Source organism: Mus musculus (genome assembly GCF_000001635.26).
Source record: "Mus musculus strain C57BL/6J chromosome 1 unlocalized genomic contig, GRCm38.p6 C57BL/6J MMCHR1_RANDOM_CTG1".
NCBI classification, from domain to species: domain Eukaryota; kingdom Metazoa; phylum Chordata; class Mammalia; order Rodentia; family Muridae; genus Mus; species Mus musculus.
Window position 1 is genome coordinate 23,322 of NT_166280.1, and position 72,089 is coordinate 95,410.

General features: G+C 43.8%; 2 protein-coding genes across 3 annotated transcripts; both read left to right on the top strand.

Annotated features, from left to right (window-relative positions):
* Positions 1-9,533: 9,533 nt before the first annotated feature.
* On the top strand, positions 9,534-21,736 carry LOC108167387 (nuclear body protein SP140-like protein; the record flags this gene model as incomplete). Its single annotated transcript, XM_017318885.2, has 7 exons — positions 9,534-9,572; positions 13,278-13,371; positions 17,495-17,637; positions 20,186-20,301; positions 20,995-21,100; positions 21,388-21,465; positions 21,656-21,736. Coding segments are annotated over exons 1-7 (657 nt in total), but the record flags the coding sequence as incomplete, so codon positions are not given.
* Positions 21,737-44,926: 23,190 nt separating this feature from the next.
* LOC101055663 (component of Sp100-rs-like) lies at positions 44,927-54,235 on the top strand. 2 transcript variants are annotated; one of them, XM_006535857.4, is made up of 3 exons: positions 44,928-45,123; positions 47,695-47,863; positions 53,512-54,235. In XM_006535857.4, the coding sequence occupies exons 1-3, from the start codon at positions 44,965-44,967 to the stop codon at positions 53,523-53,525; spliced, it is 342 nt and encodes a 113-aa protein (XP_006535920.1). In that variant the 5' UTR covers positions 44,928-44,964; the 3' UTR covers positions 53,526-54,235. The 2 variants fall into 2 exon arrangements, with proteins under 2 accessions (XP_011248113.1, XP_006535920.1); XM_011249811.3 differs by lacking the exon at positions 53,512-54,235 and having other exon boundaries at positions 44,927-45,123; positions 47,695-48,266.
* The last annotated feature ends 17,854 nt before the right edge of the window (positions 54,236-72,089 follow it).

Below are 72,089 nucleotides of genomic sequence, written 5' to 3' on the forward strand. Positions count from 1 at the left end.
TAGCGGACCCGATGTTCAAATTTATCTAAAAAAGAGCTATCATCATGATACAAGAGTCTGGGAATAAGCTGAACCAAAATGCAGAAATCTTTGGAACTATTAAAAACAGACATAGACACACAAGGAGTGAGACCGGTATTACAAGCCCACACTGTGTCTAGGGGAGGCACTAGATACTGACCGCTTTTGCTAGACTGAATGTCCTGGGTCTGATTACAGAGGTGCCCTTTATCCTGAGGTACCCGGCCCAGACAAAGCCCTCTTCCTGAAACTGCTGCTAGGGTCAACTTTCTGTTTTCTCCCCAAAGGCATTGAGAATGATCTGAAGTAGTATTATAAGTCCTGATCTGAGCTATTCCTTCATAATAAGGGGGGCTAGAGTCATAGCATAACCAGCATGATTGAGTCATATTAGGGTTAGTTCTATTTAGAACTAAAACAGCTCCTTGGACTAGACTGACCAGATGGTCCTCTGTTCCTAGGGGCGGTGGGGAAGCCAAGGTAGGCTTTATGAGGAGAGTATTAGTTCCTAGGGAGGGTACCACTGTGTTGAGCTGTGGAGTTGGTGGAGCTGGTACAGTCGGGACCTTTGGGGGAGCCAGTACGACTGGGGGGCCCTGTTCTATAAGGACCTTGTTGGGCCCTACGATTGTCACTGCCGGGTCTCTCACTGTCAGTCTGATCGTGAAAATGAACCCAGGATCTCTTAGTGGAATGTATACTCGCCAACCCCACCTATTTCCTTTAAGCCAACTTAGACGGTGTTGTTTTCCTTTCTCGGTGAACCTTATACGTAGGGGGTTGCAGTATTTATCTTTGCATGGTCCTGAGGGTGCTCTGTTTTTAAAAGCGCACCCACTCTCTTGATATTTATAGGGGTTTCTTTCTCCTTCGTTTGACTTATCATAGCCACTACCTCGTTTTACCGTGATTAGGTCCCATTTAGAGGAGGGCTTCCAGTAAGCATCCCCTGTCGTTTCACATGTCCATTTACCACAAAAGTAATCTGATGCCCCCCCGCATTCTTGTTGAAGCCTTTTGCTCTGACCCTGACCAGGGCAAACATAAAAATGTGCAGCTCTAAGATTAGCTCGGTAGAACTGCCCAGAACACCCATATGTGCTCCCTATCCCATTTGGGACACACCGCTCCTCAGGGGGTGGGTTGCTAAGATCAGTATGATCTGAGAGGTCCCAATTGGGGGATCCTGCTGCTAACTTACAGATGTCAGGCGTGAGATCAGGCCATCAAGTCCAGAGGGGATGGACTGCAGTGGTTGCCCATACAATGTTTCCCTTTTCATTAAGCACCTCCCAGGACTGTTGAATTGAAGCATGAGGGTTAAGGTTCCCTAGGTCTAGAGTGGCGCCTGCAGCGCAAACGAAGCTTGAGAGGATTGTCAGTGGCTGCCACTGTCCAATTGTCGTCGTGGTTTTCTTTATCTTGACTGGCGGCCCTCTTGACGTGGGAGGCATGGATCCAGGAGGCGATTCCGTCAACTTTTACCGCAGTAGGGGTTGTCAGTAACACCAAATAGGGTCCCTTCCACCGTGGCTCGAGGCTGCTGGTTCGATGCCGTCTGACCAAGACTTTGTCTCCAACTCGGAACCCGTGGGGTACTGCGGTGGTCCCTGGGGTATAGGCTGCCTTTAGTTGGTCCCAAATCTGGGTCCTAATCACTTCTAGGGCCTTTAAATGAATAAGCAAAGAGGAGGGTAAGACAGGGTCAGAGTCGGAAACTAATGTTCCACCAGCTTCCATTAAGGGGGGAGGTCCTCCATACAGAACTTCAAAAGGAGTGAGCCCAAAACAACCAGGGGTGTTTCGGGCTTGGAAGAGCGCAAGAGGAAGGAGAGCCACCCAGTCTTTTCCGCCGGTCTCAATGGCTAATTTAGTCAAGGTCTCTTTTAAGGTCCTATTCATCCTCTCTACCTGTCCTGAGCTTTGAGGGCGGTAAGCACAGTGTAATTTCCAATCGATGCCCAACTGAGTGGCCAAGCCCTGACTTACCTGGGCAACAAAGGCTGGTCCATTGTCGGACCCGATTACCTTAGGGATTCCAAATCTTGGCAGGATTTCTTCAAGGATCTTCTTGGCCACAATCTGGGCAGTCTCTGTTTTAGTGGGAAATGCCTCGACCCATCCTGAAAAGGTGTCTACAAATACTAACAGATACTTGTTACCATACATTCCAGGTTTAACTTCAGTAAAGTCTACCTCCCAATACACTCCAGGATGGTCTCCCCGTTGTCTCTTTCCACGTTCTCTGTAGGCTTTAGTCGCATTAGTGAATGCACATGGTTTGCAGGAGTCTATAATCTTTTGAGCCACTGACTTCAGGTTGGGGACTTGGTATCGGGAATTTTTAATTAGTCTCATCATTTTTTCAACTCCCAGGTGGGTGAATTGGTGTAGTCCTTTCACAAATTTTATTCCTTCTTCGGGAGTCAATTCTATTTTCCCTTCAAAAAAATATGGGAGGGGATCACTGGTCCACCATAGTTCTTTTATGTTATACCTCTCATCCTCAGTGCTTTTGGGCGGATCACCTTTTTCAGTTAAGATCATGGCCCCTTGAGCAACTTGTTTTGCCACTAAGTCTGCCATTCGGTTGCCCTTGGCCACCAAGTCTTCTCCTTTTTGGTGGCCGGGGCAGTGGATGATGGCTACCTTTTTAGGTGCCTGTATGGCTTCCAACAGGGCCAGAATTTCTTCTTTGTTTTTAATGTCTTTACCAGCCGAGGTCAATAGCCCTCGCTGCCTGTAGATGGCCCCATGGATGTGTGCGGTAGCAAAAGCATATCGGCTGTCAGTGTAGATATTAACGATCTTACCTTTAGCCTCTCGGAGGGCTTGTATAAGCGCTATAAGTTCAGCCTTTTGTGCCGATGTTCCTTCAGGCAAAGCGCTTGCCCAAATTAACTTTTTCCCATCTACCACCGCAGCTACAGCCTTTCGCTTCCCCTCTATCAGGAAACTGCTGCCGTCCGTGTACCAACTGGGAGCTCCAGGCCAGGGTTGGTCAGTCAGGTCACTTCTAGTCCCAGTTTCTTCAGCGAGGATGTCCATACATTGATGTACTGGGACAGAATCATTTGTTAGAGGGAGAAGGGTAGCTGGGTTGAGGATGGCAGGGGGCGCAAAGGTTACACGCTCATTTAGCAGCAGGCTCTGATAGTGTGTCATTCGGGCATTTGTCATCCATCTGTCAGGTGGCTGCCGCACGATACTTTCTAAGGCATGAGGGGCCACAACAGTCACCTGTTGTCCCATTGTCAATTTGTCAGCATCTTTGATCAGCAGGGCCACTGCTGCAATAGCTTTCAGACATGTGGGCCATCCACTAGCAACAGGATCTAATTTTTTTGACAAATAGGCTACAGGTCTCTTCCAGGGTCCCAGTGCTTGTGTCAATACTCCCCTGGCTACACACGCTCTCTCGTCCACATATAGGACGAAAGGCTTAGTCAAGTCTGGTAATGCTAGCGCGGGGGCAGTCATTAGAGACGACTTGATAGCCTCAAAAGCGCTTTGGTGTTCTTCTTTTCACTCGAAAGGAAACCCTTCCTTAGTCAAAGGATATAGAGGTGCCGCTAGGGTTGCAAAGCATGGAATCCAGAGTCTACAAAAGCCAGCAGTCCCCAGAAACTCACGTACCTGCCGTGGGGTGATTGGTGATGGGATCATCATCACAGTCTTCTTCCGTGCTTCTGTGAGCCATCTTTTACCTCCTCGGAGGGTATACCCCAGGTAGGTTACCTCAGTTTGACAGATTTGTGCCTTTTTAGCCGAAACTCGATACCCCAAGTCACTCAGTTCTGCGAGGAGCCTCTCAGTTCCCTGGTGACACAGCTCTTTCGAGGCCGCCGCGACCAAGAGATCATCCACATACTGAAGCTGAGGGTTTCGAGCGGGGAAAAGGCGCGAGATCCCGATGGAGGGCCTCGTCAAACAGGGTGGGGGAATTTTTGAACCCCTGTGGTAGCCTAGTCTAAGTTAGTTGACCAGTCTGTCCGCCCTCTGGGTCCCTCCATTCAAAAGCAAACAGGAGCTGACTCTTAGGGTGCAAACGCAGGCAAAAGAAGTCATCTTTTAAGTCCAGAACTGTATACCATGTTCTCTCAGGTGGGAGAGAGCTTAATAAATTGTACGGGTTCGGGACTGTTGGGTGAATGTCCAGGACCCTTTTGTTAACCTCCCGGAGGTCTTGCACCGGGCGATAGTCATTGGTCCCTGGTTTTCGAACCGGCAGAAGTGGCGTATTCCAGGGGGACTGACAGGCCACTAAAACTCCTTGGTCTAGCAACCTCTGGATATGAGGCCGGATGCCCTCTCTAGCTTCCTTGCTCATGGGGTATTGTTTTACCGAAATGGGGATGGCATCAGCTTTAAGTTCTACCACAACCGGAGGCACTTGTTTAGCCAACCCCATTCCTGCTTGTTCTGCCCAGACATTGGGGAACACAGTTAGCCAACCTGAAGAGACTGCATTTTTGGGTTGTTCTTCATGCAACCGGTACTCTTCCTCTGTGTTGAGGACAAGGCAGGCAACAGGGTCCTTTCCCCAGCTTACTTGTGGGCCTTCTGAAGTAAATTGGACTTGAGCCTTTAGTTTGGTTAGCAGATCGCGCCCCAAGAGGGGAGCAGGGCACTCAGGTACCACCAGAAAGGAGTGGGTCACTATATTCTTGTCTATCTGAAGAGCTCGTTTGGTCGTCCAGGGGTAAAATTTACTACCAGTGGCTCCAATTACCATGGTCTTTTTGGAGCCTAGCTTGCCTAGGGGGTTAGTGAGTACTGAATGCTCTGCTCCGGTGTCTATCAGGAAGTTGACGGGAGTCCCCTCCACGGACAAAGTTACCCTAGGCTCAGGGAGGGGGTCTGAGCCCCGACTTCCCTAATCATCTTCTAGGGTCAGGACCTTGGATCGCTCCCGTTTTTTAGGGCAATTACTAGCCCAGTGTCCTTTCTCTTTGCAATAGGCGCATTGGTCTTTTTCCAGTGGTATCTTTCTGCCACCTGGCGGTTTCACTGCCCTGTTGCCCAGGAGCCCTATTTTACCTTTTCCTGACTGTCTATCATTCACAACTGCGGCCAAAATTTTACTCAGATTTCTCTCCTGTCGGTGATCCCGTCTATTTTCCCTCTCCTCCATTTCTTTCTTCTCTCTCTCCTGCCTCTCTTCTTCTGTTTCCCTCTTGTGATAGACTTTCTCTGCTTCTTTTACTAAATCTTGAGGCGTATGATCTTGGAGCCCCTCCAGCCTCTGCAGCTTTTTCTTAATGTCGGGAGCGAACTGACCAATGAAGGCCATGGCTACAGCGGCTCTCTGCCCCTCTGACAAGGGGTCAAAAGGGGTGTATCTCCTATATGCCTCCATTAGACGCTCAAGGAAGACTGAGGGTGGTTCAGTCTGCCCCTGCAAGACCTCTCTTACCTTAGCCAAATTGGTGGACCGTCTAGCGGCTCCTCTGAGACCTGCCACTAGAGTCCGGCGATAGACAAGGAGGCATCCCCTACCTTCCGCGGTGTTGTAGTCCCAGTTGGGGCGGTTCAAGGGGAAAGCTTCATCCACGAGGTTAGGGAGGGCAGTGGGTGTGCCGTCCTCTCCCAGAACATTTTTTCTCGCCTCCATGAGGATTCTTTCTCTTTCTTCTGTTGTAAAAAGAACCTGCAAAAGCTGCTGACAATCATCCCAAGTGGGTTGATGGGAGAACATAAGTGACTCAAGGAGCCCAGTAAGTCTAGAGGGGTTCTCTGAGAAGGGAGGGTGGTTAGTTTTCCAATTATATAAATCAGAAGAGGAAAAAGGCCAGTACTGTAAAGGAATGAGATCATTAGGTCCTGGTGCTGGCCCTCCCACATGTGCTCTGAGTGGCAAGGCAACTGTTGAGTCTGGCCCCCCTTCTTCCCCAGGGCTTCGGCCTCGGCGACTCCGAGTCCCCCCTGCCGGTCCCTGAGCCCCTCTCGCTATTGGTCCCTGTGGTGGGGCAGCTGCAGGTGGCTGTTGGGGCAGGGGGTAAGGGGGAGGTTGGGAGTCCATCCAGAGGAGGTCGTCAATCTCTGGATAGATCTTGGGGGGTGCTGATGGGCCGGAATTTCCGGCTGCATCAGACTGGGCAACCGCGACCGTCAGTTTCGAAGAGTTTGGGGTCCAAGGCTTGACCCACGGAGGTGGGAATTGGACGAGATTCTGCCAGGTCACAATGTAGGGGATCTGATCAGGGTGATCCCCTTCCTCCTGAAAAACAATTCGCCTGACGGCGGCGATTAGTGACAAGTCAAAAGCACCCTCAGGTGGCCAGCCCACTCCAAACGTTGGCCACTCGGAGGCGCAAAAGGTCTGCCACGGACCCTTTCTGACCTCCACCGACTGGTTGTGGGCTCTGACCCGCACCTCCTTCCAATGCTCCAGAGTCAGAGAAAGGGGAGTGGACACAGATTGTCCCATTTCTAGAAAAACAGTAGACACAACAAGAGCGGACACGAGACTAAGACAAAAAAGAAACCAGAAACGGCGGCGACTCTGCGTCGACCACAAGCAACTCAAAGAATCAGATGGCCTTTCTAAGGCCGGCCGATTGAGACCCTATGCACGAGGTGGGACTCGAACCCATGATCCCATGACCAAACGCGAGGTGGGACTCGAACCCACGGTCTCGCAACAAGGCGCGAGGTGGGACTCAAAACCACGATCTCGCAACAAAACGCGAGGTGGGACTTGAACCCACGATCTCGCAACTGGGCACGAGGTGGGACTCAAACCCACGATCTCGCAACCCCAAATGGTCTCTTGGCCTTCAAAGGGGTCCACCAGGCATCCCTGGTCCTCCCCTGTTCTTCCTGGGACGTCTCCCAGGGTGAACGGACGGTGGACACCTGGACACGTCTATCCTTATCCACCCCGCGTTCCCTCTCGGAGCGCGGTCTCACTGAGTGTCCGCAAAACCGAAACTGCAATCGCACCAAACTGAGAAACAGAACACAGACATCAGACCAAAACAGAACAAAGAATCTTACCTCTAAGTGGGTCTAGGACCTCTGGGTGGTCGCGCTGATTCCCGGCCAATGCACCAAAATGAAAGACCCCCGAAGGGAGACCCTCACTCAAGCACTCAAGCCCCGGGACAGCCGCGGACCCAAGAAGACACTGAGACCATACATAAAATGTAGAAGGTAAGATTTAATAAAGCAGCAACATGAAAGCACATAGACCAGAGCTCTGGGGTTGAAACTCATACACCTAGTGGTGTAGAGGAGAATCGACGACCAGCCAAATTTTTCACAGGCTTATATAGTAAAACTCAAGGGGGGAGAGCTGGGCAGGGAAAGTACAAGTTTACATCACTAGGGGGTTCTGCCAAGGGAATCTATGTAACTAAGGGGTCATGTCCTATTATTTGGCAATGTACCTGGTTCATTTTGAGGTTGTTCCAGGAGGCCCTTATCTCAAAAATGTTCTTGGAACAGTTTTTAGTTGGGAGGGTTCGAACTCTAGGGTGAGGAGTTCAGGAATGCATTCTGGGGTGAAGAGTTCAGGAGTGTTCCGGGAACAATCTCTAGATGGGAGGGGTCGGGTTCTGGGGTGAAGAAGAGTTCAGTAAAAATTTTTATTCTTCATTAGGAGTGCCCATGGAGACATCTCTCTGTGGCCCTGTGCTTTCAAATTCTTACAGAAACATCTAGGGGTGACATGCTGGTACATAGGGTATATTTTTTCTTGTTCCTCTGCCAAGATCCACAAAGACTATGATGAGGACCAAGCCAGGAAGATGCTGCAAGCACAGGCCTATGTGGGGACTAAGGAGTAAACAGGAATGTCCCTGTTTTACAAGGCAATGCTGGCAAATGGACCTTTTCCTGCTCCGTTTACTAGCTGTGGGTCCTGCATTCTATCCATTCTCTGACCATGGTTTTAACAGAGTGGCATCAGCTTAGCCCTCTCAGTGGGGCAGAGCCCACCAGAGGGAGGGTCTGGCAATAAAGGTGGGTGTCATCAAGGCCTCTCTGGGGCAACCCATACCTCCTAAGTGAGAGGTATACACTCAGGTGCCTGAGGTTCTGCTCTGATATCATGCCATGTCATTCCAGAGGCTGCACCCTCACCTGTGGGCTTATATTTTTCAAAACCTACGTTCATAAGGGTTCTTAAACACTCCAACATTTCTTACAGCCCACTGAACAAAGGTAGGGGAGGAAGAGAAGTTAATAGGAGGAGGGGGACCTGGACTTGTTTAGAAGTAGTTCTTTGGGGAGACTCCAGTCTTTGTTGTCAGCAGTCCAGTCCACTAGCAGAACACCAAACATGGATCGGCAGCAGAGGCTCGATCCAGAAGAAACCATGAGTCTCTGCTGGTCAATCTGCAGGAGGCTGGAGAAGGGGTCAGAAGCCACCAGAACATCATGAGAAGTTCTTTGGTGCATTTTTCTCTATGAAATCACTTTGTGACAAGTGAAGATCGACAAGGAAAGCAAGGCTAACCAATGCAAGAGCGTTATCCACTGTCTGTTGGGTTATACTTAAATTCTTTCCAAATATCATGTGACCTCTCAAGGATCTGCTCCAGCAAAACATCACATGCCCCTTCTTCACAAGACAGCGTCCAGAAAGACACCATATGTCTATTCTCTGCAAAGCGTCCTCTCACATGTCTGCTTCAACAAAACATCCTCTCAGAAGAGAGCTTCCAGAAAAACATGACATCACACAACTGAGTCTCCAAAGAAATCACAAATTTCCACTTCACTCATCTTTCATTCAGACCATTTCCTTTTCTCACCCAGTTCCAGGCCATCAGGGCCTGAAAGTAAGGCAAAGAATTTCCATAGAAGGAACCAGAATTAGACTGGAAGCCCTGGGTACCAGAACAGAAGCCTGAGTTTCAGAGTAGGTCTATGTGTCACCTGTAGCTCCCTCCCTACTTCAATCCTGACCATTATCCAGGAAGGTCTAGAGTTCCTTTCTGGGGACTGTTCTCTGCAGTGAGCAAACTGCCCTATCCAGGTGTGTGTTGAAGGTCAAAGGATTAGCACTGGTATGTGCTTTCCATTTAAAAAAAATAGGGGTGTTATTATCATACTGCAAATAGACCCAACAGCCAAGTGTGTGACAGTGATGTTCCTAGCATTACAATGGTGCTGCCAGTCTTAGCTGATCTGTAACCCAAATGTGGCTCAGCAAACTTAAGGCACCTACTAAACCCTCAAGAGGGTTTCAAAGTTCTAAGCCAGATGCCAGGGAAAACTGCTTTGTAGTAGTTCTCAGTCCCTGAGAGAAGGTAGGCCATTGCCCAGCAGGAGGTATCAGGCTATCATGCGCAGTAGCCTCTGTAGGAGAGACCCAGTGCCAACAACCATTAGTAGAGACAGGCATTACTCAGTCACAGCATATTTCCATAGCCCCTGGGAAGGGTAGTATAACATGCTAGTCTTGACTTCAAACAGGACTGAGCAAGTATTCAACCCAGTTGGTTGAGTTGCCAGCTTTAGCAATGGCCATATCTGCTTTCAGTTTCATGTAACTGGCTTGAGCAATGGGCACCAGCTTAACTGAGCTCACGAGCCATGCCCAGGTGAGTCTTGATGGAATTTTTCAGAAACTGGTTATAGCTTGAAGTACCCTGGACCCCAGGATTATCATGGGGTTGGAATGTCCTTTAGTATGCCGTTCTCTTTGGAAGACCACAACAGTTTTGGTGCTTCCCCTGTTGTCAGTTTCGGGTCTGTTGTTGACTCTACTCAAGATGGATGTCTTATTTGGGAAAATTCACAAAGCCTCCCTCTGTGCATCAGGCCTTCACTTCCACCATTAAAGCTATTGTTCCCAGCCACTAACAATCAGTGAACATCCAGAGGGACCCTGTCCCAAACAAAGTGCTACACAAGGATAGACATGTGTCATTGTCTTCTGACCTTTGTACGTGTGCACTGGAACAGACTTGCCTGCATTCATAGACACACATGAACATGGACATACATACATCCTATATTTCAGCACACACAGATAAACAAATAGTAACAATCCATCACTGCACCACTAGACAGACCTTCTACTTCTCCAGAGCTGTGGGCCCATGAGTTTGGATAATTAAAGAGAAAACCCAACAAAAGATTCTACTAGGCTTCCTTAAAGTCCCTCCACCCCAACCCTGGCCCTTCTGGTGGTATATGAAACATGTGAGAGGGTTCATGCTACAACTTGAAGAGAATAGAGACTAAGAAAACTCTCCACATGGAAGTTGAGAGCATTCCTTGACTTCCAGTGTAGCATTCTCTGGGTTGGATTTGCACGGTAGATACATTCCCCAACATTTATCATTCCATTAGCAGGAATTAGCTTTCACAGGTGTTCAAAGCGAGGTGTTCTCCATGGCCACAGCCCAAGACACATGAAGAACTGAAATTCAACTCTGGCATCAAATTGCATATGACTAAACTGTTAAGAATTGTGCCCATTTCTAAGATCTGAAGTTTGAAAACAGTATCTGAATGCTGCTTTTATTTAAGGCCCAGAGAATTATGTTATATCTCTGAATATTGATTCTGTTCTTTTGTTTTGAAGGAAAAAAGAAAGGCCACAACTGGTCAAAACCAAAATGGAGAAAGCCAATGAGTGTACAGAGAAAACGTAAGCAAACTGAGGGACTGGTACAGCTCTTGTGTTTATTAAGGTGTTGCCCATTGCACACTTGGGGGCTCATGAGTTGCTGAGCCATGATTGTGTGTGTGTATGTGTGTGTGTGTGTTGTATTCACACAGGTACATATGGGTGCACATACTTGCCCCCACATGTGTGGGCCTGAGGAGGATGTCAAATATCCTGCTCTCTCATTCTCTACCATATTCCCTTGATAATTGTCAGTCAGCAAGCCCCCATGAGCCTGTCTCTAGACCCTTAACATTAGTCCTATAGGTACATACCTATGTACTTTTTACGTAGAAGCTGGTATCTAAACTCATAGCCTCATGCTTACCTATTTATTGCTCTGTGCAATCTCCACCCTCCCACAAATATTTTATAGCTACATTAAGATATGGATTAAGATGCTGTAACAAAGTCTTTTACCAACAGTTTGTTTCTGGTTCATGTGGTGGTCCAAAGTTGAAAGGGAAGTGCTGTCATCCTCAGAATAAAATTTTTTATTGATTTAGAAAAATGTCTAGAAGAAGGATGAATGAAGCAACCAGGCTGCATGTTCATATGTAAAAATGTGTGTGTGTGTGTGTGTGTGTGTGTGTGTGTGTGTGAGAGAGAGAGAGAGAGAGAGAGAGAGACAGAGACAGAGACAGAGACAGAGACAGAGAGAAACAGAGAGACAGAGACAGGGAGACACACAGAGAGAAACCTGCCAAAGCATAAATTTTTGCCTAAATTCAGGTCTCTTAATTATTTATCTGTCTAGAGAGAGAAAGATATACTTGACAGAAAAATAACTGACAGTCCATGATTGTAAATGTGCTCATTGAAGGACTGATGGGATGCCTCTGTGGGTGTAATCACGAGGCCCAGAGTTTGGATCCCTAATACCCACATTAGAGTGTGGGCATAATGTACATATCTGTAACCCCTCACTGGGGAGGCACATCCAGGTAGACCCTTCACAGTGCTTGATTGGTAAGTCTAGTCAGATCAGTGAGTCCCAAATTGACTGTCAGACCTGTGGCAACAGCAAGGTGGAGAGCTATTGAGGAAGACACCAAACTTTGATCTCTGGCCTCCGCGCATGTTCAGGCACACACACATGCACATACATAGGAACACATTCATGTACACACATGCACACATATGCAAAGATACATACATTGGTTATTGGAATAGATGTGATGTCTATATTTTTATTTGTTTTTTAAAATATTGAATATGATCAGCCTTTGTCATGAAAGGTATTCTTTAGGGATACATACAAACACACACACACAGAGAGAGAGAGAGAGAGAGAGAGAGAGAGAGAGAGAGAGAGAGAGAGAGAGCGCAATTGACCTTAGAATGTTTTGAACAATTTAATCACAAATATATCTACATGGTGGTGTTTCCTATAATCTTATACCTATATTGTATATATATTTACAAACATCCCTGCTGTCTGATTTTAGTGATGGTCTAAAGGATTCCTTTCTCCTAAACAAAAGCTAAATGCTGTTTTTCAAATGATTATCAATTTTGCATCAGGTCTATGAATTTGGCATTGGAATCCAACTTGATATTAATTTCACCAACTAAGAGTCTTATGCTCTTGACAATGTCCTGGCTGTGCTGTGGACGAATGTGTATATTTTTGTTTGAAAAGGAGAAAAGGGGGCTGCATCCATCTTTTTGAATGTGTATTATGAAAACCACACTATTTGGGCTGAGGTTTTTGAAAACACTTCCATTAATTATCTTCATGTGTAGGCAAATAGATTTCTTTCCAACATATTAATACAACTGAATCCTGCATGTGCTTTAACCCTGACTTCTGCCTGGAAGACCACAGCTCCTTGTTGTGAGCTCTTATCCCCAGTGTGCAGAGAAAGCACCCTGAGGTAGCAGGATGCTTCCCTTTCTCCTTCCATTTCCCCTGTGGTTTGGCTCAACTCCGAGTTTGCCTGTGTCCCTCCTAGGTGGCAGAATAGCTGTTGTCCAGGCAGTTTTCAAGAGAAAGAAAATGAAAAAGAACCCAGAACGCACTGCTAAGATCAGGGGTAAGACAGCTTCTGTGGGTCTTTCCCTTCACCCTTGTCTGGTAAGATTGGGGTTATCTGAAGATTAAACACAAAAGAAAGCAAAACCAAAAACACTACTCAAGCTTACTTATCAATTTGAGAGTAAAGCTGTTAGGAGCAAGAGCATAAATTGTATTTATACCACCAATGTGTCTCTCCTAATATCTTCTTCTTAGTTGAACCATATTTTTATGGAAATACTTCTCTCTTATATATTGGTTATTAAAATGGCCAGATCTGGAAGAGGAAAGCAGATTTACTCTCAGTCCTTTCCTTCCCCTCTTTTGGTGAGTTCTTTCTCATCTTGGATAGGCCCTGTAGCTTTCCGGGTCCATTTCTGCAGCAGCAGTTTTCCACAGGAGAAGCTGAGAGCACTTTCTGACCTGGTACCCAATTTTTGAGACAGGCAGACCACGTCTGAGAGAACAAAGGGCAAAGGAATGAACCTTCATGCTATCTCCAATTTAAAGCACTTCCTCTCTGTTAGCCTGGGAAAAACCCCAGACTAGAACATGCAAGTAGGGCTGGCACCACCCCGTTTTTAGCGCTCTTGGAGCTCTGCCTCTATTCCCTAGCAGCTGGTGTGCAGCCATTGGGTTGGGGAGATTGAAGAGAACAGAGGTGACTGGGTGCTTGAGCAGGTGTCTTGTCTGGTGGAAGATGTTGGAAGTATTGGATGCTCTCTCTCCCATGATATGCTGCCGTCACTTCCACAGTAGGGAAAGATGAGGGGCCAGACATCAGGTTCACTTCATTAAAGAAATTTTGCTTTCCTTTGGGGGTCTGGTGTAAGCCCCGCTGGCATGATATGATCCCACTGATGTGTTCTGTGGTCACACTGTGGTTTGGCCCTTTGCCTTAGGATGTTTAGTATCCCAGGGGACTACCTCAACCAACTCAACTGGAAAAAATGACTTTTCATTTTTCCCCCTACAGAAACTCCTATGTCATTAGTGACATGAGCAGACTAACAGGTTACTTTATTTGCCATTTACTAAATTGATCACAACTATTGAGTCTTCTATAAAGTTTTTGAAAAAAACAGCAGAGAATTGACAAATCTGTTATTCTAAAGTTTAAGACTGACCATAACAACTGTTTTTAAATAACTTTAAACTGTGTTCTGACCACAATTGCATTTATGGGGTTAGTGATGGATTTCAATTTAGTACATGGGCAAAAATGACTCTGGATGCAACAAGAACTCGGTCTTGCCTTGCTCAGGTGTTCTGTTTGGAAATAAAATGTTGAAGGATCTAACATGTATCTAGATCTAAATCCCAATCTCCCTATACCAACTTCTCTGTTGCTAAAATAGACATCAGTGTTTTCTTTATCTCTTCAAAATACAAGCCTTAAACATGTTCAATAAAAGGTAATCCAGCAGACCTTATAGTCCCACAATGAAAAACACCACACAGCAGTAGGGAGGCAAGATATCTCAATTTGCTGTGCTGGCTGATCCTGCTGCCAAAACTTTGACACCAAGCCAGGCTGGAATTTGCCGGGATGACTCAGGTGGAAATCTTCCCAGTAGGCTATGAACATGGGACTTAAGAAGGAGGAGGAATGGGCTAGCATGACTTAACCTTCTAGAGTCTCAGTGGCATCTCGAACCAGGAGGAGGATAGTTCCTTTGAAAGCCAGTTTGAGTGGAAGACCTTGTATTGCCTGGTGGTCCCGCCATCCACAGAGAGGACGCAAGAGTTTTAGTTTCTATAACAGCGTATGCAGCTGAATTACCTACCAAGATGCTTCCTATCTACTCACTGTGTCTGAGAGAGTAACAAGAATTTTGATGCTGCAGCTGAAACAAGGTCCAGAGCCCTGGGCCACTACAAGACTGCCTGCCTTGACCTGCAGACTCTCAAGAGTGGATACAATCTCTGCCACACACAGGGTGTCACCCAGCAGTGATTGTAGAAGAAGGTGACCCAGAGTGTTGGGCAAAGACCTGAGTCCAAGTTTTCTCTTTTTTTGACCAAAATGGACTTGGACAAGTCCTTTGTCTCTCACCTCAGACTCATTTCTAACGTTAAGAGGGTCATCTACGTCAACCCCTTCAGTCCATAGCAGGCTTGATCACAAACTTAGTCTCAGCACCATGGACAGTTCACTGCAGGCTCCCTCCCAGTCCCACTCCATCAAAGTCTCTGCACTGATGGCAGGGAGAGCAAACTTATCTTCTCTTCCTTGAGGTGTTTTCATCTCTACTTCTGTGGAGTTGCATCTCTCCACCTCCTGTATTGTTTTCAGATTGTTCTAGAGCTATCTGGGCTTTTCTATCAGCTACAGACACAAATCACTCTTGTCAGGGAGAAATGAAGCAGGGCAGACATACAGATAAATTCGAATTGATCCACCCAGCTCTGCCTATCATCTCCTCTCCCTGCTCACCAAGTTAGTACTAAAATGGGGAGATAAGAGGACCATATCTGGCTACCATCTTTAGTAAATAGCACATCTGGACAGCTCCTGCCATAACCCAGCAACAGCTGTATGTTTCATGAAGCAATCAGTGGGGCTAACCAGAGTGAGTGGGAGTCAGGACAGTTTTATTGAATCCAGATTTCTCTGCTAAAGCCTTATTATTATTATCATTTTATAAATTAGGGGTATTTTGTCACTATGTATCTAATATGCCACTTGCAAGAAAGATTTAGAAGCTAGACATGTAAGGGTCAAAATGTCCCAAGTGTTAAAGGAATGGCCCCAAGAGGGACAAGGAGGAGTTGAGCAATTGAAAAGTGACACACAAGAAGAAATCCTCTTTTCAGGTCTAAGAAGACGCAGAAAAGAAAATGCCAATTTTAGTGCTGAGTTGCTTCTCGTGGTAACTTGAAGGGAGTGTTACACAAGGATAAATTCAAGCAAGGTGGGCTTCATGGTTTTTGTTTTGCAAATGCTAAATTTTGAAATCACATGTAATAATGCAACTATTACTTAAGGAACTGTGGGGTAAGCATGGCTTGACATCAGGAAGGGATCCTGATGTGCTATTTTCACACTTGAAGAAACAATACATAATAGATGCTCACAACAACGTGAATATAGCCACGAGATGCCCAGAGAACCAGAAAGAAGCCCATGAACTTCCGTCCATAGATGGAAATTATTGTGTAGTTTCATTCTGGTCAGACACAAATGGGAAGAGGCTATAAACATCTGTCTTCACATCCCTGTGTCATTAGAACCAGGGCATGGCAGTCATGGGAAGGCCATCACAGGACTGAGAATCAGAGAACCCAATTTCCAGCCTCAGATTGGCCAAACAAGATGTTCTCATTCTATAGAGAGGGGGGCTTTCTGAGCCTGAATTTTTCCATTAGGAAATAGAGGACAATAATTTAAAGCCTGATCGATGGGGATTAATGTATATCATTGGTATAGCATATTCTTCAATAATATGCCATAAAAGTGTGCAAGAAATAAAGCCTCAGTATGATGGTCTTCATCTCAGAGCTCTCTTAATAGGAGGCTGTGGATGACAGTTAACAGAAAAGATTACATTGTCTCTATTTTTAAGAGTTTTAGTGAGTTATAATTCATACATTATATGATTCAGCAATTAGAGTCTGTAAATAAATGGGATTTTCTTTTTTGGAACATCTGAAACAATTACCATGAGAATATATTTTCTTCCCTTTGTCACTCTACTAATCAATTGCCCACCTAATTTCTGTTCTATAAATCTTCCCACGGTACCCATTTCATACAAACAACATCCTATAATATACACCACTTGTGACTGTCTGCTTTCATTTACCATGATGATTTCAAACCACACCTGTGTAGTTTATGCAAGATATAGTTTTCATTTAGGAATAACATGATATTCCACTGTATGTACATATTACATTTTCATCGTTCCTTCATCAGTTTGGATTATTTCTGTTTTGGGATGTAATAAATAATGTTTGGAGAATTCGAGGAGGACAACATGTGTAGGAATATACATACTCAGTTTGAGGCACACTGAAGGGAAATTTCTGGGTCATATGGTGAAAGATTATATGTTGAACTCAGTAAGGAATCACCAAAATGTTTTTGGTGGTGGCTACACTGTTTGTTTTTCCACCAGCAATGCAGGGGCGCTCCCACTTCCCTACGTCAAAAGCTGCTGTTTCCTTTCGTCTTCTCTAATGATTATCGTGGTGGATGTAAAATGGTGTGGTAGGAATTTTGTTCTCATTTTCATAATAATGAAGATGCCAAACATATCATTAGCTTTTTAAAAAATTATAATCTCTATTTCCACGGGATAAGATTTATGTCTGATGCTGTCTACCTATGACTGCAGGGATGGACAAACATCTGTTCAGTATTCCCTTTAAATTGGATAGAAAGCGATGTCACCTAATCCTGAGTTGCAGAAACCAGTGGCAGTCTTAGTCATAACTGCAGATTCTACCTCCACCTTGCCTGGGGCACCTGAGACTCTGGTTGTTCTCCAGCTTGAGAGCTCAGCATCAGGCTAGACCCCAGTCACACTGTGGACTCCAGTCACACTGTGGAGTTGCTCGATGGCTTGTCTGTTTCTTGGTGACCCTGAAGTAGTTTTAAAAGGTGGTGATTATCATCTTTTTTTCACACATGAACATGAAAGAAATATGCAAAGTTTCATGAAGCTCTTTAGGGAACCCCAGGGTTGAGCTGGGACTCCCGAAGGCAGGCAGGAGGCTATTGACTTTCAGCACAGCTTTGGTGGCTCTAGATCCAGTGTGGTGGGAGATCATGAATCTGAGCCCTAGGTACAAAGCAGGCTCAGAACTAACCTATTGTGGTCTTACAGGGATATCTGTGAAGTCCATACAGTGTCAGAATGGAAACTGTTTCACACTCTCGGAATTTGAAATGATGGGAGGCTATGGAAAGTCAAAGAACTGGAAACTGAGTCTGCGCTGCCATAATTGGCCCCTGAAACTCCTGATCCAGGTATTGCAAATGAGGAGAGGAAGGTCAGAGCTTCAGATCAAATAGCCATTGAGTTATGGGGAAGTTCTGAGACTTCAGGAGAGAGACACCCCTCATTCACAGCCTCATGGAAGGTACACCCTTGGTGGTATTGACAAATGAGAGATACAGAACCTCTGAGGTGGGAATGGTCATTTTGAATAGGGGTGTTTGCAGAGAAATTTCTGCCTGAAGCCCAAGTAAGAGTTGACTCTCAAACAAGTGGGAGACAGTCTAGGGCAAAGAGGACCTTCAAGGGCTGGAGAGATGGCTCAGTGGTTAAGAGCACTGACTGCTCTTCCAGAAGTCATAAGTTCAATTCCCAGCAACCACATGGTGGCTCACAACCATCTGTAATAGAATCTGATGCCCTCTTCTGGTGTGTCTGAAAACAGCTACAGTGTGCTCATATAAATATAACTAATAAATCTTAAAAAAAAAAAAAAAAGAATAAGGACATTCAAACAGAGTTCCAACGAGGGCCCCTGTGAAGATATAGGGAGTGTGCTGTGTGTTTGGCATAACCCATCCTTTAAGGTTTGTAATTGTAGCTTTTATTTGCTTGAATTAATTGTCATCTCCGAGGTTTACTGCCTCTGATGCTAACCTAAGCCTAGGCCTAGAAACTTCTAGCCTCTGTACAATCTTGTCTAGGCCTGGAATGTGTTCAGCCTCTGAGGCTTACTGCTGATTAAGCTCATCCTTTCTACTGCTTTCTGAACTGTGGCTGGTTCAAATCAGCTGTTCTGGCTCAAAGTCCTGTTCAAGCTGGCTGATTCAATCTGCCTTATCTCAGTTTCTCCTGAATTGTTCTGCTTGGCCTCATGCTAACTTTGGCAATCTGTTCTAATCTTGCTCCTTCTCATTCTCTGGCGCATTCTGTCCTCACCTGTGTCTGGCTTCTTCTCTCTTCAACTGGTGTCTGCAAAGCTCTCCTGGTAGAACTGCCTCCTTCTCTTTTGTTTTCCTCTCACTGCACTGCCCCTTAAGTAGCTCCCCTTCCCTCTCTCTTCTCCTGAGAGCTGGGCAGATCCTATTCTGTCACATCTTTTTCTGATTTGTCACTTTATCTGCCACTCAATTAGACATCACTTTTAAACACTGGTGCTTCCTTCTACAATCTAACTTCACCTTCACTGTTTGGGATTAAAGGTGCATACTAAGGGTATATCTGTATTCTAGCCAGAGGGATTAAAGTGTGTCCTAAGAGCTGAGCCACACTAGAACTAGAAACAAGTTTTTTCAGTAAATAACACAATCCCAGGGTTCACAGTGTTAACAAATATCCTGCAACAGAGGTTGTTGGTGCAGGATTTAATTAATGCCACTGTAATTACCCCAAATCCAAAATTCAGACAAGAAATCAGTTATATCCTTGAAGTTAGAAATGGCAGTTGAAGACAAAACATCTTGGCAAAAGCTTTAATCTACTCAAACCCCTACAATTCTAGATTATATCAAGTTCAAGAATAAACTTACCATACCAATCTCCAACCCTGAGTGACTGACATGACTACAGTCCTTGGATTTTAGTGACAGTGACTCATGTCTCACATACCCATCTCTTTGGTCTTGTGGGATTTTCTACAGGGTTCCAAAAGCTCCAGATTATTTTTTGTTTTTTTGTTTTCTTCCTTGAACCCACTTGCCTGGTCATCTGTAGTCATATCCTGCCATTTCAGAGGCCCTACCACAGGCTCTGGGCCCTCTAGACAGAAATCTCTCCAGATTGTTCAGTTCATGGTATGCTCACTGCTTAATTTACAGGATGTGGTATTCTCTTAGTTTATTCAATTCAATTCAATCCCTAGTACATTATCCCTTAGATGAGTCAATGTCATTATTGTTATAGAGGCAAGTAGACTAAATATTTTATTTCAGAAACTTCTTTTATCTACATGCTAGGAATATTAGTCAGATTATGTAAAAATCTTGTTTTATGGCTAGTTGTCTTAGTTAGGGTTTTATTGCTGTGAAGATATAACATGACCAGGGCAACTCTTATAAAAAATTTTGTTTTCATTGGGTCTGGCTTACGGTTCAGAGGTCTAGTCCATTATCATCATGGCAGGAAGCATGGCAGCATGCTGGCTGACATGGTGCTGGAGCAGTAGCTGAGAGTTTTACAACTGGATTAGAAGGCAGCAGAAAGTTGACTGTGAACCTCTAGGTCTGGTATGAACTACCTAGAACTCAAAGTCTGCCCCCTAGTGATGGAATTCCTCCAACAAAGCCATGCTGGTTTCAACAAGGCCACGCCTCCTAATAGCACCACTCCCTATGGGGGCCATTTGTATTCAAACCAGCACCCTAAGATTCTGGGTCAGGATCTTTGGTTTCACAGGGAAGATGGGGTCTGGTTCATGCCTCCCTTCTCCCAGACTTCACTGAAGACCAGGAAGCCTTGTTTTGCAAATTGTGTTCCATGTTTTTCCTAAATCTACCAGGCAGAAGCATCAATTTCCTTATAGATTCGTGCAAAGGCCACCTTGTGGAGGATTGCCAATGGTGAAGATGTTCTATTTTCTAGATTCAGAACTCAGATGAATGTGAGGTGTGCCGGGATGGAGGAACACTCTTCTGCTGTGATACTTGTTTCAGAGCCTTCCATGAGGACTGTCATATCCCAACAGTGGAAGCTGAGATGTGAGTGGGATGGGATCCCTTCTCTGTCTCCTAGTACCCCGGCCTTGTCATATGCATCATCCTTATGGAGTGGTAGTGTGGGTCTTGAGGTGGGAAACACAAGGGCTCTTAACAGATACCAAACAGGAAGACCCAGAGAGCTGTCTCAAGATGCTGTCAGCAAAAGGTTAATGTTCTCTGTGTTAGGGAGCCATCTCTCCTGATATAAAGGCTGGGTCCTTTGCCTACACACCACTACTGCCTTTTCTCAAAGTTGTATACTAAAGCCTCTTGTTCAAAAGATTGGGGGTAGAATACACTACTTTTGCTTTCTATGTACTTATGAAAGAAAAATAAGCATGACTGACTACTTCCCACATTTCACCACATTGCAATGGACTCTTGGAAGTTCAAGATTCCCAGAATTTTTGTGAAGACCATTTTACTGTGCCTAGTCTCCTTGTGCTCCCAGCAACCTCTGTCAGGAAATGGGGACCTACCACTCATTACAAAGCCCACTTTCCAAGGGCTGCCTCCTGCCATGACATTGACAGGGGGCTGGCAACCTAAGATTCTAAGTGGGGTCCTTCAGTGTCTGAGAACCCTTGCCCCAGATAGACTGTCAGCCATTCACGAAAGCATAATAGCAGGCATAGAAACAGTGGCTGTTTTCACTGGTCATGTCCTCTGCTCACTTCCTGTCCAACCTTTCAGAACACCATGGAGTTGTATCTTCTGTAGGATGCAGTCCTTAGGAAGTCAACCGAGTCTTCCAGAATCTGAGATACTGAAGAGGGAGATGGCTCCCCAGGAACAGTTGGTGAGTCACTGTGAACCAATCTTTTCTCCTTTTTCCTGGATAAGGACAGACAGGCTTGGAGCTAGAAGAATAGCATTCACAGAGAGCCTGCTCTCCCAAGCCACACTCCATCATAGAGCTGTCGCAGCATAACTCCTTGGTATAAAAACTCAGTCATACAAGTTTATAACCAAGAGGCACTCGTGTTGGGCAGATTTGCAGATGGGTTTGAGTGGCGCCTTCCCCCTGGGTACATGTATAGACTCTGCCTTTCTAAGTCACTTTGACTGAGTCCCTTTTTCTTGCAGAAGTGTGAGTATGTTCTCTTGAGAGTCTATTGCTGTTCTGAGAGCTCCTTTTTTTCCAAGATGCCATATTATTATTATGTAAGTAACGGTGGTGAACCCCTGATCCCTGGCTTCCCGATGTCTCATGACTGAGAGGGCCATTGTGGGATTTGTGATCTTAATCCCTGAGGGGCACAGGCTCTGTTGTTTCTGTAGACTTTCTGGGACCCGATGGAAGGTAAATGCTGAACCGTGGCATTCACTCTTCTGTGGCTATTTCCCTCACCAGTTTAGAGAGATGACTGTGGGTGTGCAAGAGCCTATGTGGTTGGACATAATCAAGAAAAAGCTGCCTTCCGCTCGACTCGAGCCCCGGGCTAACTTGCCAGCAGAGTCTTGCCCAACACCTGCAAGGGCCCACACGGGACTCCCCACGGGATCCTAAGACCTCTAGTGAGTGGAACACAGCGCCTGCCCCAATCCAATCGCGCGGAACCTGAGACTGCGGTACATAGGGAAGCAGGCTACCCGGGCCTGATCTGGGGCACAAGCCCCTTCAGCTCCACTCGAGCCCCGGGCTACCTTGCCAGCAGAGTCTTGCCCAACACCCGCAAGGGCCCACACGGGACTCCCCACGGGATCCTAAGACCTCTGGTGAGTGGAACATAGCGCCTGCCCCAATCCAATCGCGCGGAACCTGAGACTGCTATACATAGGGAAGCAGGCTACCCAGGCTTGATCTGGGGCACAAACCCCTTCCACTCGACTCGAGCTCTGGGCAACCTTGCCAGCGGAGTCGCCTGACACCCGCAAGGGCCCACACAGGATTCCACACGAGATCCTAAGACCTCTAGTGAGTGGAACACAACTTCTGCCAGGAGTCTGGTTCGAACACCAGATATCTGGGTACCTGCCCTGCAAGAAGAGAGCTTGCCTGCAGAGAATACTCTGCCCACTGAAACTAAGGAGAGTGCTACCCTCCAGGTCTGCTTATAGAGGCTAACAGAGTCACCTGAAGAACAAGCTCTTAACAGTGACAACTAAAACAGCTAGCTTCAGAAATTACCAGATGGCGAAAGGCAAACGTAAGAATCCTACTAACAGAAATCAAGACCACTCACCATCATCAGAACGCAGCATTCCCACCCCACCTAGTCCTGGGCACCCCAACACAACCGAAAATCTAGACACAGATTTAAAAACGTTTCTCATGATGATGATAGAGGACATCAAGAAGGACTTTCATAAGTCACTTAAAGAATTACAGGAGAGCACTGCTAAAGAGTTACAGGCCCTTAAAGAAAAGCAGGAAAACACAGCCAAACAGGTAGAAATCATTAAAGAAAAACAGGAAAACACATCCAAACAGGTGATGGAAATGAACAAAACCATACTAGAACTAAAAGGGGAAGTAGACACAATAAAGAAAACCCAAAGCGAGGCAACGCTGGAGATAGAAACCCTAGGAAACAGATCTGGAACCATAGATACGAGCATCAGCAACAGAATACAAGAAATGGAAGAGAGAATCTCAGGTGCAGAAGATTCCATAGAGAACATCGACACAACAGTCAAAGAAAATACAAAATGCAAAAGGATCCTAACTCAAAACATCCAGGTAATCCAGGACACAATGAGAAGACCAAACCTACGGATATTAGGAATTGATGAGAATGAAGATTTTCAACTTAAAGGGCCAGCTAATATCTTCAACAAAATAATAGAAGAAAACTTCCCAAACATAAAAAAAGAGATGCCCATGATCATACAAGAAGCCTACAGAACTCCAAATAGACTGAACCAGAAAAGAAATTCCTCCCGACACATAATAATCAGAACAACAAATGCACTAAATAAAGATAGAATATTAAAAGCAGTAAGGGAGAAAGGTCAAGTAACATATAAAGGAAAGCCTATCAGAATTACACCAGACTTTTCACCAGAGACTATGAAAGCCAGAAGAGCCTGGACAGATGTTATACAGACACTAAGAGAACACAAATGCCAGCCCAGGCTACTATACCCGGCCAAACTCTCAATTACCATAGATGGAGAAACCAAAGTATTCCACGACAAAAACAAATTCACACAATATCTTTCCACGAATCCAGCCCTTCAAAGGATAATAACAGAAAAGAAGCAATACAAGGACGGAAATCACGCCCTAGAACAACCAAGAAAGTAATCATTCAACAAACCAAAAACAAGACAGCCACAAGAACAGAATGCCAACTCTAACAACAAAAATAAAAGGAAGCAACAATTACTTTTCCTTAACATCTCTTAATATCAATGGACTCAATTCCCCAATAAAAAGACATAGACTAACAGACTGGCTACACAAACAGGACCCAACATTCTGCTGCTTACAGGAAACCCATCTCAGGGAAAAAGACAGACACTACCTCAGAGTGAAAGGCTGGAAAACAATTTTCCAAGCAAATGGACTGAAGAAACAAGCTGGAGTAGCCATTTTAATATCGGATAAAATCGACTTCCAACCCAAAGTTATCAAAAAAGACAAGGAGGGACACTTCATACTCATCAAAGGTAAAATCCTCCAAGAGGAACTCTCAATTCTGAATATCTACGCACCAAATGCAAGGGCAGCCACATTCATCAGAGACACTTTAGTAAAGCTCAAAGCATACATTGCACCTCACACAATAATAGTGGGAGACTTCAACACACCACTTTTTTCAAAGGACAGATCGTGGAAACAGAAACTAAACAGGGACACAGTGAAACTAACAGAAGTTATGAAACAAATGGACCTGACAGATATCTACAGAACATTTTATCCTAAAGCAAAAGGATATACCTTCTTCTCAGCACCTCACGGGACCTTCTCCAAAATTGACCATATAATTGGTCACAAAACAGGCCTCGATAGATACAAAAATATTGAAATTGTCCCATGTATCCTATCAGACCACCATGGCCTAAGACTGATCTTCAATAACAACATAAATAATGGAAAGCCAACATTCACGTGGAAACTGAATAACACTCTTCTCAATGATACCTTGGTCAAGGAAGGAATAAAGAAAGAAATTAAAGACTTTTTGGAGTTTAATGAAAATGAAGCCACAACGTACCCAAACCTATGGGACACAATGAAAGCATTTCTAAGAGGGAAACTCATAGCTCTGAGTGCCTCCAAGAAGAAACGGGAGACAGCACATACTAGCAGCTTGACAACACATCTAAAAGCCCTGGAAAAAAAGGAAGCAAATTCACCCAAGAGGAGTAGACGGCAGGAAATAATCAAACTCAGGGGTGAAATCAACCAAGTGGAAACAAGAAGAACTATTCAAAGAAGTAACCAAACGAGGAGTTGGTTTTTTGAGAAAATCAACAAGATAGATAAACCCTTAGCTAGACTCACTAAAGGGCACAGGGACAAAATCCTAATTAACAAAATCAGAAATGAAAAGGGAGACATAACAACAGATCCTGAAGAAATCCAAAACACCATCAGATCCTTCTACAAAAGGCTATACTCAACAAAACTGGAAAACCTGGACGAAATGGACAAATTTCTGGACAGATACCAGGTACCAAAGTTGAATCAGGATCAAGTTGACCATCTAAACAGTCCCATATCACCTAAAGAAATAGAAGCAGTTATTAATAGTCTCCCAACCAAAAAAAGCCCAGGACCAGATGGGTTTAGTGCAGAGTTCTATCAGACCTTCAAAGAAGATCTCATTCCAGTAATGCACAAACTATTTCACAAAATAGAAGTAGAAGGTACTCTACCCAACTCATTTTATGAAGCCACTATTACTCTGATACCTAAACCACAGAAAGACCCAACAAAGATAGAGAACTTCAGACCAATTTCTCTTATGAATATCGATGCAAAAATCCTCAATAAAATTCTCGCTAATCGAATCCAAGAACACATTAAAGCAATCATCCATCCTGACCAAGTAGGTTTTATTCCAGGGATGCAGGGATGGTTTAATATACGAAAATCCATCAATGTAATCCATTATATAAACAAACTCAAAGACAAAAACCACATGATCATCTCGTTAGATGCAGAAAAAGCATTTGACAAGATCCAACACCCAGTCATGATAAAAGTTTTGGAAAGATCAGGAATTCAAGGCCCATACCTAAACATGATAAAAGCAATCTACAGCAAACCAGTAGCCAACATCAAAGTAAATGGAGAGAAGCTAGAAGCAATCCCACTAAAATCAGGGACTAGACAAGGCTGCCCACTTTCTCCCTACCTTTTCAACATAGTACTTGAAGTATTAGCCAGAGCAATTCGACAACAAAAGGAGATCAAGGGGATACAAATTGGAAAACAGGAAGTCAAAATATCACTTTTTGCAGATGATATGATAGTATATATAAGTGACCCTAAAAATTCTACCAGAGAACTCCTAAACCTGATAAACAGCTTCGGTGAAGTAGCTGGATATAAAATAAACTCAAACAAGTCAATGGCCTTTCTCTATACAAAGAATAAACAGGCTGAGAAAGAAATTAGGGAAACAACACCCTTCTCAATAGTCACAAATAATATAAAATATCTCGGCGTGACTCTAACTAAGGAAGTGAAAGATCTGTATGATTAAAAACTTCAAATCTCTGAAGAAAGAAATTAAGGAAGATCTCAGAAGATGGAAAGATCTCCCATGCTCATGGATTGGCAGGATCAACATTGTAAAAATGGCTATCTTGCCAAAAGCAATCTACAGATTCAATGCAATCCCCATCAAAATTCCAACTCAATTCTTCAACGAATTGGAAGGAGCAATTTGCAAATTCATCTGGAATAACAAAAAACCTAGGATAGCAAAAAGTCTTCTCAAGGATAAAAGAACTTCTGGCGGAATCACCATGACAGACCTAAAGCTTTACTACAGAGCAATTGTGATAAAAACTGCATGGTACTGGTATAGAGACAGACAAGTAGACCAATGGAATAAAATTGAAGACCCAGAAATGAACCCACACACCTATGGTCACTTGATCTTCGACAAGGGAGCTAAAACCATCCAGTGGAAGAAAGACAGCATTTTCAACAATTGGTGCTGGCACAACTGGTTGTTATCGTGTAGAAGAATGCGAATCGATCCATACTTATCTCCTTGTACTAAGGTCAAATCTAAGTGGATCAAGGAACTTCACATAAAACCAGAGACACTGAAACTTATAGAGGAGAAAGTGGGGAAAAGCCTTGAAGATATGGGCACAGGGGAAAAATTCCTGAACAGAAGAGCAATGGCTTGTGCTGTAAGATCGAGAATTGACAAATGGGACCTAATGAAACTCCAAAGTTTCTGCAAGGCAAAAGACACCGTCAATAAGACAAAAAGACCACCAACAGATTGGGAAAGGATCTTTACCTATCCTAAATCAGATAGGGGACTAATATCCAACATATATAAAGAACTCAAGAAGGTGGACTTCAGAAATCAAATAACCCCATTAAAAAATGGGGCTCAGAACTGAACAAAGAATTCTCACCTGAGGAATACTGAATGGCAGAGAAGCACCTGAAAAAATGTTCAACATCCTTGATCATCAGGGAAATGCAAATCAAAACAACACTGATATTCCACCTCACACCAGTCAGAATGGCTAAGATCAAAAATTCAGGTGACAGCAGATGCTGGCGTGGATGTGGAGAAAGAGGAACACTCCTCCATTGTTGGTGGGAGTGCAGGCTTGTACAACCACTCTGGAAATCAGTCTGGCGGTTCCTCAGAAAATTGGACATAGTACTACCGGAGGATCCAGCAATACCTCTCCTGGGCATATATCCAGAAGATGCCCCAACTGGTAAGAAGGACACATGCTCCACTATGTTCATAGCAGCCTTATTTATAATAGCCAGAAGCTGGAAAGAACCTAGATGCCCCTCAACAGAGGAATGGATACAGAAAATGTGGTACATCTACACAATGGAGTACTACTCAGCTATTAAAAAGAATGAATTTATGAAATTCCTAGCCAAATGGATGGACCTGGAGGGCATCATCCTGAGTGAGGTAACACATTCACAAAGAAACTCACACAATATGTACTCACTGATAAGGGGATATTAGCCCCAAACCTAGGATACCCAAGATATAAGATATAATTTGCTAAACACATGAAACTCAAGAAGAATGAAGACTGAAGTATGGACACTATGCCCCTCCTTAGATTTGGGAACAAAACACCCATGGAAGGAGTTACAGAGACAAAGTTTGGAGCTGAGATGAAAGGATGGACCATGTAGAGACTGCCATATCCAGGGATCCACCCCATAATCAGCATCCAAACGCTGACACCATTGCATACACTAGCAAGATTTTATCGAAAGGACCCAGATGTAGCTATCTCTTGTGAGACTATGCCGGGGCCTAGCAAACACAGAAGTGGATGCTCACAGTCAGCTAATGGATGGATCATAGGGCTCCCAATGGAGGAGCTAGAGAAAGTAGCCAAGGAGCTAAAGGGATCTGCAACCCTATAGGTGGAACAACATTATGAACTAACCAGTACCCCGGAGCTCTTGACTCTAGCTGCATATATATCAAAAGACTAGGCCATCACTGGAAAGAGAGGCCCATTGGACTTGCAAACTTTATATGCCCCAGTACAGGGGAACACCAGGGCCAAAAAGGGGGAGTGGGTGGGCAGGGGAGTGGGGGTGGGTGGATATGGGGGACTTTTGGTATAGCATTGGAAATGTAAATGAGCTAAATACCTAATAAAAAATGGGAAAAAAAAAGAAAAAAAAAGAAAAAGCTGAGTGACCAGGCTTACTGCCAAGTAGAAGATTTTGTGCAAGACATGAGGCTCATCTTCCGGAATCACAAAATCACGTTCAAGGTCAGCATCCCTTTGTGCCTGCATCTCATCTTCAGGGTTACTCTGCACCCATTTTCTGCATGCTGGAAAGTTTAGTGTCATACATCTTCCTGTAATAAGGATCAATAAATAAGAGATCTGGAAGCGCCAGACACAGTGATACAAGCCTGGGATGGTAGCATTCAAAAGGCCAATGGAGGAAGAATGTCTTGTGTTCAAAGCCTTCCTGGTATGAGACTTTATCTCAAAAAAGAAAAAGAGATTTGGAAGTGGATTTTCTTTTTGGTTTAAGATCTAGAATGTGTTTCACTAACAGGAAGCACAAGAGACCTAACTTCTTTCCTGGTCTATAAAGCTATTGGGCCACAAAGAGGAAAATTAAGCCAACACCCCCAACACACACACACACACACACACACACACACACACACACACACACACACAGGAGAATAATTTTAAAAATATATGTATGTCAAAGGTGGGCATGGTGGCACAGGATTTCAAACCCAGCATATGGGAGGCAGATGTAGGCAGATCTCTGAGTCTGAGGCTAGCCCAGTCTATATATAGAGCAAGTTCAAGGATATACAGGACTACACAGAGAAATCCTATCTGGAACCGCCCCCCCCCGTGTGTGTGTGTGTGTGTGTGTGTGTGTGTGTGTGTGTGTGTGTGTGTTTGGGGGAAGACACAGTGTGTGTGCATTTGAGTGTAGAAGTCTGTGGAGTCCAGAGGCATCAGTACAGTGAATTGAATTGGGTCTTTAGCAAGAGTACTATATGCTCTTAATCACCACTCCATCTCTCTAGATCCTAGCTTGAATCTTTGTATGAGTATATGAATATATGTGATGTGTATGTACTCATGAGTGTGTGCATGTTTATGTGAGAGTTCAGATGTGTGTGTCATAATATTCACGAAAGTCAAAGTAGAGGGCAACCATGTGTGTTTTTTTTTCCATCTCAGCTTCTTTGAGACAAGGCAACTGTCGACCACAGTGGAGTGCATGTAGCTTTCCACAGGCTTGGGGGGATCTGAACTCAAGTCCTCTCACTTGTGTGGCAAACACTGACCCACTGAGGCAACTCCCCAGCCCGAGATTGCTTCTTACTCCCTGTAGTCAAGATTCTCAGAAATACCAAACTCTAAGGTCCTTTACATGTGAATGAACCGTGCACCTAATGGAGTCCCTCAGAGAATAGAAGTACCAAGAGGGAGGATGTGTTTCTGTCACTGATAATGAGTACTATCATTCTTGTCTACATTATTTTTTTTTTTTAGGACCCTAAGTTTGGCGAAACGGGACTTAGACTGGAGTCCAAGTTTGAGAAGAGTTTCAAGGAAGTGTTTGCTATTCAGGAAACAAATTAAAAGAGTTGACTGAAATCAGAGACATGGCTGGTGTCACCTGGCCATGTCTGGCTCACCTGCAGCAGCAATGAGTGTTCTTTATAGACTCTATCATTCCCGGATGATTACTCTTGGTCATATGGAAACAGGTGCAGCTGGGAGTTACACCTCCTGGCCTGGGGATCCATCCCCCTTTCTCCCCATGAAATCAAGAGTATGGTGCATTGCTGCTCTCTGGTCTTCAAGGGTCTAGGCTGGAGCCTGTCTCCAGCTGGCTTTGCTCCACCACCACTCCAACCCCTCCCCCCACATATATGTTGCTTTTCTTGTCTCTTACTCTCCTGAGAGCAATCCACAATAAACCATAAGCTTCCAAAACTTCAAACCATGTGGTGGCTCATTCCTGTAGCTTCAGTCCTTGAGAGGCTGAGGCAGGAGGATAGCTGCAAATGCAATGCGAGCCTGGGCTACATAGTGACTCTCAGCTACCCTGGCTTATAAAGGTTTCTGGAAAAACAAACCACTCATCAAATAAGACAGAAAAAGGCTCTCAACTCAGGACCTGTGTCTAGGAAGACTCACTATAAGATACTTTCCCAGAGGCAAAGCCTTCGGGTGGGGTTCTCAAGGTAGGTCACTGTCTAACCAAAGGTTCTCAGGTGTTAAACCAGCACTGGGGCCAAATTTTAACCTGTAGAAAGGCATTACAGACTATGTGAGCTACACATAAAGTGGCATATTTGACACAAAGTGGCATATTTGATAGTGGATGGAGAAAAGGTCACTGTAAGAAAGATGGGGTCTGGTGACACTTGCTGCATTGCACTAATAGATGGATATGAGTTCCTTAGATCGAGCAATCCCAAGTAATCATGAGGAAAGAGTCACTCATATCTGCAGCCATAAGTCAGACTGCAGCAAAAGCATGTATGTGCTGGGCCCTTGTGTTCACAAAGACAGAACTCCCAAGAAGACTGCATTCTAGGTTCAGGAAGTGTCTTGTGCCAGTGTCAGGGTCCTGAGACTCAGAATGAGGACTTTGAACCTGTTTCCCTGAACCTATTTGTCTATGAGAGGATCCCTTTACTCTTCCTTGCAATGAAGAGCCATCTATGTCCCCCATCTAGCTTGAATAAAGACTACACAGGGGATTCCCAGCATAGCTCAGTAGACAAACCAAGGTTAGGGCTGGAAGCCATGTGAAAGGGGCCTCACATTAAAGGAGTGACAAGCCCAGCCTACAGGAGAGGCATGAAGATTGTGTTTGGGTTTAGATACTGGATAAAGAAAGCTGGAAAACTAAACTGGCTGACAGAGTTATCAATAGTTTAAATTTTTAAAAAACTGATTCTTGGTGAATTTCCCATCATGCACTACAATTCCCACTCATTTTCCAGTCCTGTCCTATCCCCCTCTACCCTGGCAACCTCCCCCGCCCCCAAAGAAAAGAAAACAATGACAACAAAAACAATCTTGCCATGAAAGCTGCAGTGTGTCACACAGTTTACACAGTATCCAAACAGCTCTTCTTGCAAATGTTCATTGCAATGAACATTTGGTCATTGGTTTGATTCGAAGCCTCTGGCTCTGCTCTACCATCAATACTGGATCCTCCCCAGGATGCATCTCAGATATCCTGTTGTTGCCTTGTGTCATGGAGATCCTGCAGCTTTGGAAGAGCAGCACTGATCCATTCACCTGCTCCAGCAGTTCATAGCTGGGGTAGATGATGGGGTTGGTCAGGTCAAAGCCCTGTATCTGGGCCTGGTGGTAGCTGAGTTGGTTAGCCTGGCACCCATGAGTTATCAACACTTAAGTGTTCTTCTGTGCTGTAGAAGCTAATCAGTCTGGTGATGGCAAGGGTCATCGGTCTAGGCTGTCCCTGGGCAGCTCCTGTATGCTCCTCCTATTTTCAGCACACATTGATGAAGTGCTGCTTCATTATTGGAACCATGACCACAGACTCAGGGTTACAAATCTAACTGAAGTAGTGAGATGACTCTACTCTCTAGTACTGGAGAATAGCCCATGAGATAGATGACCGTGTTCCTTAGGGTCACTCAGAGACATGAACTTAATGAGGTGATCAGGAACACTGCTGGGGTCATGAGCATCCTTGATCAGCTCAGCACTGGCTGCTCTCTGAAGGATGGAACAATGGTGAGACCATCTCTCAATTCCTATTTCTATAGTAACAATAGAAAGATTCGGTTCCAGATAACCAGAATCAGTCAACTGTTGCAGCCAGACTAAGTGATTTCTGTAGAGAGACAGGTAGAGACCTAATGCTACTGAAGGCAGGACAACAGGGCAACCTATAAAGATACTGCTTTATACCTATCAAAAGAGTGGTGGGCAAAGAGGGCACATGGTGGAAGTCAGCTATCCTATTAAAAGCCAGAGGTAGAGGGAGGGCTGTAACCAGAGTCCCTTAGAAAGTAAAGACTACTTAACAAGTGTCTAAAACAAAACCCAGATCTGATGCTATCCCTCCACCTCCTTCATCAAATAAAAGGTATTTTCAGGCTTCTTAGAACATCGCCTACATCATTCCTGTCAATAAGGCTGCTACTAACTCCAGCAGAATGTGTAGAACAGCCGTGTGTTTGCCACAGGTGTGTCTTTGCTGGAACTGGCTCATTCCTGAGAGCAGGAAAGCACAGGAGTGTGTGGTTTTGAGCTGTGTCTCTCTTTTAAAAGGTGTTCTTCATGGCTGTGCTGATCAGTAAGGACCATGCCACCCTCTGAGTGGGTAGAAAGCTCAGGGGGCTTTGTCTGGATCCTCTCGTGCCTCCAGAGTCAAGCTGGCTACGGGAGTGACCAGAACTCCTTTGCTGCTATTTGGTGAGAAATAAAGAAGCTTGTCTTAACTGTTGGTGAAGAAGCTCCTGCCTACAAACTGTTACTCAGGCAGTGACTTTGGAAGCAAAAACCCCAAACAACCTGAGGTTTCTACAAAAGGAAGAACTCAGACAGGATTTGGGAGAGATGTCAAAAGTTGGGAGGCAGCTAGCCCAGAATTAACTTCCTGCTTCCCTTTGTTTGAACTTGGGAGCAAACACCGTCCTGATTAGGGCAGGAAAAAAAACAAAACAAAACCTTTGGCAGGAGGCTTTGTGGTGAGTATAGTTATGAAAAAACAAAAAGAAAAACAAAACACAAAACAACCAGGGTCTTGAGAGTGAAGAGCAGATCTCCAAGAAATGAAAGTCCAGGGCTTGTCTAATGCCCTCTGAACTGAAAGCTGAGCGTTGCCTTTCATAAACAGATTGCTTGCAATCTGAGCCATTACAATCATGTGTCCCCTCTGCTGCAACAAAAGCCTAAATTCTGGCCTAAGCAGGAGTTGGTCGGTAGCTGCCACTCCAATCACTCTTGTACAAGAATGGGCCCTCAGAACCTAAGAACCCTTTTACTTTGCCAAGTGCCTTCCAAACCATGTGTCCCATGATGTTTCTGTAAGTATCTTCAGTCTTTCATCTGACATGCAACCTCTTCCAGGATGGCCTGAAAACTGAAGTTTCCCCTCCTGAAACCTTTATTCTACCTTGTTTTGAAGCCTTGTTGTGTGGTTTTCCAAAGCATGACAGCCAAAGTTATGCTTTGAATTTTAATTACTGTGTCAAAGAGATCTGTGAAACAAGAATGCCTCTGTGAAACAAGACACATGTTTTCACTTCCCTACACAGATTTGTTTGCCCCAACTACATAGGATGTGCTTGGTCACATGTAGGCAGGAGGTACGTATGTGGGAAACATGTCAACATGTATGCTTGCCTGATTGGATGCAGGCAGGAATTATATCAGGAAGCATAATTCCCCCTGATTGGACACAAAGGGAAAAAATATGGTGGCCTTATGGGGCTACTCATTTAAGCTTCTGTGAAATTTGCCATTCTTTTGTGCATCCAGGAATAGACCTGGCCAGAGTTCATCCTGACAGTATCAAAGCTTGCTTCCAATTTGATTCAAAGTTATGATAGCCATCTTATTCTCACCCAGGTAGAGTAACACAAGGCCAGAATGTTCTAGATTTCTGTATGAACAATTCTGCCAATATTATAGCTGGAAACTGGGGTGTGGGGTTTTCAGGGAAGGGGGGACTCTTTAATAGCATTCTTCCAGAGCTGCTTTGGGGTAAGTAGGTGTAGCAACGTTCTGTTCCCTGTGCACCTCACCTCCCAAGAGTTACACTTGACTGTGGAGCTGGGCCTTCAGGTCTCAGGAGTGCCAGTCAGACACTGGACAGTATAGTGATAGTTCAGCTCTCCCTGTGTGCACTCCTCTGGGTCTCCAAGAAGGAACTGAACCAGCAACATATAGACATTGGATTCCCATGCACACATTAGCTTTGAGGTGCTTCTGCAAAGTCTTGTTACTTAGAGTCCTGTAAAATCATCCCAAAGTTTCTTATTCTAGATCGAAGTAGAAATGGAGACATGGCTAAAATGTGGGGCACTAAAAGACCCCAAAGGCTAACCTCAGGCATGGCCTCACACTACTCTTGTGAGTCATACCCACCCCAGCTTCATACCAGCCTATCCCTGTGCATGTGAACTAAAGGATGAGAAAGAGGCAAGCAGACTCTCTGCTGGGAGACCTGTCAGGGTAGAGGCTCACCTCAGGTCCCCAAGTCCCTCAGAGAAAGTGCTCCCAGAAGGAGGAACAGAGAGAACTTGATATATCCTAATGATCCATGAGGGGCCTCCTAGAAAGACTCACTGGAGGTGACAGCTCATCACTACTTATCATATCTGCACCTCAGAAGGGAGGACCACATCTTTGTCCTCATGCCCTGGTGGCCACTGCTGCAGCTTCCTCCTGCCTTTGACTTCTAGGCTGGGATGACAAGTCTTCAGAGACCCAAGTCTTGCTCTGACCCAATGTCTATGGAGTTGGGGGATGTCCTCAATCCTGGGTCTGAGAAATCTTGTCCTGGCCAGATTCCTGGGTCTCCTGCTGGCCTGTGAGATACCTTGCAAGTGTTTGACCCTCCTTCCCTGCTGTCTCCTTACCCAAGTCACTTCAGCCAGGGACATGACAACCAACCCTGGGGGGATTCCTGCTCCCCTCCTAGACACAGGAGCAAGAGAGAACAGTTTGAGTTTCTGTGGAGGGGTTTTAATTGTTTTGTTTTGTTTGTTTGTCCCATCTTTCCATAAAGAAGGCACTCTCAGGAACTGGCTCAGCTTGTCCTGGTGTACCCTTCTGCAATCCTCTAGGTCCCCTTTCTCCTCCCTGCTACAACATTCCAAAAATGATGGATGGGACAGGATCTCACAGCAGCACCCTTGAGATTAGAGAATTACTTTCGTTTTTCTTTTCCCCATCAGGGCAGAGCCCTCTCTGGTTTCTTAGTGCTTGGGCTCACTTCCTGCTCTCAGCTGTGGCCCACAGCAAACACACAGAAGCCTGTGCAGACACCAAGGGATCAGAGCTCACTGTCCCAGGCCCCAGGCAGCTGTGGAAGATGGAAGGGAGCAACAGCAGCCCCAGGTGAGTCTTTTTCCCTCTGTAACCTTTCCCTCTGACAACACGGTTGATTTTATGTCTTGAATTAGTGACCCAAGCTCCAGTCAGTCCAAACCGCCTGACATGAAGTAGCTTTGGCCTATAATGAGAGGGGATAGATTTGGGGGTGATGAGGCGAAGAGACAGACAGACAGACAGAGAGAGAGAGACAGACAGACAGACAGACAGACACAGAGAGAGAAAGAGAGAGAACATCAGCATACCTGAACACTTGAGTTTGATATCCGCTGCCGAGAGAGACAAGCTTGCCAGATTGTACACAAGTCATAACTGTCTTTATGACCACTGCTCAGCTGTCAGAGGGAGACTTTGGCCACAGCTGACAGGGACTCCTGTGGCATGGTTCTGTTATTACCTTGTGACCCAATCGGTCTCAGTCCCTCTGCCTCTCTCTGCATTAGAGCAGGACTCCTGCAGGAAAGTCACCTCAGGGAAGAAGTCCAAATAGCAGACGATGCTGGGTAAACAGTTGGCACCCGCTGCCCTGTTTCTCCTACCTGTCTGGCAGGACTTGTCACCAAGAAAGCTGTGCCCAGGCTCACTCCTAGTTTAAGCTCTCACTGTCAGACCTCGATCCAAGGAAGACAAAAGACAAGAAAGGGCCTTGATTGCAAAGGTCAGGGCAAGCCACATATTTCTATTTCCCTTTAGTTTTCTGTTCTAGGTGGATGTTAGCTCTGGCAGGAAACAGTAGAATTCTGTTTGCTCCAGTAACTCAGATGCGCTACTATGCATAAATAATGTTGGGCAGTGTTTTTGTTAGTACAAAGGAAGTAATACATTTTTTTTCAGTACTGCAGATGAACCTCGGGCTTTGAATATGCCTGATTATATATCTCTATTTATTTTTTAGAACTTTGACTCAAGGTTTTGCTAAGTTACTCACACCAGTGTGGAACTCATTGTATAGGTTAGGCTGACCTTGAACTTGTGAGCCTCTGAGTGACTGAGGTTACAGGCCTAGACCACCAGGACCATTTCATAATAAAATGTGGTTTATAAGCTTTCAAACTTGTGGAAATATAGAAAGGATAAGACCCCTCAGCTGCCCCCATATACTTAGCCCACTCCTTGGGCTCAATCTTCCTTATATTATTTATTTTTAATTTTAAGGCACGGTCTCTTGGTCTTTTTTATTATGTTGTCCAGGCTGACCTGAAACTTGCTATATAAACCTGCCTGGACTTGGACTTACAATAGAGATCCATCTGCCTCTGCCTCCCAAGTACAGGGATTAAAGGTGTACAATACCATACCTGGGTCTTTCTTATTGTCTACAAAATATTTATTGGGCGCGTGCGCGTGTGGGTGCGTGTGTGTGTGTGTGTGTGTGTGTGTGTGTGTGTGTGTGTGTGTGTGTAAGAGAGAGAGAGAAAAGAGTGTGTACACTATTAGGGAATGTGCCTTTGGAGGACAGAAGAGGATGTCAGGTCCCCTGTAGTTGGAGTTATAGATGGCTATGAGCTGACAGACTGGGAGCTGAACTCCAGTCCTTTTGAAGAACAATCATTGCTCTGAACTGCTGACCTATCTCTCCAGCCCCTTTATCTTTCCCAATGCATTTCATGTATAATTTGTTTTCGTTAATGCGTATTTTCATTTTGTAATGGTGTGCGGTGTTTTCAGCCTTAGCCTGTTTTAAAGAGTAGAAGCCTTGGCGAGGTCCTCCATGTAATGAGGGTACACTTACTTTACTCTTTTTCACAGCTCCCTGCCGTTCAGAGCACTTGTATATGAACCAAGAAATGTATCATTCAATGTAATGCTTATTTATGTGTGCACACGTGTGGCAGCTTTGCGTGTGTCATGGAGTCAGGGGGCAAAATAGAGGAGGTGGTACCTCCCTTCTTCCGTGTGGCTTCTGGGATCTGAGCCAAGTCATCAGGCTTGGTTGCTGGCTCCTTTTCCACTGTGCCAGCTTGCCAGTCCTTTCCACGAGTTTTAAACCAGTTTAAACCAGTCTCCTTTTGATGAACTTTCGCTCACTACCATTGTTGACTGTCACCCACAAGCTGTGGGAACGTTGGCCGTATAATGCATTATGCTTATTGACTAGTATTTTGTCTTGAATCAAAGATATAATCAGGGGACTACCGAGACAAAGGGCATAACTTGCTTTATAGACGCTGCCAAATGGCTGCTGAGGAGGCAAAGTCTATGCATTTCCCTGCCAGTAGCTACTAAGATGAGGCATCTTCCTCTCTCAGCCCAAGTACACAAAGGCAATGGAGATGTGTGCTGTTTTGCAGTCTCTCTATTAAGCAGGAAATGGGTTGCGTTTCTTATGCACTGGCCCTTCAGCTCCCTTTCCAGCACTGGTCTGTTTTCGATATCTTTAGTCAGGTGTTCATTTATTTTTTAACAGATTTAATTCATTTATTTTTCTTGTATAAAAACCCCTATGTGGTTTTTATATGCACTTCTTCTATGCACTGGCTAAATGTCTTGAGAAACCGTAGCTATATTCTCCCTTGTCTTTTGGCACTGTGTATAGTGGGTTTCCTCTTATACAAAGTTAAATTTGAATTGTAGTATTGATCTTGTAAGAAAGACACATCCATAAATAAAGTGATAATGGAAGCCACTGAGAAAATCAAGCACCCTTGGGGTGTTGGGGCTTTTGTGTTTCTGCTTGCCGTGGCTGCCTTTGAACCTAGAGCTTTGTGCTTGCCGAGCAAGTTCTCTACCTCTGAACTATATCTCCAGCCCTCCCTTTACTTTTTAATTTGAGACACAATCTCATTCAGTTGCCCAGGATAGCCTTGAAACCGTAATTTTCCTGTTTCAGCTTCCTGAGTCCTTCGGCTTAAAGGCCTGCCCTACCTGGCCTGGCATGAGTTTTTGTTTGTTTTGTTTGGATCACAGTTCTGTGTTCTTCAGGTAACATGTGGGAATCTATCTTTATTCAGGGAAAGTTTGTTTCTTTTCGTCTGTCTCTTTTTTTAGACAAAAGGATTCTACCCTGGAGCCACATTAGCCCCCAAGTTCTCACTGCTCCTGTGCTATCTTTGTTAGGATTTTAATCTTTTTATGTGTAAGGCTGTCTCCTGGTCTTCCCCCATGACAATGACTTAATGTTTAGTAGCTTGGTTTCTTTCCTTTACAGCTTAAAAAAAAATCTCTGTGTCTGAATGTAGTGTGTGTATGTGTGAGTGTGTGTGAATGCAGTATTGTGTATGTGTGTGTGTGTGTGTGTGAATACTGTACTTACATGAGCATGTGTGTGTAAATGCAGTGTGTGAGTGTGATGGTTTGTATATTCTTGGACCAGGGAGTAGCACCATTTGGAGGTGTGGCCTTGTTGAAGTAGGTGTGTCACTGTGGGTGTGGGCATAAGATCCTCACCCTAGTTGCCTGGAAGTCAGTCTTCCACTAGCAGCCTTTGGATGAAGGCATAGAATTCTCATCTCTGCCTGCGCCATGCCTTCCTGGATATTGCCATGCTCCCACCTTGATGATAACCCACCTTGACTGAACCTCTGAACCTGTAAGCCAGCCCCAAGTAAATGTTGTTTTTTTAATAAGACTTTCCTTGGTTATGGTATCTGTTCACAGCAGTAAAATCCTAACTAAGACAGTGAGTATGTGGGTGTATGTATATGTATATGAATGCACTGTATGTGTATGTGTGTGAATGTTGTTTATATGTGCGTGTGTGGATGCAGTCTATGTGTATGTGTATGGGTGTTGGGTATATGTGAGTATGTGTGTGTGTGAATGCAGTGTGTGTGTCTGTGTGTATCTGTGTATTAACTCAATATATATATACATATATATACATATATATATTATGTGTGTGTATCTGTGTATTAACGCAATATATACATATACATACACACACTATATATGTGTGTGTATATATATATCTATATATCACATGTGTGGAGATCAGAGGACAATGTGGGGAATCGTGCTCCCCTTGCACCTTGATTGAGTTTGAGGCAGGGTCTCCTGTTTGCCTGTGTCCACTAGGTTAGTTGGAAGTTGAGGTTCCCAGGGAGTCCCCTGCCTCCATCACCTATGGAGCTGCAGGTGTGCTGGAACTTCAGGCATCTGCTGTAGCATCCAGCGTTTATGTGAATTCTGGGAAGCTGAGCTCAAGTCTGTACACTTGGGGATCAAGTCACTGAGCCACCTAGCTAGTCCTGATTTCTTTTTTTTTCTTTCCATTTTTTATTAAGTATTTAGCTCATTTATATTTCCAATGCTATACCAAAAGTCCCCCATACCCTGTCCGGTTCTCTGGCACACCCTCTAACCTGTTCAGACTAATTTCCTAAGTTCTGCTGAGTCCCGGAACCAAGATGGCGACGGCTGCTGCTGAGGCTGAGGCTGAGGCCGCCTCCCAAGCCAGGCGGACACCTGTCCTCTGGTCCAGATGGTGGCCGGTTGTCTGTGGCCCGCCCAGGCTGCTGCCTCAGCGGCTCTGTGCTTCTGCCCGTCCCAGAAGCTGTCCGGTTCTCTGGCGCACCCTCTAACCTGTTCAGACTAATTTCCTAAGTTCTGCTGAGTCCCGGAACCAAGATGGCGACCGCTGCTGCTGAGGCTAGTCCTGATTTCTAACTGAGTCTTAAATATTATTTCATTGTTTTATGTGTATGAGGGCTTTGCCTGCATGCATGTCTGTGCAGCATATCATGTCTGGTGTCCCAGGAAGTCAGAAGAGTGTATTAGATTCCCAGGAGTTCCAGACAGGTGTGACCTACCATGTGGGTGCTGGGAACTGAATCTGGGTCCTCTGGAAAGGCAGCCAGTGTTCTTAACCACTGAGCAATCTCTCCGTCTCCTAATTTCTAATTTTTAAAGAAATACATTGTGGTGAAGGATAATATAAATTTTACAAGGGGTCCTAGCTCATCTCCATGGTTTTGTAAGCTCCTCTGTAACCTACATCTCTGTAACCTTGTTAACTCCCTGCCCATCTTCACCATGTGTCTACATTGGTTCTTCTGCTCTGCTAAGTGCTTTGAGAAGACTTTCCTTATAGCTTCTGGATCATTCTTCTAGACGGGTCTTCCATTCCACTGTCCTTTGTTTATTATATGGTTGCTGTGGTTATACCCCATCACTGTGGTTGGACATTGGGCTGCTCACACCACACTTAGATTACCACAAGGTGTAACCTGGGTGTTGTTTTTGTTTTCTATCTGAGGTCAGTTTCTAAGGACATCATTGATCAATCAATCACCAAGGGATCCTATATTCCTTTGTGTTTCTGGGCACTCTCTTCTCTGCCATTGGCTATGGTGGCCCCTCTGCCATAAAGCCTGAGGTGTCATCACAGTGGGTCCTGATCAGTGAATGCACTGTGTGAATGGGTTTGAATGAGAATGGCTCCCATAGGGCCACAGATTTGAATATTTAGTCACCAGGGAGTGGTACTACTTGTAAGGATTAGGAGGTATAGTCATGTTGGAGAAAGTGTGTCACTGGGAGTTGGCTTAGAGGTTTCAAAAAGCCCATTCTAATCCCAGAGTCTCCCTCTTCCTGCTTCCAGCTGGTCCAGATCTAGAACTCTCAGCTACTTCTCCATCACCATATCTTTCTACATCTGGCCATGCTCTCTGACCTGATGACAATTCAAATTGACAAGTCAAATTAAACCTCTGAAACTGTAAGCAAGCCACAATTAAATATGTTCTTTTTTAAGAGTTGCTATGGTCATGGTATGTCATCACAGCAAGAGAACACTAACCGAGACACACTGTATTTGTGAGACCTCATTTGCTGTTCCCAAGCTACAGCAGCACAGAACACTTCAAAACAGGCAGAGCTCACTTAACATAGAGGAAACCACAGACCTAAGCTTGGAGCATTTCCAGCATGGGTCTGTCCCTTCCTCTTGTTCATTGTGAAGATGGTATGTGGTCTCTGAGTGTGGTAGGACTGGACTCCTGTTGACTGTCACCCTGTGTGGTTGCTGGTTTCTGTCCCAAATATCTGTAAAAGTGGTTAGACTCAAGTTTCTGGCCCTGAAAATGGCTCATCTTTTATTTCTTTTAAAAGTATAAAGTGTGTTTTAAAATGAGATTTATTAATTTTGGTTTTCTGTATTAGTGTTTTGCCTGCATTTGTGCATCACTTATGTGCAGTGTACACCATATATGCTTGTTGCCCATAGATGTCAGAAGAGGGCATCAGATGCCCAGCAACAGAAGTTATGTGTGGTTATGAACCACCATGTGAGTAATGGGAGTCCAACCCATGCCCTCTGCATGGAGCCATCTCAACAGCCCCTGACTCAAATGTCTTGACCCTTAAGTCTTATGTTACCCCGTCTCCAGTCCCTTTGTCATCTATTGTATTTTTATTTCCTCTTCTTGTTTTATTTGTGGGGTAGAGGAATTGGCAAGAAAGGGTTTCTCTGTGTATCCCTGGCTATACTGGAACCTGCTCTATAGACCAGGCTACTCTTGAACCCAGAGATCTGTCTGCCTATGCCAAGAAAGTCTATTACTCTCCGGGCTAGAGAGATAGTTTAGCGATTAAGTGGACGCTGGTTGAATTCCAGGCACCAACATGGTAGTTTGCAGAGACCTATAACTGAAGTTCCAAGAAAATCTGACATCCATGGACACCAAGCACACATGTAGTACACTAATATACATGCAGTTATTATATTCATATACATAAATGAAAAACAATGTCTTTTTTAGAAGAAAAGAAACCAGATGTTCTGCAAGACAAGGAAGGAAGGAAGGAAGGAAGGAAGGAAGGAAGGAAGGAAGGAAGGAAGGAAGGAAGGAAGAAGGATGGAGGAAAGGAGAAACAAAGACATAGAAATAGAGGGAACAGAAGAGTAATTTGTACAGAAAAGTTAATGGGATTTTTCAAATGGATAAATGACATCAGCTCCTAAACTTAGGAAAGTCTAAATGGGATGAATTAAAACAAAACCTTTTGTGAGTTTGATTTTTATCATGAAAGCATCCTGAGTTTGCCAAAAGCTTTTTCTGCGTCCGTTGGGGGTGATATGTCCTGTATTCTATTCATGAGATGTAGTCCAGTTATCCATTTGCAAATGTTGAAATTTTTGCTTTGCTTCACCTAAGTGGGGGTGTAAAGCCTGATTTTGTATGTCAACTTAACACAAGCTAGAGTTATCACAGAGAAAGGAACCTCCCTTGAGGTAATACCTCCATGAGATCCAGCTGTAAGGCATTTTCTCAATTAGTGATCAAGGGGGAAGGGCCCATTGTGGGTGGTGCCATCCCTGGGCTGGTAGTACTGGGTTCTATAAGAAAGCAAGCTGAGAAAGCCAGGGGAAACAAGCCAGTAAGCAGCATCCCTCCATATGTGAGTTCCTCCAGTGTGAGTTCCTGTCTTGACTTCCTTTGGTGATTAAGGCCTATGTGGAAGTAGAAGCTGAATAAACCCTTTCCTCCCCAACTTGCTACATGGTCATGATGTTTTGTGCAAGAATACAAACCCTGACTAAGACATGGAGTGACAGGAAGTGCCTGACATTTGTGGAATGTCTTCTGGCTTGGTTTTCTGTTCATGAATTATATAAAGGAGGCTCAGTAGCCAGACAAGTTGATAGCTTATGCTCCTTAGACACAAGTGCCAAAAGCTATCCTTCGCCGGAAGGAAAGCCTGTCAGTTGTGTTACCCATTATATCTCTGACACCAGCTGGCTTCTTCTGAGCCTGGAATTGGTGATTACTTGGGATCCTTGGTCTACTAAGTCTAGAAGCTATGCTATGAAGTTAGCCAGGTTGCCTGTTTGGCTATTTGCTAGCTGAGGCCATAGGTAGGCTCTGAGCCAGATGGGGTTACTTGCTGCTTAGTTAGGTAGAGCCAAATAACACTCTGCTATGAGATAGAGACAACACACTGTCTTGGGGAGTAGACAGGCAGACAGACAGTGTGTCCAGACTGACCTGCTGGCTAGGCAGGAATGGTAAGTATGTTCCTTGGACAGATGGGCTGCCTTGGCAGAGCAGAACAGCTGACTGGGCTCTCCCACCAAGAGTGCCACTGATAGTGGAGACACAGCTGCAAAACTCCCCCCCCCCCATCTTATCATTCTGCTCTGTTTGTTGTTTTCCAGTGGTCTATTGAGCCATTCAGTGTTCATTGAGCAAGACAGATGGAGACATCCACTGGGACAGAGTTCTGGGGAGCTCTATGTTTGTTTCTATACTGGTTCCCAGTATAGAGAGACCTTAGGTCCAGGGTCACAATCTTGGTAAGGCTAAGGAGGAGACTGAGGAGGGACAATGCAGCCAAAGCCAATGCTTCTCTTGCTCTTCACACATGGCTTTGGTGGCCTGTGGGTAAGGTTAGTTTCATCTTCCAGTTGTTGTATTTGATTGTGGGTGAGTGATAGTTGCTGGTTGGTCATTCTGTATTGGGGACTTAGTCATAGACATCCTGACATCAACAAGATTTGTTGTTGTTGTTGTTGTTGTTGTTGTTGTTGTTTTGTTCTACTTAATGCTGTCTGTCACTTCCTGGCATTCCTAGTCAGACTGTGGAAACATCACTCAGGTAGTCTCTTAGCGTGGTTTCTGTGGCAGTGATACAACACTCTGACTAAATACAATTTGGGAAGGAAAGGGTTTAACTGGCTTATAGTTCCACATCATAGTCCATCATGGAAGTCAGGGCAGGAACTCAAGCAGAATCCTGGAGGCAGGAATTGAAGCAGACACCGTGGCATAGCTTACTGGTTTGGTCAACTTGCTTTCTTACATATCCCAGAACAACCTGTCCTGAGGTGGTGGTGCCTACAGTTAGCTGTGCCCACTCACATCAATCATCAATCAAGAAAATGCCACACAGACGTGCCTAACAGGCAACCGTTATGGAGGTATTCTTTTTCAATTGAAGTTCCTCTTTTCAAAGAACTTTAGCTTGTGTCAAGTTGACAAAAACCAAACAAACGCAATTTAATAATCCAAACTAAACAGGACATACTGTGTGTTCGTTAGTCATATTTCCTCTTTTGCTAGTACACCAGAGAAAACAGTGCAGCCTTTCTCACTCTGTGCAGCCTTTTGAGTGTCCACTTTCATTTTATGTATTTGAATATAAATGCAATGACTTTTTACAGAGCTGTACACCCAGCACCACAGTATTAGTTTAGGATGTAGACCTCCCCCATCCCTAAAAGAATCCCTTGCAGCTATGTGCAGTCCATTCTTGTTCCCCTAAGTCAAGCAACCACTAATACATCTTTCTGCATAGATTTCATTTATTGGCGTTTCTTGCAAATGGAATTATACATTATTTAGCCTTCTGTGTTTGTTTTCTTTCATTAAGGAATAAATGTTTTTGAAATTCATCCACATTGTAGAATGTATTAGCATTTTGTCCCTTTTTTATTCCATAATATTTCATTGCATAAATTGTCTACTATTATTTTTCTACTCACCAATTAAAGGCCATTTCAATGGCTTCTATTTTTCAGCTATCAACAATACCTCCAGAAATATTTCCATATATTTCGGTGGGAATATTACTTTTCACTAATTCTATATGAGGACAACAAGTAGTAGAATTTTAAAATCATAATTAGCTTTGTGTTTAACTTTATTTTTTGTATGTCTGTGGTCTGCAGTATATATGCATGTATATACAAACATTCACATGTGTGAGAGCTCATGTCTGTGCAGATGCACATATATGTGTGTACACATGTGTGAGGAAGTCAGAGGTCCATGCAGAGCTTCCTCTTCCATCGGTCTCCATCTTGTACATTGAGGCAGGGTCTTCCTCGATTGAACCCATAGCTTCCAGTTCAGCTGTTGATGCATTGGGGTTAACTCAAGACATTTATCTTATGTATGTTTGTTCTTTGAAGTCTTTCTTTCATATATAAAACCTTATAGTTTCCACAATCATCTATTGTACTGACAACCATTTTCCCATGGTATTTTCTCCTCTAGGATGTCCACTGAACAGGAGAACACAGAGATGCATCTCATTGAATGTATGTTAAAGCACTTCAAGACACAGAAAGTGGCCATTTCTAATGCGATAAGAAGTACATTTCCTTTTCTTGAGAGCCTCCGAGACCATGAATTCATCACTGGTAAAATGTATGAAGTAAGTAAATTTACTTCATCATAACCTGGTAAACAAGCTCCAAATTAAGTTACACTTTGATATCCCAATTCAAACTTCAAGTCAGATGACTGACACGGTTTTAAGGTTGGACTTAATTTTTAAAAAAGATTTCGTTTCTTACTTGTATGTGTGTGTGCATGTGTGCATGTGTGCATGTTTACATAGGAGCTGATGCCCACAGAGCCCTGAAAAGGGCTCCAGATTCCCTGGAACTGGAGTTACAGGTAGTCGTGAGCCACCTGATGTGGGTGCTAGGAACGGAATCCAGGTCCTCTGCAAGAGCTACACATGCTCTGAAACACTTAGCCATCTCTCCAGCCCCAGGACTAAATTTTGACCAAGAAAGCTCATGGATTTTCATAGCATTTTGTAGAGGTATCAGTTACAATAATAAATTCATCAACTATGAATTAAAATTAAAATCTGGGTTTCCTATAACTGATACTTATCATGAAGATATTTCTGGAAGTGTTCTCTCTAGGGATTAAGGGAGATGAGAAGCCAAGGCCTCAGGAGATGGTACTGCTTCTATCTGAGGGAATGGCGTTCCATGTCAACTTCTGCCATCAGTGAATATTGCTGAAGATGAGCTAGGTAAGAATAGGGGTTCTCCATGGATGAGCAATGTCTCATGCATTTCATACCATGTAATATATGCAATTAAAACTAAATCAATCTAAACTAAAGAAATAAACTAAAAATCAAAGGTGATTTTAATGAACTGTCCAATTATTTTATCAAACTGACTTCATGAGATTTCAGTTAGTACATTTTAGTTTAGTAAATGTTTATTTTAAAAACCTAGCTTTGAGAACAATAAGACGTACAGAGTGTTTAATTCAGACAAAAATTTTAAAAACACTGTTTTTATTTTACAGGTGTAAGTGTTTTGTCTGCATGTATATCTGTGTACCACTTGTGCCCCTGGTGCCTTTGGCAATCAAAAGAGAATGCACCAGATCCTCTGGAACTATAGTTATACAAATGGTTATGAACCACCATATGGGTACTGGGAATCGAACTCAGGACCTCTGGAAGAGCAGCCACTGCTCTTAATCACTAAGTCATCTCTCTAGCCCCTCTAGTGTTTCTTTTGCCTTATGAATATGCCACTCTCCAGTAGGGTTCGAAATTAGAGGGAATGGACCTCTTATTTCCTTCATGATAAATCAGGGTTAACCAGGAGGCCAGAACGAGTCCTGTTAATAAAATAGACTGCCAGCCGGGCATGGTGGTGCACGCCTTTAATCCCAGCACTCAGGAGGCAGAGGCAGGCAGATTTCTGAGTTCGAGGCCAGCCTGGTCTACAAAGTGAGTTCCAGGACAGCCAGGGCTATACAGAGAAACCTTGTCTCGAAAACCAAAAAACAAACAAACAACAACAACAACAAAATAGACTGCCAAGTCTATTTCAAAAGTAGTCTTGCTATGAGATATACATCAGTTTACCTTCCTTTAAAAAAAAAAAAAGTGGGCTGGCGAGATGGCTCAGCGGGTAAGAGCACTGACTGTTCTTCCAAAGGTCCTGAGTTCAAATCCCAGCAACCGCACTGTGGCTCACAACCACCCATAATGCGATCTGACACCCTCTTCTGGAGCGTCTGAAGACAGCTACAGTATACCTATTTATAATAATAAATAAATCTTTGGGCCAGATCGAGCAGGGACTGAGCAGGGTTGACTGGAGTGAGTGGGGCCAACCGTAGCGAGCAGAAGTCCTAAATTCAATTCCCAACAACCACATGAAGACTCACAGCCACCTGTACAGCTACAGTGTGCTCACATACATAAAATAAATACATAAGTCTTTAAAAAAGAACATATTTATTTTTATTCTTTTGTGTTCACCTATTCTGCCTGCATCTCTGTGTGCATAGCACTTGTGTGTCTGGTGCCCATGGAGGCCAGAAAGGAACACTGAATCATCACATGGAACTGGAGTTACAGATGTTCGTGAGCTCTTGCGTTGGTGCTGGGAACTGAACTTGGGTCCTCTGTCAGAGTAGCAAGCACTCTCACCCCACCGAGCCATCTCTTCAGCCCCTCTACACATCTAAAAACAATTAAATATATTGTTTATCTACTTATGAGCTGTGTGTGTATCTTTGTATTGTGTGGGCATATTTGTATGAGTCAGGTGCTGTGCATATGGAGAAGTAAGAGACCAAATGTGGCTAGTTGGTTTCTTCTTCAGATTCAGATGATGATCTGAGTCCCAGGGATGGAACTCAGACTACCAGGATTAATGGCAAGTGCCTCCACCCACTGAGAGATAGCCCCATAGTTGACCTTTAGCCCATATTTCCCTTTCAAAGTTGGCCCTTCTTACATGTAATATAAATGAGTATGGTATCCCAAAGTCACCAGTGATTACTTTCAAAGAGACAATATTTACTTGTTTCATGAAGTAGTCATGCAAATATAAAGCTTCCCCGTAGAAGATATGTTTGGAGGGGATTGAGGTACCCTAACTATAATTATTTTTCTAGGGCTCTTCTGTGACATGGAAGCCTGCACTGAAATTTTCTCTATTCAATATTTTTATTTAAGGATTTGCTAGATTCCTGTAGATCGCTGGTCCCTGTGGACAAAGTGATCTACAGAGCCCTGGAGGAACTGGAGAAGAAATTTGACATGACGGTACTGTGCGAATTGTTCAATGAGGTCAACATGGAGAAGTACCCCGATTTGAATCTCATTCGTAGAAGCTTTGAATGTGGTAATTGGGTTTTATATCGCTCCTTGAGAGCACAGTCCTTTTTGTTGTCAACAAATGTATATTAAGCTTTTATCATGTGCCATATATCATGCAGAGCAATTGAGGATGTAACAGTTAACAAGACTACTGTGTCATGAATCATATGAAAACTTATGACTAATGGCTGACACCCTCCAGAGCTCTGCCGCTGGGCATTTAGGCTCTCAGGACAATAGGAGGCATACCATCATCAGGCTATGTAGAAGAGGGTAGGAGTAGAAGTGCTGATTGTCAGTAGGGTAGCACTGTTGTGTCTCTCAGTGGGCATTCTTACATGGTGAGAGTGCTCTTGTCTCCGCAGCTAGGGAGGTGAGGGATGTCTTCTGACTCCCCCTCCTCCCTTTTTTGAGACAGGGTTTCTCTATGTGACTTTGGCTATCCTGGAACTCATTGTATAGACCAGGCTAGCCTCCAGCTCCAGATCTGCCTGCCTCTGCCTTCTGAGTGCTGGGACTAAAGGCGTAAGCCACATGCTCAGGTGATCCACTTAAAACTCAAAACACACTTCTCATTATTCCAGTTTTTCATCTTGAACTTCATGTCATTTATAATTATAATAATAATTATTATTGACAGAATCTTACTCTGTAGCCCAACTTAGCTTGTTACTATATAGCTGAGCCTAGCCTTAAATTCATGCCATTCCTGTCTCAGCTTCCTGTGACTGCCTGGCTGACCAACAGCCTTTCTGAAGGTTGATTCATTGCCACCAAGACAAAGTGAGCAGCAAGCTCCTGATGTTTGATCTGCAGCTGTGCAGGAGCCTAGCATTTCTTGCTTCCAATTTTTTAAAAAAATGATCTTGGACTTCTTTATTTAAAGTCTAAAAATAGATCAACTCTCTTCGTCACATACATAGTGAAGGCAAAGTTATCAGGGTTATATATACGTGTATATATACATCTCTCTCTCTTTCTCTCTCTCTCTCTCTCTCTATCTATCTATCTATCTATCTATCTATCTATCTATCTATCTATCTATCTATCTATGCTTACCAGGGCTTTTCACAGTCTTTCATTAGTTGGTTTGAAAGCAATCAGTAGATCAATAATTATAAACCTGGTAACAGTTATGAAGTCAGTGTAGAAGACTAAACCCACACAATTGTTTGGCTTAGTTCCTAGGGTTTTTTTTTTTCTTCCCCCTCATAGTTGACACTTTGGTTTTAGTCAAATGTGCTAGCTCCTTTATCTCCTGCCATGGCTGGCTCAGAAAAAGGCTGTGCTCATTCTAGCCAATGAGGCTGGAGGGGTTTAGTTTCCAAGAGCTCTGGAGCTCAGTCCCTGCTTCCAAACCCCTCTCTCTTCCCTCCCTCCCTCCCTCCCTCCCTCCCTCCCTCCCTCCCTCCCTCCCTCCCTCCCTTCCTCTTTATCTTCTTTTCTTTATAAGATTGCATTATTTGCTGATGTGTGTGTGTGTGTGTGTGTGTGTGTGTGTGTGTGTGTGCATGTATGCCAAACTCATGTTCACACATGTGTCACTGTATCCATGTGGAGGTCAGAGGATAACTTCCAACACTTGGTTCTCTCCTATCATGTGGCACTCAGGTCTTCAAGCTTGGCAGCCAGTGCCTTTACCTGCCGATCAGCCTATCTTCTCTCTCCTTTCTCCTCCCTCCCTCCCTCCCTGCTTTCTTTCTTTTTAAAGATGTTTTCATACTATTTTGATCATATTCTTTCCCATTCCCAACTCCTTCCCGGCCTCCCTACTTACCCAACTTATTGTTCTTTTTCTATCTTAACCCCTCAACATACCTACCCCACAAAACCCCCATGGAATCTGATTTGTATCAGCCAATTACACTGTTAGTTCCAAAGCTCTTCTCCCAGCCCCACACGGCAGTGTTGGTGGGAAATAGAAAGACTTCAGCCAGGTAAACAGAAGGATTTTGATTGGTACATAATCCTAAAGGCTGGTTTCTGTTTATCAGAAAAGCAAGTTTCCTAAAGTGGGTTTCTGTTTGCCAGGAAGCATCCCTAATCCTCCTTCCCTCAAAGCTCAGCTACCTTAGGTCAGGGCACCGAGTTCTCAGTCAGTCTGGACAGCCTGCATCCACTCAGATCCCCACCCTCCTGACAGCCATGTAAAATCTGCTTGCTTTTCTCTCATTTGATCTTCTTTCTGCCTACTCCCACCCACCACCTCCCCTGAGGAGACCTTGGCAGTTTGATCCCCACCCCCACACAAGCATTATAGTTTGGTAGTCTCTTTGTGCCATAGCTTATACTGTTAATCCCACAGAATGAGACTAAAATGACTACCACCATTTTTTAGCCAAATTCGATGCAAGCGTTATTAAATATTGACTAGGAAGAAGGATAGTGGCCAAGTCCATACTCAGGATTCCCACAGAATGGCCAAGAATTACATTAGTTAGGTGCTTATAAAGGCACAGCCCACAAGGGTCCATACTTTCTGCCTTCATCCAGTAGGGGGCAGGCATATGTTCCGACATATTTCATGCCTATGTGTGATCAAGCACAGCCTGTGCAGTTTGTGCAACCAACCTTGTTTACAGAAGTGAAAACATGCGGCTTGTTACCTCACACGAACAATGGCTCCCAGCATTCCAGGCAGTTATCTGTCCCCAGGCAAGTGGGGCTAACAGGTTAGAGGCATTTCTGTTTTATAGATCTTTTAACCACAGTAATGTAAACTTAAAACATAACTTTAGCCCGCCCAGTGTGTGTGAAGGTTCACATGTGTGTATACAGGCTTGCATGTGTGTGTGTGCATGCCAAATGTTAGCTGTGCTTGCTAACCATCTGGAGACAGCTCACAGAGGGCCTCTGAGTGAGCAGAATGGGCTTTTAATTGCTGAGCCATCTCTTCAGCCCCAGAAGTTGTTTTTGTCTCTCTTCGTTTCAGTTTCTTCTGAGACAGAGTCTTGTTATTGGCTTATACTTGCTTCGAGCAGATGATTCTGCTGCTTCAGCTTCTTGAGATGCTCAGATATGTGCCACTGTGCCTAGCTGGAGAAAATACTCCCTTCCCCTTGTTTTAGATTTATTTATTTTTATTTCATGTGTATGAGTGTTTTGTCTGCATATATGTATGTGCTTCTTGAATGTGCAGTACTGGAGAAGACAGGGCTGAATGCCCTGGAACTAGAATAACAGACGTGCTGTCATGTAGGCATTGGAAATCAAACCTGAATCCTCTAGAACAGCAGCCATTGTTCTTATCAATGGAGACATCTCTCCAGCCCCCTTAAGAATGTTTCTTAAGGTCTTAATTCCATCTTCTCTCTCTCTCTCTCAACCTCTCTCTCTCTCTCTCTCTCTCTCTCTCTCTCTCTCTCTCTCTCTCTCCCTCCCTCCTTCCTTCCCTCTCTTCTTCTCTTCCTCTCTCCCTTACTGCCTAAAGCTAGTTCCTCAGTGGTGGCAAGATGCTGACCAATAGTGTTGAGGACAGTCTTTTCCAGACGTAGAGGGATGGCTGTCCTCATCCAGCAAGTCCTCTGATATGACCACCTTGGTCATGTGCTTGCTTGTTTTACTGAATTTGGGATCAAACCCAGTCATTATGAAAGCTAATTCTTAGAGTCAGGTCCCTCCCCTCTCCAGCCTCTCCTTCCTTCTTCCTTTTTCCTTGTGTATGTGTGTGTGTGTGTGTTGAGACAGGATTTTCTTTGTGTAATCCTGACTGTCCTGGAACTCTCTCTCTCTCTGTAGACCACCAGGCTGGCTTTTGCCTCCCGAGTACTGGGATTAAAGGCCTGTGCCACCGCCACCGGCTCTTCCTCTTTCTTATTTGAGTCAGAATCACACCGTACAGCTTAGATCATGCTGACCTTGAATTTAAGATCCTCTTGTATGAGCACCAGTGCTTACTTACCAGGCCAAGGTTGCCTGATATGGCCAGTGAGAAATAAATCTTGACTAGGCACAGGTTGGGGGAGTCACAGCAAAACCGAGGCTGTGACAAGTTTATTACAAGTAATCAGACTCTTTATACTGTTATCAGAAACAAAATATAATGGCAGCTGAGAGGCAGAATACAAAGGTAGTTGCTAAGAAACAATAACATTTTCAAACTATACAGGGCACAAGAGATTAGTGCCTGAGACCAATTGCCCTGCCAATTGGTCTATATGCTTCATTGACTTCTAAGGAACACAAATATCTTAGTTTGGGTTGTGTTGCTGTGAAGAGACACCATGACTATGGCAAGTCATTGGGGGCTGGCTCACAGTTTCAGAGGCTCAGTCCATTTTCATCATGTCAGGAAACAGCAATGTGCAGGCAGACATGGTGCTGGAGATAGAGCTGAGAGCTCTATATCTTAATCTGCAGGAGAGTCTTTGTGCCACACTGGGCATAGCTAGAGTATGGGAGACCTCAAAGACCACCCCCCCCAACAGTGACATACTTCCTCCAACGAGGCCACACATACTCCAACCAGGCCACACCTCCTAGTAATGTCACTTCCTATGGGCCAAGCATTCAAACCTATTAGTCATACCACTTGATCAAACCAGCACAATAGAGAAACCGAGGTGGCCTGAATACATCACTGTTTGAGGAAATGCCCCTGTTTCAGGAACTGAAAGCCACACAGTGCCCCAGGAGGTACAGACTTCAACCTGAACAACTTATGACACTTGTACCTCAAGCCGACTAGACCAGGCCAGTTCCATGATTCCTTACATTCTTGCTCAGCCTTCTAGGATTATCGATATACATGACTGTAGCTGGTTAATCATGTGTGTTTTAACATCATTTATAGATTGGCTTAGGTCTAGTGCATTCTGGTCCCCCAAACAAACAACATTTCTTTACTGTATCCTTTACTGGAGATGGGGATGGGAAAATTATAGCAAGATTCCTGATGGGGTAGGATGCAAAGGATGCTGAGACTCTTACTTGCTTATCTGAGAGAGAGAGAGAGAGAGAGAGAGAGAGAGAGAGAGAGAGAGAGAGCGCAAGTACCACAGGATGTTATCTCACTTGTCCTCAGTGCTCATTGACAAATGGGGACTCAAAGGGGAAATCCTTTTTTTTTTCTTTTTTTTTTTTTTTTTTTTCGAGACAGGGTTTCTCTGTGTAGCCCTGGCTGTCCTGGAACTCACTTTGTAAACCAGGCTGGCCTCCAACTCAGAAATCCACCTGCTTCTGCCTCCCAAGTGCTGGGATTAAAGGCGTGCACCACCACCGCCCGGCCAGAAATTCTTTTCTTTAAAAAATACTTATCATCTGTATTTTACATTTTTTTTTTTTTTGGACAACAGCCTGTTACTTGAACAACTTCAAAGAGAAAGGCTATGCCTCTGAGTGAAAGCTGGTAACAAATGCTTGTGGGTTTCAAGTAGAGGTGGTGGCAAACGGGAAGTACTGGCCAAGCTTTACAGAAGCTCAGAACTGCCTCTCTTGTGCCCCTGTTACATCATCTCTGTTATATTTCCCCTGTACTAGTGTGGGGAAGTCATTTCTGCTTTCTCCAGAGATACCTGTCTTAGTCCTCTTTATAGACCACAGAGTGTGTCGGGAGCCTGGAAAGGAGACTGAGACCATGCGCATCATCAGAGGGACACGAATGCAGAAGTGAAGGAGCGGCTTGGTCCTCCACTTCTTTGGGCAGAAGGTGCTGAGTGTTCTTTGCTTTCTCAGATGCCTCTGTGTGACACTGGCTGCAGACCCGTGGAAGTAGCTCCTGAGTTTGATGGCTCAGGGAACTTGGTTCCAGCTGTGAGGCACTGGCCATCAGGGGCTCTTCCTAGGACTTGCTACCATTTCCAATACCTCTTCCTAGAAAACACACTCACTCACTGGTGGTTGGATCAGAAAGGATCTCTGTTGGCAAGGTAAGGTGTCTCCTGTCTGACCTGTGCTGGATGTCTTAGTCTGATTTCTGAGTCTCAGCTCTAAGATGTTCAGAGCTGACCAGACCCTTTTGCAGTCATCTCGCTGAGATGAACTGACATTTTACTGTCATTTTGAAAGTCATACTTACCAAAAGGATTGGAATACTCTGAGCTGAACAGTTAAGGCACACTGGTGTCAGGGGGAAATCCATGTTGGGGAGGAAATAAGGCAAAAGACAAAGGATCATTTTATGTTTCCTGTTAACGTATCCACCACCCCCAAGTGGAAATCCCACCAGAGCAAAGACCTTGCCAGCCTCGTTAGATATTGTATTTGTAGCATCCAAAATAGTCAAAAGTGCCGGGCACTGGTAGTATACATTTTTAATCCCAGCACTTGGCAGAGGCAGAGACATGCAGGTCTCTGAGTTTGAGGCCAGCCTGGTCTACCACGTGAGGTCCAGGACAGCCAGGGCTACACAGAGAAACCCTGTCTTGACAAACTGAACCAAGTCAAATCAAAATAAAAAAAAAATAGTCAAAAGTATTCATATACTTGATAAACAGAAGGCTAGCTAGCTGGATAAATAAATCCTTATCGTTTCCTAGCGTCACATTCTTGGGATTTCTTTAAAATTTTTAAGAAAGTAATTCTTATATTTATCTATCTGTGCTATAGTGTTTGCGAATCAGTCCTTTCCTTTTACCGAGTGGGCCTGGCTGTCAGGCATGGCAGCCAGTGCCTCCACCTACTGAGCCATCCTACATCCCTTTTTTTGTTGTTTCATTTTATTTATTTGAGACAGGGGTTCAGGTAGCCCAGGTTGGCCTTGAACTTATCGTGCAGCTGAGGATGACCTTGAACCCCCAATCATCAGCCTGCTGAGATTACAGACTTGTCCTACCCTGTCTGTTTTTATATGCTGCCAGTTATTGACCCCACAATTTTGCACACGGTAGGCAAGCACTGTACCACCCAAGCTAGTGCTGCCTTCCCAGCAGGAATTCTCTTCTGACTCTCTTACAAGATTAGGTCCCTCTGCTGAGGTTTCGAAGCACTTGAGTTGAGAGGCACCCACTACATTGATGCTTTCCCTCTACTCTCAAACCCCTTCCCTGGAAGACTGTATAGTTGTGGAAATTGCAATTAATTAATTAATTAATTAATTTTCTATTTGCTTTGAGATAGAACCTCACTATGTAGCCCATGCTGGCCTGGAACTCTCAAGGTGAAAATCAAGCTAGCCTAGAACTCACCTGCATCTGGCCACTCTTCCCTTCCCCTACCTCCCAGGGCTGAAGCTACAGGTGTGCGCTGTCATGCATGGCTTGAGTTACAGGTGTGCACTGTCATACATGGCTGAGGTTGCAGGTGTGCTGTCATGCATGGCTTGAGTTACAGGTGTGCACTGTCATGCATGGCTGAGGTGGGGACTAGCTGTCTGCTCAGAGGTCAGAGAATTGGGGAATCCTCTCAGCTCAATGTCCAGGGCCTATGAGAAGAAGAAGGCAGTGGCTGCTGTCTGTGAAGGAAGGACCTGTGTCATCTATGCATCTCTCTCTTTATCCATTCCTTAGGTGATGGGCACCTAAGGTTGAGGGTGCTGGTTGCTCTGTCCCAGGACAGGTGCTCTGAGTCACATTCCTAGGATGCTCCTTAGAGGGAATCCATACTCCTCTCCATCCAATGTCTTAACTTAGCTGCTTCAAGTCATGGTGCAATAAACACAGGGGCTCAGGCATCTCTGCCATATGCTGCTGACATAGGGGCCATTTGCAGCTATATTTGCTTGTTTTCTTTTCTTTTTCTTTTTTCTTTTTTTTTTTTTTTTTTTTTTTTGAGGCAGAATTTTATGTAACCCAGGTTGGCTTCCAACTTACTGTATAGCTGAGGACAACCTTGAACATAAGAACTTCCTGCCTCTTATCTCCTAGGTGCTGGGGTTACAATTACATGTCAAATGGGTTTTATATAGCACAGGGATGGAGCCCAGGATTTTGTGCCTACCCGGCAGACTCAGCTCTACTAACTGAACTACACACTCAGTCTTTCAGTTCTTCTTCTTTTTTAAAAAATATTTATTTATTTATTTTATGTATATGAGTACACTGTAGCTGTTCATATGCTTGTGGACCTTCATGTGGTTGTTGGGAATTGAATTTAGGTCCTCTGCTCACTCTAGTTGGCCCCACTTGCTCCGGTTCAGCCCAAAGATTTATTTATTACTATATGTAAGTACACTGTAGCTGTCTTCAGAAGAGGGCACCAGATCTCATTACAGGTGGTTGTGAGCCACCATGTGCTTGCTGGGGTTTGAACTCAGGACCTTCAGAAGAGCAGTCAGTGCTCTTACCCACTGAGCCATCTCACCAGCCCCCCTTTCAGTTCTTTATTATAGTCTGGACAGACAGACATCTGTGGCCAGATGTTCAGTGGGTTTTTTTGCAGAAGAGTGACTGGTTCTGATTTAGTCAGGGAATTTGTAGCTATAAGAATTCGTTCATCTTTTAGCTCCAAAGGCTTATTTCAAAACTGAAGCTTTGGGCTGGAAGACAGCAGGTGTTCCTTATTTTAAAATTTCAGAAAAAGGACAAAGCCCTAAGACCTGCTCTAAGTAGGTTAAAAGATGAAGCTGATTATTTATTTGGGCCTGGTTGCCAGAGCTCTTGATATGCAAATGTACCTCGGAGAAGGTATGCAAATCAAGGCGGGGTCCCCCATCTCCCCCCCCCCTCATAGGAAGAGCAATAAAGCCTTCCTTCCTTTCTGCTGCAGATTTCGAACTCCAATCGCCTGAAGTGTGCTAAGTAGTTGCTCGGGCAGTGGGGTCCACACAGCCGTTCCCATGTTCCCATGTTGCTTGGAACCGCATTGTTTTCCCTGGTTTGCCCACCCTACTACCCTGCGTCACTCGCGACATCTTGAGAGGCTCCATTCAAGCCCCCCTTCAAGTCCAGAAGTGTTCTCTGACTGCAGCCAATCAGGGCAGCTTGCTTTGATTTCCCACGCTGCACCTGATTATCTTTCTGATTGAGTAAATAAATAAAGCTACACACGGTGTCTTTGGTGCCTCATTATTTGATTAAACTGAAATCTGCATCAGCCATTGAACAATAAGTTTCTGTTGGCCCGGTGACTGTTTTACCATCTGTCCCATGCACTGTGCAGGATTAGGCATTGTTTGTGTCTGTGCTCAGTAAAGGCCGGTTGGGAACAATGACAAAACAGTTCGTCGTGTTGATTCATGCGCTAAACGTATCAGACAAGTGAAGAAACCTGCCACCACTTGGTCTCACCAACAATTTCCCAGAAGCTATTTTGGATTAGGGGTGGGGAGATGGGCAGCTCAGTCCTGACAGCAGCTGCAACTGCCTTCATTTGGGCAGGGCGTGGAAGAACCGCTCTTTAGAATTTCATTCTATGGAATGTACAGTGACTGGGCTTGGAGTCTTGGAACACACTTGACTAGAGCCCTGATCATGACTGACTGCTTGGCTCACAGGGAATGGAGCAGGTGTGTGCCCATTATAGGATACCCCAGGCAGGGACAGAGAGGTCTGCTGAGTAGGGATGGAGGAAATTTGGGGGACTGTCTGGGATTCTAGGTAAAATGAAGGGTGGCAAGTAGGATCAAATACAGAGAATGGGGTATCCCCAGCTATGGTGAGCCCCGGTGCGTGTGCCATGCTGGGATCAAACCTAGGACTTTGTATGTACTAGGTGAGCACTCTGTTAACCGAGGTCCACCTGCAGCCCCAGGCCTCTATCTCACAGGAGGACTGATTATTGGCTTTCTGAAGTCAACTTCAAATATAAAAGCACTTAGTTTACCAGCTGAGATCTGCAGTTATACTGGCTACCAGTCACAGTTAGACACCTTCTGAGAAAAACTGACGGTAAAAAATGATTGCACTGTGGACTCTGAGCCCCATTTTTTAATGGGGTTATTTGATTTTCTGGAGTCCACCTTCTTGAGTTCTTTATATATATTGGATATTAGTCCCCTATCCGATTTGGGATAGGTAAAGATCCTTTCCCAATCTGTTGGTGGCCTTTTTGTCTTATTGACGGTGTCTTTTGCTTTGCAGAAGCTTTGCAATTTTATGAGGTCCCATTTATCGATTCTTGATCTTACAGCACAAGCCATTGCTGTTCTATTCAGGAATTTTTCCCTTTGTACCCATATCTTCGAGGCTTTTCCCTACTTTCTCCTCTATAAGTTTCAGTGTCTCTGGTTTTATGTGGAGTTCCTTAATCCACTTAGATTTGACCTTAGTATAAGGAGATAGAAATGGATCAATTCGCATTCTTCTACATGATAACCGCCAGTTGTGCCAGCACCATTTGTTGAAAATGCTGTCTTTTTTCCACTGGATGGTTTTAGCTCCCTTGTCAAAGTTCAAGTGACCATAGGTGTGTGGATTCATCTCTGGGTCTTCAATTCTGTTCCATTGGTCTACTTGTCTGTCACTATACCAGTACCATGCAGTTTTGATCACAATTGCTCTGTAGTACAGTTTTAGGTCCGGCATGGTGATTCCACCAGAGGTTCTTTTATCCTTGAGAAGAGTTTTTGCTATCCTCGGTTTTTTGTTATTCCAGATGAATCTGCCGATTGCCCTTTCTAATTCGTTGAAGAATTGAGTTGGAATTTTGATGGGGATTGCATTGAATCTGTAGATTGCTTTTGGCAAGATGGCCATTTTTACAATGTTGATCCTGCCAATCCATGAGCATGGGAGATCTTTCCATCTTCTGAGATCCTCTTTAATTTCTTTCTTTAGAGACTTGAAGTTCTTATCATACAGATCTTTCACTTCCTTAGTTAGAGTCACACCAAGGTATTTTATATTATTTGTGACTATTGAGAAGGGTATTGTTTCCCTAATTTCTTTCTCAGCCTGTTTATCCTTTGTGTACAGAAAGGCCATTGACTTGTTTGAGTTAATTTTATATCCAGCTACTTTATTGAAGCTGTTTATCAGGCTTAGGAGTTCTCTGGTGGAATTTTTAGGGTCACTTATATATACTATCATATCATCTGCAAAAAGTGATATTTTGACTTTTTCCTTTCCAATTTGTATCCCCTTGATCTCCTTTTGTTGTCTAATTGCTCTGGCTAGGACTTCAAGTACAATGTTGAATAGGTAGGGCGAGAGTGGACAGCCTTGTCTAGTCCCTGATTTTAGTGGGATTGCTTCCAGCTTCTCACCATTTACTTTGATGTTGGCTATTGGTTTGCTGTAGATTGCTTTTATCATGTTTAGGTATGGGCCTTGAATTCCTGATCTTTCCAAGACTTTTATCATGAATGGATGTTGGATTTTGCCAAATGCTTTCTCAGCATCTAACGAGACGATCATGTGGTTTTTGTCTTTGAGTTTGTTTATATACTGGATTACATTGATGGATTTCCGTATATTGAACCATCCCTGCATCCCTGGGATGAAAACTACTTGGTCAGGATGGATGATTGTTTTGATGTGTTCTTGGATTCGGTTAGCAAGAACTTTATTGAGGATTTTTGCATCGATATTCATAAGGGAAATTGGTCTGAAGTTCTCTATCTTTGTTGGGTCTTTTTGTGGTTTAGGTATCAGAGTAATTGTGGCTTCATAGAATGAGTTGGGTAGAGTACCTTCCGTTTCTATTTTGTGGAATAGTTTGTGAAGAACTGGAATTAGGTCTTCTTTGAAGGTCTGATAGAACTCTGCACTAAACCTGTCTGGTCCTGGGCTTTTATTGGCTGGGAGACTATTAATGACTGCTTCTATTTCTTTAGGGGTTATAGGACTGTTGAGATCATTAACCCGATCTTGATTTAGCTTTGGTACCCGGTACCTGTCTAGAAACTTGTCCATTTCATCCAGGTTTTCCAGTTTTGTTGAGTATAGCCTTTTGTAGAAGGATCTGATGGTGTTTTGGATTTCTTCAGGATCTGTTGTTATGTCTCCCTTTTCATTTCTGATTTTGTTAATTAGGATGCTTTCCCTGTGCCCTCTAGTGAGTCTGGCTAAGGGTTTATCTATCTTGTTGATTTTCTCAAAGAACCAGCTCCTTGATTGGTTGATTCTTTGAATAGTTCTTCTTGTTTCCACTTGGTTGATTTCACCCCTGAGTTTGATTATTTCCTGGCTTCTACTCCTCTTGGGTGAATTTGCTTCCTTTACTTCTAGACCTTTTAGGTGTGTTGTCAAGCTGCTAATGTGTGCTCTCTCTAGTTTCTTTTTGGAGGCACTCAGAGCTATGAGTTTTCCTCTTAGGAATGCTTTCATTGTGTCCCATAGGTTTGGGAATGTTGTGGCTTCATTTTCATTAAACTCCAAAAAGTCCTTAATTTCTTTCTTTATTCCTTTCTTGACCAAGGTATCATTAAGAAGAGTGTTGTTCAGTTTCCATGTGAATGTTGGCTTTCTATTATTTATTTTGTTATTGAAGATCAGCCTTAGTCCATGGTGATCTGATAGGATGCATGGGACAATTTCAATATTTTTGTGTATGTTGAGGCTTGTTTTGTGACCAATTATGTGGTCAATTTTAGAGAAGGTACCATGAGGTGCTGAGAAGAAGGTATATCCTTTTGTTTTAGGATAAAATGTTCTGTAGATATCTGTTAAGTCCATTTGTTTCATCACTTCTGTTAGTTTCACTGTGTCCCTGTTTAGTTTCTGTTTCCATGATCTGTCCATTGGTGAAAGTGGTGTGTTGAAGTCTCCCACTATTATTGTGTGAGGTGCAATGTGTGCTTTGAGCTTTACTAAAGTTTCTTTAATGAATGTGGCTGCCCTTGTATTTGGAGCATAGATATTCAGAATTGAGAGTTCCTCTTGGAGAATTTTACCTTTGATGAGTATGAAGTGCCCCTCCTTGTCTTTTTTGATGACTTTGGGTTGGAAGTCAATCTTATCAGATATTAGGATGGCTACACCAGCTTGTTTCTTCATACCATTTGCTTGGAAAATTGTTTTCCAGCCTTTCATTCTGAGGTAGTGTCTTTTTCTCTGAGATGAGTTTCCTGTAAGCAGCAAAATGTTTGGTCTTGTTTGTATAGCCAGTTTGTTAGTCTATGTCTTTTTATTGGGGAGTTGAGACCATTGATATTAAGAGATATTAAGGAAAAGTAATTGTTGCTTCCTGTTATTTTTGTTGTTAAAGTTGGCATTCTGTTCTTGTGGCTGTCTTCTTTTAGTTTTGTTGAGGGATTATCTTCTTGTTTTTTCTAGGGTGTGGTTCCCGTCCTTGTATTGGTTTTTTTCTGTTATTATCCTTTGAAGGGCTGGATTCGTGGAGAGATAATGGGTGAATTTAGTTTTGTCATGGAATACTTTGGTTTCTCCATCTATGGTAATTGAGAGTTTGGCTGGGTATAGTAACCTGGGCTGGAATTTGTGTTCTCTTAGTGTCTGTATAACATCTGTCCAGGCTCTTCTGGCTTTCATAGTCTCTGGTGAAAAATCTGGTGTAATTCTGATAGGCTTGCCTTTATATGTTACTTGACCTTTTTCACTTACTGCTTTTAGTATTCTATCTTTATTTAGTGCATTTGATGTTCTGATTATTATGTGTCGGGAGGAATTTCTTTTCTGTTCCAGTCTATTTGGAGTTTTGTAGGCTTCTTGTATGTTCATGGGCATCTCTTTCTTTAGATTTGGGAAGTTTTCTTCAATAATTTTGTTGAAGATGTTTGCTGGTCCTTTGAGTTGAAAATCTTCATTCTCATCCACTCCTATTATCCGTAGGTTTGGTCTTCTCATTGTGTCCTGGATTTCCTGGATGTTTTGAGTTAGGATCTTTTTGCATTTTCCATTTTCTTTGATTGTTGTGCCGATGTTCTCTATGGAATCTTCTGCACCTGAGATTCTCTCTTCCATCTCTTGTATTATGTTGCTGATGCTGGCATCTATGGTTCCAGATTTCTTTCCTAGGGTTTCTATCTTCAGCGTTGCCTCACTTTGGGTTTTATTTATTGTTTCTACTTCCCTTTTTAGGACTAGTATGGTTTTGTTCATTTCCATCACCTGTTTGGATTTGTTTTCCTGTTTATCTATAAGGGCTTCTACCTGTTTGGTTTGTTTTCCTGTTTTTCTTTAAGGACTTGTAACTCTTTAGCAGTGTTCTCCTGTATTTCTTTAAGTGAGTTATTAAATTCCTTCTTTATGTCCTCAACCATCATCATGAGATATGCTTTTAAATCCAGGTCTACCTTTTCAGGTGTGTTAGGGTGCCCTGGACTGGGCGAAGTGGGCGTTCTGGGTTCTGATGATGGTGAGTGGTCCTGGTTTCTGTTAGTAGGATTCTTACGTTTACCTTTCGCCATCTGGCAATTTCTGGAGTTAGTTGTTATAGTTGTCTTTGTTTAGGGATTGTTCCTCTGGTGATTTTGTTACCCTCTAGCAGCACACGTGGGAGATTAGCTCTCTCCTCTGAATTTCAGTGGTCAGCACAGTCTCTGCAGGCAAGCTCTCCTCTTTCAGGGAAGGTGCACAGTTATCTGGTGTTTGGACCTCCTCCTGGCCGAAGATGAAGGCCCAAAACAGGATCTTTCCCAGAAGCTGTGTTGCTTTGGTCAGGAAGGTGGCTGGTTGTCTGGAGGTGAAGATGGCGCCGCCTCAGAAGCTCTGTGGCTCTCGCCTGTTCCAGAAACTGCTGGCCTCTGTATTCCACACCCTCACCCGTGCAGCCTGCCCTCCTCGGAGTCCCGGAACCAAGGTGGCTCCCGCCGGAGCTTGAGGCAGAAACCTCTCGGGCTGGGCGGACCCCTGTGCTCTCACCAGGAAGGTGGCCGGTTGTCTCTCTCTCAGAGTTCTTATCTCTTCCCAGAAGTTCTTCCTTCTACTTTCTGCCTTTGCTATAGGCCACAAGCTTTTTTTCCTTTTTATTTTTTTAAAAAGAATTATTTATTTTATGTATATGAGTACACTGACACTGTCTTCAGACACACCAGAAGAGGGCATCAGATCCCATTACAGGTAGTTGGGAGTCACCATTTGGTTGCTGGAAATTGAATTCAGGACTTCTGGAAGAGTAGTCAGTGCTCTTAAACACTGGTCCACCTCTCCAGGTCTTGTTGGTCAGCTTTTTAATAACACAATCATAAGGTGAGAAAGGGAGTATTTACAAAACACTGAGACAGGAGATGCTTAACAATTTCAAAGTCCCACCTGTAACTGGATCTCTGCCAGTTCAGAAATCAGCATTATTATAATACAGAGACAACCTGTATATCTCTGGGTCAACCTGGTCTACAAAGTGAGTTCTAGAACAGCCAGGGCTTTTTACACAGAAAAATCCTGTCTTGAAAAGCTAAATCAATAAAAAATAAAATGAACAAATAAACAAACAAACAAATAGGTCAGTCTTGAAACCATATACACACAAACAATAAAGACTCAGCAAACTGTATTTAAATGTATTTGAACATATACATTCATATATGTATACATGGACATATACATACGTACATGTATGTGAATGTATTAGTCAGTAATATATTGCTATGAGGAGACACTATAACCCTGGCAACTCTTACAAAAGAAAACATTTAATTGGGGCTTGTTTACAGTTTCAAAAAATAGGTTTTCTCCTTAGATGGAATAAGCCAATTCAAACCGAATTAAGAGTTGAAAAGGGCAGGTTTACCTTGGCAAGTTCATTGGCCCCAAGGAAGGAGGCCAAGGAAATAGCCATGCAAACAGGAAGACAGAGAAGGGGAAAAGAGAAAGGAGGGAGGGAGAGGGGGAGGGGGGAAGAATAGGGAGAGGTGTGAAATCCTTCATACTCCAAATTTAAGCTCGGATAAGATACAGAGGAAGGAGAGGGAGGAAGTGGTGGTTAAAGTCACTTGTAACTAACCGGGTTCCCTGTAAAACCTACCCTTCCCACATGATGTGCTGTTAATGAGACAGAAAGCGTGGGAAGTTGGACAAATAGTCAGAGAAGTTGGACTGCAAATATCCCTAAGAAATTAAGTCACTCAAGAAAGAAAATGCAACTTACCTAAAAATTCCAGACCTCATATGCATGTTCCATTTACCCTAACTGCAGCCATGTCACTATTGTGTGGGACTTTGCTGACTCTGTTTAGCTTGGGAACAGACACTGGCTGAAGTCAGACCAAACTTGGAAACTCTTTAAAAGCAAGAGGGAAAAAGTTGACATTTTTATCCTTGTAAGGGAATACTGAGTGAATTCTGGCCATTTAGAAGTTTCAGAAATTCAAACCACAGTTAGAAACCTGAATTATTCTTTTCCTCTGAGAAGGTCAAAGATTATGGCTGGGAATGTCTGCTGGGTAGCTAAGTAATGACATGTACTTACACTGGTGGAGAGAAATTATTTAAAAATTTATTTTTATTATTTAGTGTGTGATTTTGATGCATGCATATATGCATCATGTGTGTGCAGTAACCCAGGAGACCAGGAGAGGACATTGGATCCCATAGGACTGCAGTTATATATGGTTGTACTGTAGATGCTGGGAATTGAACCTGGGTTCTCTGTAAGAATAGCCAGTGCTCTTAATCACTGAGGTATCTCTCCTGTACCACCAGCGTATTTCTAAGGGATAAGAGGACCATGTGATGACGGGTCTGGCCTTGAGGACATTGGAAAAGACTGAGCCATAAGGCTTCCTGCCTCCAAGTGAGGAGCTCTCTGATAAAAGGTTGGAGCATACTATAGAGGGCGCTGCTGAAGGAGAGGGTGGAGGTGGAGTAAGAACCATCTACCAGAGGCAAGCATCCAGAGAGGTGAATTCTGATTGAGTTCTGTAAGAAAGAATGAGTAAGCACCAATTTTCCTACCCAACACACAAACGTGTAGCTCAGACTTTATTTTTTCAAAACCTTACTTTTAAAATGGGTTCTTAAATACTTTAACTCCCTCTTCTAGCCCTCCACCCACCAGAGGTAGTGGAAAAGAAAGGTTATGAGGATCCAGGGGAGTTGGACCTGTTTAGAAATAGTTCTTTGGAGCAAATCCCATCTGCGTTGTCAGGAACTCAGCAGTTCAGTTCACAGGAATCAGCAGAGGCTGCTCCATCAACTTGAAAACACTTCACGAATATACTAGCAGTCCAGCTCAGTGGTGTCAGGATAGCAAACACAAGTCCTCACACAGATGAGACTCACCATGTGAGTCTGTTTAGCAAAACTCCATGTGAGTCTGTATCAGATGACATCACTATGCCCATCAGCCTGAGTCCGAGGAAGTGACAAGAAGCAGAAGATTTTTGGTGCATTTCTGTCATTGGAGTCACAACAAACAGAGCTCAGTAACACACTGTCAGATGAGCCAATACATGGGTGTCATTTAGTAAAGTGTCCTTCATCAAACATCCATTCACGTGCTTGCTTTAGCAAAACATCCTTTCACCCATGTCTGTTTCAGGAAAACATCCTGTGATATAACTGAATTTCCTGAAAAACCGTAAGTCTCCACAAACACTGGCCTTTGCTATGGACAGTCTTTTCTCACCTTCCAACCCTGGAGAACTCACCAGAGAGGTGAACTCTGACTGAGTTCTGTAAGAAAGAATGAGTAAGCACCAATTTTCCTACCCAACACACAAATGTGTAGCTTAGAATTTTTTTCAAAACCTTACTTTTAAAATGGGTTCTTAAATACTTTAACTCCCTCTTCTAGCCCTCCACCCACCAGAGGTAGTGGAAAAGAAAGGCTATGAGGATACAGGGGAGGTGGCATGGAGGGGTGCTGCTTTCTGGCTTGCTCCTCTTAGCTTTGCTCAGTCTTTTCTCGTAGAACCCAAAACCACCAGACCAGGGATGGCACCACCTACATTGGGCTGGGCTTTTCAGTTTCAATGACTAATTAAGAAAATACCCTACAGACTTACCTGCAGCCTGATCTTATGGAGACATTTTCTCAAATGAGGTTTTCTCCTCTCTGAAGATTCGAGCTTGTGTCAAGTTGACATAAAAATAGCCAGTATATGGGGACTTGCTAGGCGGGATAAATAATGACAAGGAGGCTTCTATAATAGTTTAAAGCTCAGGCCTTTGACTTGGACAGTCTCCTGGCTACTCTAAACTTAACCTAACTAGCCAGTGACCCACCATATGGCCAGCTCTATACGTTTCTCTGCTCCCTCCATGTCCTTCTTGAATCTCCCACCTCTGCTTGAATCTCCCCTTAAATCATTCTCTGCCTGCAAGTTCTGCCCTCCATTTTCTTCTCTGACTACTGGCTGTCAGATCTTTATTGTGACTAATCAGCATCGAGACAATCTCTGGTACATTTCTAGATTGCCTCTAGGCATAGAGAGCTGTCTGAACTTCAGCTATCTGAGCAGGTGTGGAAGGACAAGTATTTACAAATATAAGGCTGGTGATGGGCCATAGAAATGACAAAACCAATATCCTGCCAGCATTTAGTCCTTTGCCCTACAGAATTAACAATTGAAAACACAGAGACACACCATTACACAATGTGAAAAAAATATTATCCCAATAAGCTAGGATAGGTATCAAGATGCTATGATGAAACCAACCTAATATAACAAGAAATAAACCTGCTAGCAAACTTAATACCATCTGCAATCTTAATAATGTAATTATCCTAACATAGCTGACATAGCCATGTAACATGCTCATGAGCTGAGAACACAGATAGACTTGCCTTGCATGCTTAGGGCCCTAGATTTGACTTCAAGCACTACCAAAGCAAGCAAGCAAACAAACAAACAACTACTAGTTCAAGACTTTTTTTGTAGTAAGAAATCAAAAGAAAGTCATAAATCCTAAGTTCTGACTGTTATAAAAAGGACATATTTTGGGGAGTGTGGGATATTATCCTATCTCTCATATTTACTAAACTGAGATTCTTCTTCTTTTTTTTTTAAATTTATTCATTTTACAAACTAATATCGCCCTTTCTTTCCTCCCAGGACCACATCACACAAGTCCTCCCTCCCCCATTTCATTCTACCTTCTCCTTATCTTTTGAGAAGAGGAAGGTGTAACCCCCCCCACCCATATCAAGCCACTGAGTGACTAGGTGGATCCTCTCCCACTGAGGCCAGACAAGGCATTCATTTAGGGGCACGGGATCCACAGGCAGGCAGGCAACAGACTCAAGGACAGCCTTTGTTCCAGTTTTGGGGGACCTGTATGAAGATCAAGCTGTTCATCTACTATATATGTGCAGGGGCCAAAGTCCAGCCTGTGCTTGCTCTTTAGTTGGTGGTTCAGTCTCTGGGAGTCCCTGAAGGTACAGGTTAGTTGACTCTGTTGGTCTTCCTGTGGAGTCCCTGTATTCTTTGGATCCCTCAATCCTTCTCTTAAATCTTCCATAAGCCTCCCTGAGCTCCATCTCATGTTTGGGTATGAGTCTCTACATCTTTTTCCATTGTTGGCTGTGTGGAGCCTCTCAGAGGACAGTTATACTAGCTTCCTGTCTGCAAGCATAACAAAGTATCATTAATAGTGTGAGGGACTGGTTCTTGCTCATGGGATGGGTCTCATGTTGGGCCAGTTATTGTTGGACATTCCTGCAGTCTCTGCTCCATCTTTGTCCCTGCATATTTTGTAGGCAGGACACATTTTGAGTCGAAGGCTTTTGGGTGGGTGGCTATCCTTATCTCTCCAGTGGGAGTCCTGCCTGGCTATAGGAAGTGACCACTTCAGGATCCATATCCCTCACTGCTAGAATTCTCAACTAGAGTTGCATCCATTAGACCCTCTGGGGTTGCCCCCTATCCCAGGTCTCTGGCATGTTCTAAAGATTGGCCACTCCCATTTCTGATCTCCTTCTCTCTCCCCTGCTCTCCTCATGTATGATCTCCACCTACCAGCCCTCTCCCCTTCCCATCCCCTTTTCCAACCAGTTCCCTCCTTCCATTAATGTCCAATATCTATTTTGTTTCCCCTTCTGAGAAAGATTCAACCATCCTTCCTTGGACCCTCCTTGTTATTTGACTTCTTTGGGTCTGTTGGTTATAGATAGCATGGTTATCCTCTACTCTATGGCTAACATCCACTTATAAGTGAGTACATATTACGCATGTCCTTTTGTGTCTGGGTTATCTCACTTAGAATGATATTTTAAAGTTCTATCCATTTGCATGAGAAATTCTTGATATTCTTGTTTTTAATGGGTGAGTAGTAGTCCGCGTGTAAATGAGCCACATTTTCTGTCTCCATTCTTTAGTTGAGGGAATCTGGGTTGTTTCCAGTTTCTGTTTATTATGAATAAAACTGCTGAGCATAGTTGAGCAAATGTCCTTGTGGGATGGTGGCACATCTTCTGGGTACATGCTCAGGTGTGGTATAGCTGGGTCTTGAGGTAGAACTATTCCCAATTATCTGAGCAACTGCCAAGTTGACTTCCAGAGTGGTTGTACAAGATTGTCCTCCCCCAGCAGTGTAGGAGTATTTCTCTTGCTCCCCAACCTTGTCAGCATGTGTTGTTCTTTGAGTTTTTGATCTTAGCCATTCTGATAGGTGTAAGGTGGAATCTGAGAGTTGTTTTGATTTGCATTTCCCTGATGACTAAGGATGTTGAACATTTCTTTAGGTGTTTTTCAGCCATTCAATATTCCTTTGTTGAAAACTCTCTATTTAGCTCTGTACCTCATTTTTTAATTGGGTTATTTGGATTATTGGTATCTAACTTCTTGAGTTCTGCTAAGGATCAACCTCAGCTTGGAGAGGGTTCTGAGGAAGGAGAGTGTTCACCACCAACCAAAAAAATGACTAAAAGTCAAATCATGGGTACAAGCTGATTAGCCTTGTAATCTGCTCAAGATGGCTCCCTAAACAGCTCTCTGTAGATAGCTCTTGGATCTGTAGTATGCTCAAGATAGCTTTCTGCTCAAGACAGCTTTCTGCATGAGACAGTTTCCTCTGCCTCAGACAGCTCTCTTTTGCTCTCTTGCAGGAAAAAGATTGTAAAAGACCTGTATTTGCTCTCCAAGCAGTTCTCTCTGGGTAGCTGCTAGAAAAAAATTCTAAAAGAACTCTGTTTTCTCTCCAGACAGCTCATCCAGGTTGCTTAGCTCTTGCAGACCAAAGCCCAGTCTTTCATTTGCATATCAATTCAGTCATTTTCTTGAGGTTCATTTTTGGTTATCCCACGAGTCAGCATTTTATGACTGTAGCAACTTGATTCTAAGAAAAGAACAGCAAATTCTTAAAAAACAAAATAAAACAAAACATGGCAAATGAATTCAGATATCTGCTTGCTATAAGTAAAGACAATAAGCTAGCTGGGTGGGATCTCCACCACTCCTGGGCTTCAACTAGCTCTGTCCCAGGATAACCTTGAATTCAGGAATCTGCCTGAGTAGTGCAAACAATAAACTTAGCTGGAGGGATCTTGCCATGAAATCACCACTCTCTAAATCTTGTTATTTCCTTCCTTAATATCTTTCTGACAAGGTGGCTCACACTGCAGCAGCCTCTGTTTTTTAGGTCCATGAAGCCCCCTTCATGTAATTCATACTGCATCCTGATATTTTGCATAGTTGAGAATATATTGAACTCATGTTGCCAAACTCAGTCTATGAGACAGTTTTATTCATATCCTTCACCTGTTTGACTATATTTTCTTGTATTTCTTTATGTTTATTTGCTTCCTCATTAATGCTTTTGCTTGCTTGAATGTATTTTCATGTATTTCCTTAAGGAATTTATTCATTTCTTCTTTAAAAGCTCTTATTAGCTTTATTAGATTGAATTTAAAATCCTCTTCTTGTGCTTCAGTTTCATTAGGATATCCAGGGTTTGTTGTAGAAGGATAGCTGCGCACAACTCACCTCTGTAGGCTGTCCCAGATGGATCAATTGGGATAGTGGGCAACTCTTACTGGAATGGGATTGGTTGGGCAGGGTTCCAAGTTTTGGGGTTCTTGAAGGTTTCCACGAGGAAGTAGGATTCTCTTGGTTTCCCACAAGACTCCTCTGGACCGAAGAGTGAGTCCAGAGCTAGACAATGTAGCTCAGGGGACCATGTGCCACACCCTGAGATTGTTCTTTAGAGGTGAAAACGACCAAAAGGCTTTGTGTTATTGGAGAGTGACTAGACACAAAGATAGCACATTATATCCATCAGGTTGACTACTACCAAAACCAACAAACCAAATAGAAGATAACATGTTGGCAAAGTTTTAGAGAAAATGGAGCATTGGTCCATTGTTAGTAGCATTGTAAAATGTGTGAGAATATAGAAAGAAGCGTGGAGTTTCCTTTAAAAACTTGAGCCGGGCATGGTGGCACATGCCTTTAATCCCAGCACTTGGGAGGCAGAGGCAGGCAGATTTCTGAGTTCAAGGCCAGCCTGGTCTACAGAGTGAGTTCCAGGACAGCCAGGGCTACACAGAGAAACCCTGTCTCAAAAAAACCAAAACCAAAACCAAAACCAAAACCAAAACCAAAACCAAAACCAAAACCAAAACCAAAACCAAAACCAAAACCAAACCAAAAATTATCGTGCCCCAATGGAACCATTGTGGTACGCTAGTTAGTTTTTCGGGCTGGTGAGATGGCTTGCCAGTTAAGAGCACCTACTACTCTTCCAAAGGTCCCGAGTTCAAATCCCAGCAACCACATGGTAGCTCACAACCATCTGTAACAAAAATCTGATGCCCTCGTCTGGAGTGTCTGAAGACAGCTTCAGTGTATAAATAAATAAATAAATAAATAAATAAATAAATAAATAAATAAATCTTAGAACTGCCAAAATGATTTAGCAATTTCACTTCTGGACCTAGATCCAAAAGAGTCAGAAGCAGAACATTAAAGAAATCTCAGCAAACTCTCCACTGAAGCATTATTCCCCATAGACAAGAGATTTAGTATTCCATGCAGGCTCATGTACTGGAATACTTGGATGCTAGTTGGTGGGGTATTGTGTAACCCCTGAGATGTGGATCTGACTGAGGGAAATAGTCACTGGGAGAAGGGTGCTGGTTGCAAAAAGCACACCTTTCATCTCAAGAGGAATATCAGATAGTTTAGTCTGGAGCAAAATATGATTGAACAACCTGGGAGCACAGACTTAGGTTACCCCAAAAGCCATGTACCAATGTGGCAACAGTTTCATGATTTCTATGGTAAGAAAATAAAATCATAAATTAAGGCAATTTTCTAATACATTGGTGGGAATGCTGGATAGGTGGCTATAGCAAAGTGGGGGGAACCCTCTATCTGATGATAATCTTACCCTTTGGGTTGGTGGAAGCTACGGGACTATTAGTATATTCTGAAAGGGTTTTAATCTTATAGTCATGGGCTACTAGGTCAACCACAGAGGTAGGTGATGTGTGGCTCTGAAAAGGGCATAAAATAGTCTAAGATAAGTTTTTCCTAGACTTGAAACATTCCAGCTCTTCATTCCCATGAAGATTCTACCAGTCAGTCACCATTATAGAATCCTTAACACAGGTGCAGCTTTAACTTCAGGTCACAGGACCTTACAGTTTGTAGTTTAATATTACTTCCTGATCCACCGAGATGTAAACAAGTATTTACAGTGATGAGCTGCCCCTGGGCCATGCCCACCCTGCCGTGATGCACTGTACCCTCAAACCAAGGGGCAAAGCAAATGTGTGTCCTTTACACTGCTTCTTGTCAGGTGTGTCACCACAGAAACCAGACACTAGGAAGTGAGTCCCTGATGTCATTACTTGACAGGTGGTTTATAGACATTAGGAAGAGCTCTGTGGGAGAAATAGAAAGAGTTGGCCTTGTAGGCTAGAGCAGCCCTAAAGTTCAATGGGCTGTTCTAGTGGGAGATTTAAGGTTGAGACTGTCAACCAGGTTCATGAAGTTTCAGAAAGACTCTAACAGGAACTGGGGTAGTGGTCAATTATGGTACAGTTGGCATAGAGTCTGCCTGCATTCTAAAAATTTGAGTGAGACTGAATGTTAAAATATTTACATTTAATTTAAATTTAAAATATTTAAAATATAAAAATAAAATAATTTGTTTAGTGAGGAAAATTTCAAGGCAGTGTATCACCTGGGCTATAGAATGGTTACTGCCTACTGTATTTACCCAGATTTACAGTGAGGGAAGGTGAGAAGACAGGCAAAATGTGTAATTTGGAGAGAAGGACTATAAACTGGTTGAAGTTGTGACACTAATATGAAGTTTGATGAGCAAAGGGCCCTGACGCTTGTTAACGTTGGGGACAGAGCAGGTGTAGGTAAAGTACATGCAATTGTTAAAAGATTAGCAACATTAAAGAGATAACCTCCGACTTTGCACAAGAACAACAGGAAAGGTGCTTTGAGGGCAAGAACCCACTCATGGAAAGCTCCAGAAGATAGCAGTGTAAATTCATTTGCAATGAGAGCGCGTCTAACAATGACAGAGCCTCAAGGGAGCCCTGTTGAAAAATGGCTGCTTAACTAAGTAAGTGTCTTT

Coding starts and splice junctions, on each gene's coding strand:
- LOC101055663 (XM_011249811.3), top strand. CDS start 44,965: ATGTCCACTGAACAGGAGAACACAGAGATGCATCTCATTGAATGTATG. Junction 45,124..47,694: donor TCACTGGTAAAATGTATGAA/GTAAGTAAATTT, acceptor TTTTTATTTAAG/GATTTGCTAGATTCCTGTAG.